Raw genomic sequence first — 72,089 nt, forward strand, 5'->3', positions numbered from 1 at the left:
TGGGAAATGGTGAGAGGCAATTTGCTGAATCAGCACTGAAAGCTGGTTTTCTAGCACAGAACAGAATCCTTTCCATTTTTTTCTCTCAGAGATATGCAGTTAGTAAATAATACATAAAGGAGAAGCAGGAGTATGTTTAAAATTGCACTGTGTTATAAAAATAGAGCTGTCAAGCTGGGTTGCTGAGGCTGGCAGAGGGAGGGCATTAGCAGAAGAGAAGTAGGTGTTTGTTGAACAGCTGGAAGACAATTTGTGACAAAAAGGTGAAAACTTAACAGTTGTGTAAAAGAGCAATGATGGTGTGAAATTAATTGGATAAATTCACCACAGTTACAAGCTCTTCTATAGTCATTACTTTCAGCCGCGACAGATGAGACTAATGCTAGAGTTGAGACCTTGGTATTTTCTTGTAGCTGTGTATTGTAATGAATTTTTGGCCCCAAAAGCACATTTTTCTGGATACAATTTGCTAAGCTGTAGCCAAAGCCTCAGCAATAAACAAATAACTATTTATTTTATATATTAAACAATATAAAATTAACTATTTCATCACAATAATGGCAAATGACACTGCCAATACACTCCAAGACCATTTCATCTGTATGTCTGTTTTTAGTCTTACTGAAGTTGGTATTGACCAGAAAAAAAGTACAAGAGCAATTTTTTCCTTGGTTTATAATACTGTATTCATAATAAAATGGGCATGCTGATAGGTCCCCAGTGGGCTGCTGGCAGAGGAACAGGAGGGCTGCCACATAAACCGCTATGTGAATATGCCAGTATTCTTGCTCTGAAGATGTTCCCTTTTGGTGAGGACTGAGAAAGCTGCAAGCAATTCATACTCAAGGACTCCAAACCACTGATAACCATAGTTAGTTCACCCTTGGTTTGGGGGACCATTGCAAAGTCAGACAGTACTGCAACTGCTGGAGCAATGCTTTAAACTTCCTTTTTCCTTAAAGTAAATGCCAGACAGTGTTTTTTTCAAGAGGGAAGACCTGTATGATTGATATTTCTCATCCACCCTCTTAGGCAGATGAAGTTCCTTTGGGTGACATGCTTCACCAAAGCTCAAGGCTGATAAGGTAAATCTTAAGTGCTCAGATATTTCATTCAAACTTTTTAAACAAATGAAGAAGAGACTTCACATTTGAAATGCACATTGGAAGAAAAGATATTCTGAAGTGTTCTCCAGGCAGATAGAGTCCTGACTCACCCACTGATGAGGTTTTAAGGGTGGTTGAGGGGTCTGAAAACTTCCTTTGCCCCCACTTCCCACTTTTCCTGCATATTCCTAAGCTACAGAAAATTATATGGGATGACAGCATCTATCCCTGATTCTCAGTTCAGGAAAAATATTCTGTCTAATTTACAGGACTTCCATGAGCAGACTCACAGTTTCTCTTTAAGGCTGAAATGTTCTGAGTGGATTTAGAATCATAGAACCATAGAATGGTTTGGGTTGGAGGGCACCTCTGAAGATCATCCAGTTCCAACCCCCTGGCAGGGACACCTTCCACTAGACCACGTTGCTCAAGCACTCATCCAAATCAGCCCTGAACACTTCCAGGGATGGCGCACCCACAGCTTCTCTGGGCAACTGTTCAAGTGTCTCGTCACCCTCATAGTGAAAAATTTCTTCCTTGTATCTAATCAAAATTTACCTTCTTTCGGTTTAAAGCCAATACCCTTTGGCCCATCACTGCATGACCTTGTAAAATGTCCCTCTCCAGCCTTCTTGTAGGCCCCCTTCATGTACTGGAAGGCTGATATAAGGTAACCCCAAAGCCTTCCCTTCTCCAGGCTGAACAACCCCAACTCTCGCTGCCTTTCTTCATAGGACAGGTGCTCAAGCCCTCGGATCATCTCCATGGCCTTCCTCTGGGCTTGCTCCAACAGGTCCATGTCCTTCTTATGTTGAGAGCCCCACGGCTGAACACAGGACTCCCGGTGTGGTCTCACAAGAGCAGAGTAAAAGGGGAGAATCACCTGCCTTGACCTGCTGGCCACACTTCTTTTGATGCAGCCCAGGATATTGTTGGCTTTCTGGGCTGCAAGCACACACTGCTGGGTCGTGTTGAGCTTCTCATCCACCAACACCCCTGAGTCCTTCTCTTCAGGGCTGCTCTTAATCCATTTTCTGCCCAGGCTGTGTTTGTGCTTGGGATTGCCCTGACCCATGTGCAGGATGTTGCACTTGGCCTTGTTGAACTTCATGAAGTTCACATGGGCCCACCTCTCAAGCCTGGCAAGATCCCTCTGAATTTAATGGAAACCAAGAAAATAAAGGGGTTTACTTGTCTTATGTCAAGCTTCTCCAAGATTTCCACAGAACTGCTAGTCTTATATACTTACAAAGGCTAAAGAAAACTGTGGTAAATTCCTGAATAAATTAAACAAGGGTATGTGGAATATGGCTACTTTTTTGAAGGTTATGAGTTAGACAAGCAGAAGGATTGATCTGAATACAATAATGATTTATTTATATTGTGTGACCTGTGGTGAAATAGAGCTTCCATTCCCTACCCTGGGACAGCGTGGGGCAAGACTTCTGCAAGGAATTTTTGGAGTGGTTTGTGAATTAGAGCTTGCAGATAATGCTCCAAATTCACCATTATCCCAGTATTTATGAAACTGACAATTTCTAAGCTGCTAGAAAAACACTGATAGTGTATTACACTGAAATAAGAATCTCCTACTGAGACTATCACTTTTCACATTTGATTATTCATGCTGCAAAACAAACTTCAAAAACAATGAATAAGCAAAAAGTTGAGGTCACTTTACATCAGCTGTAAATACCCATCTCCGGAGAACAATACGACGTGAAGGAGCTCAATGATTTGAAAACACAATCAGCTTTTCTTTCAAAAGGCCTTAATTCTTACCTAATTTGTGAAGAAAGCATTGTTTTTCTCATATGCAGAGGGATAATATGAGAACTCAAACAATATTTTTAGAATGCATTTGCTTTAATTGATACCTTATTTAATAGCAAGATGTAATGGGATTTTAATATTTTCAGGGATGGTCTGCAATTTTGTTATTTCCAAATCTATTTTTCTAATATTTCCCAAATTATAAACATCTAAGTGTTGTTATTTAGCATTAAGGAGAATATAAGCTGAGCTCATTGTTCCTTCAAAATAAGAAGGCGTCTTTACCCACTTTCAATACAAATTTGGTGAGTAATATTCGCATGACACTGAATTCAATGAAATGGTGTTGTATATAACACCATACTTTATTAAAACAGAGAAAAAAAGCTTGACATTCTATGAAGCACCAAGTCGAAAAGGAGCTTGGGAACACTGGTGTCTGACAGCTTATGCATCCAATTACTGATATGTCACCAGAAATACGTGGGAATAAATTAATGAGATGGCAGTTTCTGTAACAAAGAGTAACATTGTCTTCTTACATCTGGATCACCAGTTTCATGCTATGTATAAATCTACATTTTCCTGTTAACTCTTTTTCCTGTTAACTCTTTACAGTCACACAGATCACCAGATCAAAACCCAGAGTGCAGTAATATGGGTGCAATGAAATTAATGAGCACTGATGACCACTCTTATAACTACACAGGACCTTATTACAGTATTGCTATTTCCTTCACAGATATACATAGAATCATAGAATCATTAAGGTTGGAAAAGACCTCTAAGATCATCAAGTCCAGCGATCAACCTGACACTACCTTGTCTCCTAAACCATGTCCTGAAGTGCCATGTCCACATGTTTTTTGAGCACCTCCAGAGATGGTGGCTCCATCACCTCCCTGGGCAGCCTGTTCCAATGCCTGACCACTCTTTCAGTAAAGAAATGTTTCCTAACATCCAATCTAAACCTCCCCGATACATGTTACTTTAAAGGAGGTACTCAACATATTCAGATCTGAAACTCAGACCATAATCCAACCCAAAAAATTACATTGAGGGAGAGAGACTTCTCTCTTTTTGCTTCTTTAGAAATCTCATTTATTCTAGTCACATCAGCTATTTGTGATGGATTTTCCCTAGCAACTTCCTTAATTTTCAGTTGTTCTTCTCAAATTTAAAATAGGACAGGTGAAACATCTAAAACCAGCATGACATCAGCGATTCAATTCAAACACCTACTGAGTTTTTCCAGAAGAAAACATTTTATTTATATGTACTGATGTTTGAAGCTGCCCAGCTCTGGTCAGAATTTCAAATCCAAAGGCCTTCCACTGCAAAGAAAGATAACTTCATGAGACAAATCCTTTTTTCTTGCTGTGAGACACTACCCTAACCCACTCCAGCAGTGCTTAAGTATATTTAGATATATTTAAATAACCGCTGAAGGTGCCTGACAATAAAGAGAGGGTAGAAGTGTCCTAAAGCAGATTGTTTCCCTTTATGGTTTTGCATTTTCTACTTAATCAAACCCCAGGCCATCAGCTGTGTTGTGGCATTCACAAAGAAAGGCAAGAAAAGCAGCCAACAGGAGGTGAGAGTGCACTAAAAAGCTATGGTCACAGCATCACATTGAAGACCTCTGGGCTAAGAAGACCACAAACACAGGGCTATTATGGAATGATAGAAGGAAACAGCTATAGGGATGAAAATCTTCCTTTTTAGCAGATTTATGATGGGTCTATTGAGAAAAGTTGTTTGTGTTTTTGCAAGTTTATACATCTTCCAAAAAATGAGATCATGAATGTGTGATGAGATTGTCAGTGTTCTCAGGTACCTGCCTAAGTTGAGGTGTTTTGTACAGTGCTGCACTGTGCGTTTCTGAAAAAGCTCACAGCACCACGCTAGTTAGGCATGCCAGGGGAGGCAGAGCATTTTGCAGGTATCTATCTACCTTTGGCCCATATTGTGTCACTCAGATTTTCTCCTTTCTTATGCCTGTGGAGAAATAGCCCCTTTTGAGTTGATTGTGTTATCAGCAATTTCCACAGCTCTTTTGGCCCACTCTTGCAAGGCCTCTCCTTGACGTCTGCATAGCACATGTGGAGCTGCCTTTGCAGGGATTATGATAATAAGCTTCTAATATAAAATTGTGTTTTAGTGTTTCTAAAGTAATAGTATAATGTGAGTCGATGCAGAGTGTCTTGCAAAACCTTCCTCCTCTGTCAGAGTGCCGCACCACAGGGCTCTGGCACAGGCGGACCAGGCAGCTGGGCCGTGAGCCATTTTACCGCCCTGCGCTACTGCCTGTTCTTCCCAGGTCTGGCCCTGAGCCTGCTTTCATTTCCCTGCTGACTTCATTGCAAGTTGGAGCACACTCTTAACACATTTTTTTCTGATTTGGAATCAGGCAAACTATTAATATTTCTTTGAATTAACAGAAGTGAGTACATAAGGAAATCCTGGGGTTTGTACCAACAATAAAAACAGAGTTCCTTATGGATAACAGCAGTTTTGGAGCAGTAAGAAGTGACATTAAGAAATCCCCCTGCAGAATTCACCTGTATTTGTTTGTATTATGTTAGAAGAGCTGCAGGTATAAGAAGGTGAATATTTATTTTCAGAGTGTGTTTGTGCACTATGATTCCATCACATCCATGTTACTACAATCAAACGTCTTGCACAGAAAAAGTGTTTCCTAATATGTCGTTTGATTTTTTTAGAGGAATTATTTCAGATTGTCCTTCCAGTGGAATCTTACAATATTTGAAGTAGTAATTACAGAATGCCAGAATTAATTTTTCTCCAATAATTATGTGTCTGACAATCCCAAGCAGTTAACTCATTCATTAAAATTCAATAATGATTTCTCCAATGGCTTTCACTAGCAGTAATGACATACATTATTATGCATCACTAATTTCCATGAAGAACAATGAAGCACTATTTTATTTGTATCTAGAATTAGTCCACTGTACTTATTCTTTTCAAGAGGTAATAAAAGGAGAAGTTGAGCATTCTAGATTAAGCTTCCTTCTTTTCAGGCCTTACAATGTTTGGCTACATCAGCAGTGTTAAATAGACACTCTGAAATATTCTTAAACTGGTTTAATCATTGCATCATTGGGATGAGTGTCAAAGTCCTTAGTACATGTGAAGTTTCTTAGCTGTTAAATTCTAGGCAATTTTTTCATTATAAATAAAATATAGAAGTGATTCAATCTTCAGTTTAAAATTAGATGGACTGGCTGAAGTGTTTGAAAGTTTTTTGTTGCCTTTTAAAATTTATTTGGCTATTCAGCTCTTACTACATCTTTCAGGGGTTTCTAGGGCATCCTGTGAACAAACATAACTTCAACAACTACAGAGTGTTTTGGAATTCCTCAGGGATAGCTCAGTAATTCTCAGGAGTGTTACAAAATTGAATTTTCTACCCTAGATGGAGGTCACTAGGTTACTCCTGCCAGAGAAAAGATGCAGTAGAGGTATGGAGCAGAATGGGATTAGAAAGAGAAGGAGCCAGCCCTGGTGAGCTGGTATTGCAAGCTTAATGCAGTGCATCGTCATGAGGTAGACAACAGCTACGTAAGGAACAGGTTAATCCCCTTCACCCACATTCCTTTCACTTCCACCAGCAGCAGAAGAACTCCCATAGCACAAACAATGCAGGACACAGACACTTTTCTGCACACTGCTGCCCAAGGCAAGCACTTACTTTGCCTATTCTTGCACCAAGGCTAGATCGGATACTCTTGTCTGTTTGGGTTGGGGTTTCTTTGTTTGTTGGATTTTTTGTCCTTGCACAGTGCACAAGCATTAGTATTCAAAATAATGATTTATTTCTTCTCCTGCATACAGTGTGGAAACCTTTGCTGATGGGCAGTGTTTCTATCACTGTACAGCCTGTGACAGCACAAACTCTATCCCACACATACCACAGTGTGCAAACCCAGGATACCAATCTATTGCTACCATTACACCAGCGTAACTAAAAGCATAAATGGTTTACTGACTTACTTGCTATCATAACTTATACAGGATTTGGCACACAGTACATTTAATTATTTAGCTAATAGATTATTTCCCTAATGGAATAGCAAAGCAAGAGGATTATGAATGTTCAGAATTCTTTTCCTTTTCTGCCTAGTTGAGAAAGATCAAGTCATCCTTTTAAGTGTATTCTGCTTCTATTAGGCATTTAGGTCAAAGCAATTGTTTACTTTATGTGCCTGCAATTATTATGAAATAATGCTGAATTGCTAGTCACATTTCCCGCAGCCAGGAACTGAGATCCAAATTCATTGCCCTTGCCTGCAAAGACGCTACCCCAGGGTAAATTTTACCTATTACAATTCAGACTTATTTAAACTGAGTAAGAATGACATCCTATATAGCACATTACAGCTTCAGACACAGATGTGTATTCCTTGGGGATGCATCAGTAGTCTGGATTCCCAATTCAGAAGTGAAAGCATCCAAATTACCATTCTACAAAAGCTGTGTCTGAACTATTTTCAGCACATTGCTCATTGGAATCAGGGCAGGTTAAAAGATGTTTCATGAATCTCTGAGATCTAGTTTCCTCAGCTGGCACTAGGGAACCTTTTAACTTCAAAACATCATATTAGCTCAGGAAACCCAAGAATAAACTAAACATTCTGGTCTAATTCTGTGCTCTCTGAGAACTAGAAACAGATTTTTGAATACTGCTTTTCTGGATCAAAATAATTTATGTCACATTGATGACCTTTTCCACTATATTCAGTCAGGAGCTAGGGTATTTAACTAGAGCAAATTGTTCCTGCAGGTGTAAGATTGTAGGTACGCATACGATTGGATCAAAAATCAATAGTAAACGTTTCTTCTACAGTTTTCATCATTATCCATATATTTAAAAATGCAGTTCCACTTTTGTTAATAGAGTCAGGATATTCACTCTTTTAATTTCTTATTAATTGCATACTCCATGTAAAAATAAGTTGCTTGAAAGGCAGTCTTTGTCACTTCCATTCAACCAGATCTTTTTGCTACAAGTCTAAGAAAGAGTAAATTGATAAGTGGTTCATTGAAATGTCATTTAAACAGAAGAAAGACCTTGTGTATCTCTAGACATAAAAAATAATCAACTTTTGACTTATTGTTCAATGCATATACTAGTATACCAGCAACTACCATAAGCTATCAGAAGCTCCGTGTTAAGGACTAGCTCACTGCTATGTCCCAGATCAGTGTAGCCCTGGCTATACTTGGCTGAATCCAGAATACATAATGATGAACCACTACACCAGTCTTTCTAAAAATGACTCTTCTTTCTGTGTACACTGCTAGCAGCAGAACACCTCAACACCTTTACGGTCCTGGAGTGGTACCGCTATACAGCTGGCACGTGGACTGATATTATGAACACCATTGAGGCAAGAGTTTTCTGGGGACTTGGCTGCGTTTAACTGGGCAACATGGAAAGACAGACAGGCAGGACCGCTTTTGAAACCCTAAGCCATCAGATATATATCTGAAGTCCTGAAAAGTATAAGGTGTGAATTAAACTCAGAATGGTCTGAGTTCCACTTCCCTCTGTTGATAGACACTGCTGTCTCTTTGCTTGATAGGATGTTTTCATCACAATAGATTCCCAAGCACGTTTATTGAGTAAGAGTAAATAACACTGCCAGTCAGATTTTTTTTTTTCCCCTGCCTATAAAATAATTCTCTAATTTGGGTGAGGTGAGAGAGGGAGGAGTATGGTGTGGGTGTTTTTTGCCATAGAAATTAAAAACTAGCATCTGGTTTTGTGCTGGGAAAGATAAAACAACAAAAAAATACCAAACCCCGAACTACCAGTAAGCAGACAGTTTCAATTTTTTTTTTTTAAACATAATATCTTGAAAAAATATTTCAACAGAAAGTTTCCAAGTAAAGCTACCAATGGAGGTCAAACAGTGTTAGTGAATACAGGTAGCTGCAAGGGTGATCAAGTGGGCGCCACTTCCTCATTTGTGAGTGTGGCTGTGTGTTAGATAATCTCAGGGAACACAGCAGGAGGTGAAGGTGCCAGAATTTACAGAATGTGACACAGAACAATGGTAGGATAATTCACACCAAATTCCTCTAGCACCTTCTGGACTGAGCTCTGAATTCAGCCCATAAGTGGCTAAACATATTTTTTATTTAACAGAAAGTATGTTTAACCCTTCAACACGCACCATTCCTTTAAAATAACATGAGCCTTTTTATCGTTCTTTTTAACAGAGGTCTAGAAAGTAAATTGCCATGTGGCCTATGGAGACATTAAAAGATAGAAGAGGAATTTTACAAATGGGAGTTACACAAGGTGGTCTCCTCAAGCATTCTGAAATTTATTGACCTGCATCTTTGGTGCACCAGGTCACATTGAATTTCAGTGACTTTGGAAAACCTAAAGAATCAATATTTGCAAAGACATGAATTTGCTCTCAAGCAATGACCTGGTTGCAAGCACATCTATAAAACCCAGGGATGCTTCGCTGATTTTTCATCAACAAGAGACATCAGCAATGACATTCTTTGGCCAACCTTCTTTAAAATTAAAAATTTAATTGAACAGGAAATTATTTGAATTGTCTTTGGCCTTTAATTTGAAACTGAAGGAAAATACCACAGGACGGAAAATGTTGCTTACACATTAGGTGAGGAAAAACAGGGTACAAAAGGTGGTGAAAGCAATAGCAGATATAGACAGACCTATTTAGTGTCCTGAAAACAGTAGATTCCAAACACTGCATTAAATACTCTGTTTTGCATTGAACATGGTTGATTTATTTTGCATTTAGAGCTTTCTATAATGCCATGTTCCTGATGATGTGGCTTTCTGCTACTCTGAAGCTTTTAGTGCTTTTTGCACCTCTATTGAATGAGAAAGGCAGCAAGGCACATTCTGCGACAGTACCAATTAAAGCTTCTCCCTGAAGAGTTTTGCTGGGAAAGCTGTTGATCAACAGGCTGATGTAGTATACAAAAGATGCTTGTATGCAGCCACCCTCGTTGATGCAAAATGACAGTGAGGAGGCTCTTCTGTTACCACGTTAGTCATGAAGTGTGTTCTGAAGTGCTTTCAAAGTCCTGATGGGAGAACATGCTTGTATACCAGCTTCCAGGTTTGTCTTCATTATTAAAAGAGCTGTGAATTCCTGTATCAGGGCTCCTCAGGGGTGTTAACTATCCCAGGATGAAAGTGCCGGGTGAAGACAGGCACTCATGTTCTTATGAGATAAACATGCAGAGGTTGGCTCTATTTTCTCACCTGATGCAGACAAGTTTATCCAACAGCAAAACAAAATGTAGCTCATCTCCATTATGCTTTTTGGCTCCACTATGCTAACAGAGGCTCAAATCACAATCCCAAATGCAGTGACTCCTGAGATTTGTGGACTTCTAACTCTGGATTCAGAACCATGTCCTGACACATACTTTTGATATTCCCCCCACCCTTGGTTAGTCTAAGGGTTAGAATCAAGAAGTGACAAGGCTCAGCATGAAACTGTCTAATTCACTTTGATTTTTGCAGGAGTTTCAGCCATGTATAGATGTCCCAAATTGACTCAAGTCAGACACATAAATCTTGATAACCTTCTGATCTTTTTCAGTGAAAAAGAGGGGCAAAGTAATTTCATTCCCAGAGACGTTTATGATAGGTGAAGGAAGAAGAAAGAATGAAAAAGGTTAAATACTATCTATGTCTGAGCTGTATAGAGGCTGGACAATCAGGACAGCTCTTCAGACCACACATCTTGCATTTACAGGCAGCTCGCAATCAGCCTGAAATCTGTCAACTGTAAATCCCATCTGACTTTGTGGCAGGTAGAACTGGTGTATTTTCAGGCAGAACGTCAAGAGTGCTTCAGCACAACCTTCCAAGGCCATCTACTCCCTGCACCACTGTGGCAGCAGTCTCTACAGCTGTTCCAAATCTATCTCTGTACAGGAAAGAAAATTGCTTTCCTGTGTACTCTAAAGCTCCTGATTTATCTCCGGTTTTCTTCCAGGAACACTCCAGCTGGGTCAGCTTAAAGCCAGCCCTTTAGTCTACTTTGCAGATAGATAATGCAGATGGGAAACAAATATGACTTTGAGCCTGTCCTCAGCATGGCTCCTCCACTGTATGGAAGCAGCCATAGTTTAGCCTGAAACTGTGGATTAAATAGAAGCTTTTGTAGTTGAAAAGCACTATGCAGAATAAAAGACAATGTATTGGCTACAAAATCTGTACTATGAAGCTAATTTGTAGTCAAGTGGCATCATATTTGGTGTGCTGTAGACTACGAGGTATGCCTAGAGGAAGGTTTCTGTGATTGCGGCAGCATTAGACTGTGAGCTCCTTCAATTCCACTAACCCAGAGCAAATCACATTTTGAAGGACACGGGTGGTAATTTGAATTGGGACTAATTTTCCTTAAAAATAAGCTAAATTAAAATCTAATCTTGTAACCCTGGGCTCCTTCTAAAGACAACAGTGTGTAGTGGACAGATGTCTAAAATAGGCCAGAAAATTCTCTCCAGAGGTGCTTATCTCTCCTTGTCTGACTTATTTATCTAACTGTAACAGGTGCACAGGAAGCATAGCTTTGAATTTTTCAAGGTCTGAAGTTGAGGAAAAAAATCACCCCAAATGTCACTAATACGTAAATACAGCTGGTCTAACAACTGCCATTTTTGCCACTGACAGACTACTTCAGCTCTAGTGTCCTGGGTCTTAGTTTCCTTGTATGGCTTCCTTTTTTCAATCATTTACCTTTAGGTTACAAAAAAATTTAGGATGGCAACCATTCATTACTAAGTGCACATACAGTTCTTAACAAGGAGATTTCCGAACTTAATCAAGGTTTCTAATTGCTGCTGTGCCATAGAAGACACAGTATGTAATTTTTTTTTTTTTTTGCTATTGTTTTAATAAGCAACATAAACAAAGACCCACTGTTTCTTTGCTGGTGTGCCTGAGTTAGGTAATATAAGCCCATCGAAAAAAAACATTTCAGTGGAGGTCTGTTTTGTTGATAAGCTCTTAAATGCAAGAAGATTTTTGTCTTTCCACAGTGAGGAAGCATCATACATATACAGCATGTGGTACAACACAAGAAGTAAGCAAAAAACAGTAATTTAGTTGAAAGAAAGAAAAACTATATAATTTATCAGACATAGAATACAGGACCCAAATTCTGGGGGAGGGAATAATACCTGGGAGTTCTGTGAACCTGGCTCACATCACTATTAACGTAAGTTTGGGCTTTGGAGGATAACCTTCAGCAGTCGGTAAAATGCTCAGAGGTCTCTGCTGCATGTCTTGTTCAAAGGCATGATCTTAAGGATGTTCCTATCTGCCTGTTTCTGTCTGTGCTGGACATCCCATTCACCTCCCTTGTGAATCCATTAGAATTTGCAAGGCTGCCTCTGAAGTGAACTTTTTGGTACAAAAACTCACAGAGACTTTCTTTTACCAGCATATCTGCACAGACACACACAGACAGCATATCGCTTGCCACGAAGATTTCAAAGCCCCACCCCCATAGCTCCTAGGCTTGCTGGACCAAGCCCCAGATAATGTGGATTTAATAGCTGAAAGAAAAACAATAAATACTTTGTATTTATTATTATTTCCTTAAAGAAAAATATGTTCTATATTTTTAAATGTCTAATTAGCGTGTACCACCAATGTAAGTTCTTACATCCCTTTTGTGACACTAATCACAGTGTACACTTCAGTCTCCAACAAGAAGGGGTGGTCGCAAAATGAAGTGTACACAGATACCTATGGTGGAGTAGTACCTTCATGACAAATTCCACTCATATTCTGTCCTAAGATGAAGATCAACTGTAGATATTTATTGTTGTTGGTACCAGGCTATAATCTAGGAGCCCAGGCCATAACCTCTGACATCCTAGTCCTGCCTTCTGGAGCATGTCTTAGAGATAGCTATAGCAGAGATCCTGTGGTAAAGAGGAACATTTCCAATTTCAGGCTAACACAAGAATACACATGAAGTATTCCATATGGACCCCTGCACCAAAACCAAAGGCTTCTTTTTCCTTTGTGCACATTATTCCACTTCCCAATAATACCATTTTTCTCAGCATTTATCTTAAAAGAGAAAAACCAAAGGCAGAAAACCTTTTCAGGCAACCTTGAGAAAAGCAGAAGGAAGTCAGGACAATCTGTAGCATTCACAGTACTGGACTTGCATGAAGGCTCATCTCCCACATGGCTCTGCTTCCTGCCTAGGATTCTGACTGCAGAGATTACAGGAATTTTGTATTGGAATTCTGAATGTAGGGAACATGGTTGCACCATTTTCTTCCTCTGCTCACTACTGGAGAAAGTTGGAAATATGGACACAAAGATGTTTATTTCACCTCCCTGGAATTACATCAAATTATGTAAAAACTGTGAAAATAAAGGAGGTTATTAATTCCAACTTCAGTGACTCCTTGTCAAGCTAATTAAAAAAGGTTATTGAAAAAAATAGTAAATTGTTCCCTTTAACTGAAAAATCATTAGTATCTATGCATAAACCAAAGCCCAAGCCAAATGGTATCATCTTTTTTCTAACATCTTCTCTGCACACAATGTCAAGGAGGCTTGTGCACAGAGGAGAGGATGTGTTTACAATGCTATGGGGTCCTGGTGATCCCTGTCATTCTAATGGACCATTAAATTCTGTTACTAATGGGCATACACTACAAAGCCAGCTGTAAGGTATTATGAGGTTAATAATACTTGCTAAAGGGCTAGGAATTTACTTAGATAATAAGATACCCTGTGTTATGATAATAAGGGTTAAACAAATAAAATTTAAGAAGTATTTTTAAAGCAATACAAAGACACCTGGCCTCGAGGCAGAAGCTAACGTGTAACTGATGACAATTCCCTTTGTGTAGTTCTTCCATCCCATCTCTACCGCTGACAAAGTATTGGCATATAGAGGCAGAGGAAGTCTCTTCCAGCAAATGATTTATAGATTTCTAATGGGCTGTAGGAAAATGCGACTTTTCAATAGCCTGCAATCAAAAGACATTCAACAAAAGCTATGTAGACTGTGAAAGAATAAGCAAAATATGATCATCCATATTCATGAAAACACATTAACCCACTTACCTGGAGTATTCAATTATTTCCCTATTTATGGATAATATGTGTGCTATAAATGTCAAGATCAATTTAAAAAGTGAGTAAATTGCCTTTTTATGCCCTGATATTAAACAGTGTCCTGCATGCATGGCTGTCACTCCAAAATTGTTTAGTTTTCTCCTACCATAAAAGCTCCAGCTATTCTATTACAGTACATGAATAGAAAAATGGAATGCACAGGATACTATCAAGCAGTTAATGGCATAAATACTTTATTTTAATAATTCAGAATAATGAACAAATGTTTGGAGATGCCAGAAGAGACTGGTATAGTCACAGTCAGTTTGACGATGATGGAGGGAAGGAGGGCTTGTACCTATTGTGTGTAGTAGTACAGAGACAGCACAGGCAGAGGTAAATACTTCTATTAGTGTTTATGAATTTGAATGAGCAAGATGCATTTTTATTGCTTTCCATTACATATCCAGGAACTGCTGCTTAAATATTACATTCATGCTTTTTTATGGAATACCTTACTGTTAAAATATTTTGGGTAAAATATTTGAAAGGTGAAAAAAATCCCATGAAAACACCTTAAGCATGAGACCTAAAGAAACTTGGCTTTGGCTGAGTACTTACGCTACAGGAAAGCTTTCATTTTTAAGATACGTTTCAAATGACTCAAACAACATATTTACAAGCACCTTTACTATCCTGTGATACATCTGTGTAACCATTACACAGAAAACTGAATGCCAATTACAGGCTACGATTTGCTTTAATAAGTGAGAAAATAATTTTGGCAGCTACCTTACTGATCCCAATAACATTACCTCTCCATGTCTCTGGCTGAATTTCCATGGAGGATTGCACAGAACAATAGCAATGAAATGAGTTAATCTTCCACATAAATAGAGATGATTGGAAAATGTTCTGTCAAAATTGTGTTAATCAGAAAATGTCCTTTTTTACCTTATACGGAAATTTTAATTTCATTTGATTCCCTCCCTCTGTATTTTTCAAATAAAAAAGAAACAAAAAGCGTGCATGTACGTTTCTTATGTTTGGTTGGTTTGGGTTTTTTCTTTAAAAAAATGAACATTTTAATTTCAGATTATCATAAATAAATGCTGGAAATTTTTAATGAACTTTTTTTCCAAAATGTCCTATGAAAATAGTCTTTGTATTATTCCAGAACTTACACATCTCACTATAACCTGAAGAAACTTTTAAAAAATTATTTTCAGTTTTGCCTTTCTTTTTTTATGAGAAAGATTTCAAGTCTTTTAATAGATGGCAGATGATCTTTGCAAAGCAGGTTAAAATGGTAGCACAGTAGTAGCTGATTATTCTGTTTTGGTAGCTTGTTTATATGTTTTGTTTTCAGAGGTAAATTATTGATTATGCTGTGAGTTTTTTAAAGAATTAACCCCATGCTTTGCAAATCATGTATAAGAAGCAGTAACCACATCCATTTGTTTTTCATTTTAAAGTTTTTGAGTGAGACGCCTTTTAATGCTTCATGAGAGATAGTTTAAAAATGCTAGTATTTTCAATGGAACCAAAGATTGGCTTGGTAATAAATTCTTTTATGTGAGTTACTACAAGCTAGTCGCCCCACACTGACTTTGAGTGTAGCATATGGAGGGAAGTAATGCATGATAAAATTCAGCATAAGGCTTTTTATAGCAGCAGATTTCTTTCTTTAATGATAGAGCATTTCTGGGCAATTTGTGAATGCTTAAACACAAACACTTCTTAGAACAAGTCATATCCTCATAGGACCTGGCTTTCCTCTCAGATCAGTTTTGTACTAGGAAACCCTACTAGCAATATTTAACCACTCCCACAACAGATCAAAGACCTCCTTTTCTTCACCCACAAACATGTAGGAAAATTCAGTCCATATTTCAAATATAGTGATCTAGGATAAATTAGGGAAGTTTTGTTTATTAGGAGAGACTTCTGTTATACTTGTGAAAACACTGGTGCTTTAGTGAAAGCTGGCAAGGCAAAGAGCTCAACTTGTCCTTCAGTGTCTAACTCAAATTTCCTTCATTGGTGAGGACCCGGAGTTTGGATAAACTGGTTCTGAGGTCTGGATTGAAGTTATTTCACTTGGACCTTTTCACTGATCTACTTCAATTTGCATAGGCTTCTATTCTCTGTCTGAAAAACAGGGCTGATAATGGGTATCTTCAAAGATAGTGCTTGTGATAATATTACAATTATATTATATTCAGATTTTTAGATAATAATTATAGTCTATAATACGATAATTCTATAATATTGTCTCTGTAAGAATTATATATTCTTCTGAGTTGAGACTTTTTTGAGATCTTGTTGAACTTATCTTAGAAAGTCCCACCATCAGATAAAAGTAACAAACATGTCAATTGAGATAAACATGTCCCTTGAGAACCATTAAGGGAAGAAACTTTTTCTTCACACCTCGTAGTAAAATAATGTTTTCCCTCCTGTGCCCCCCGCTGCTGTATTTTTCTAGCCTTTTCTTGAGCATGAACATTTAAAGGACAGGGTGTTGTTACAGAACAATAGAGAATGTAACATAGGAAATGGATATACTGCCAAATTGTGATTGGGGTTTGGGATACTTGTACCTACCCTGGCTTTAAATTAACCACTTCCAGCAGCTAGCTGCAGCTATGCACAAATCAGACTGAGCTGAACGTTCAAATCCTTACCTTAATTTTGAATAGCCTTTGAGATCTGTTCTGCTTTGGGCGTGACCAGCACTGACAATTGAGCTATAATCATCTCTCACTATTCATGATCAGTATAGCCTGGAAAATGGCTGCACAGATTGTCCCAAATCAGCATAAACATCTCAGCAACACCACCCCATTTCCACAAATACTAAGAAGATTAACTCAACCACAGCCCTGTGGGACTGTGTGGAGCCAGCTGAGATCAGGAAATGGTGTAGGCACATTAGCAGAGCACAGCGTCTGAGCTAATAAGTCCTGCCAGAAAAATTGCTGTTTTGGCACTTTTTATTTACAAACCAAATAATCTATCTACAAATGATTAAGAGCTGACTGTACTGTCAAGTTATTTTAGGTACTACTACATCAGAGACAGTTCCAGCAGGGGTTTAATTTAGCTTAGCACCAGGCGGGTGCTTAGTGGAGCAGTCTTAGGTAAATTTGCTCTCAAATAGACTAAACCACTTCAATCTCAGTTTACATTCTGTACCTCCAATGATATTTGTATGACCACCATTCTGAGTGGCTGCAGGACCACACAGAAATATCGTTGTGTATCAGGTGACAAAAAAGTTCCTCTTGTCTGCCATAGAGGACCAGGTTTTTATCACGGTAGATTGTATTATTTCAGTGGGTGATGCATTCATTCTCCCCCTGCCCCTTTTCCATGCTCTCCATACTCAAATCATTTTAGTTTAAAAGGATAAGAGAAAAAATTACAGCTTTGGTAGGACAAGTACAGAGCCTGATACACAACCGATGGTATTGTCTGTGCTCAGATTCTAGACAGTGGATTAGTGGTGTAAGTAGATGGACTGATATCTAGTCAGTATATGGAGAACAGTAGCTTTGACAGGCCCCTACATACTTATTAGTCAAGAGAGTTATCAAGCTGTCCCAAATAAACAATTTCTTTCCATCACAAAGATAGCTTCAGAGTTTTCCCTTTCATGGCCTGGACTTTTACAGTAATATAGAAACATAATGTACATTATTTTGCACTGTAAAGCATGGACAAGTTACAAACTTGGTGAAAGTAATCCAATGAATCACAGCTCAGACACTTTTCACAGTAAGAAACCTGCAATCTCCCCATAGAGTTTTATGGATGGATGTGCTAGATGAAGCATTGGTGAATGCCAGACTTTCAAGACTTGTGTCAGGAAGACTTCCTTAGGTTAGTGGGTGTATAATAGCATTTCAGAATTAACATCTTTTGTCGATTTAAGTAACCATATGGTTTTTAAGGTTTACATACAGTGCTTAAAATATTACAACCACCTACATGGCTATTAGAAGTCAGGATTTCCCATTGAGCAGGTGACAGTGGCCCTGACTCCATAGTAACAAGGGAGAAATCTTAGTAAAAATTCCTTCTATGTCCACATCCCTATAGGTCCCTTTCTTGATACTGCAAATGATATCAAACTTCTCCTTTCATTTTTCCTTAATTCTAACTTAGTCTTCTGTCAAGGAAAAGAAAAAACCTCCAAAAATAATTATAAAATATTTAATAGTAGTGAGGACATCTCAGCTTCGAATTTCCTATCCATTAATAATGACATGGGTAAATGGCCTAAAGTGGTGTCTAGAACTGTAAACCCCCTCCTAGACAGTTATTTATTTCCAGGAGATGTCTGGCACCTTGATACTTACTGCTCTAACAAATTACCCCATTAAATAGTTCTCTCCTGGTCATCTTTTATCAAGCTAAACATGTAGTTTTGTATAATCTACAATTGCTTGTGGTATACAATTATTCAAAGGCAAGACACTTCATTCAATGTTCACTAGTTATGACTCCTTTCTTCAGCACAGCTATTTCAGATTAAAAATATGCCATCATAGGGAATAGAAACAGCAACTGAAAATATTATATCATCCCTTGTTACCAGAGGGTTCATTAGATTTTACAAAGCAATTCTAATATGACCTTTTGTTTGTAAACTGCTTTTCAAAACTACATTTTTATCGCAAAAGTCACTTGTTCTTTTATTTCTTTTTTTTCTCATTTGGAGAAGTAAATGTAGAAAATGACAGTAATATAGCAAAGACAGTAGGTTATCTTCCTCATAGCTCTTGGAATTTCAGATCTTCGGCTTTATTAATTCCAGTCTAGAACCAGACTTTACCTCTAAAAGGTAGAATATTTCATGACTGAGTCAGAGAGCAGGCGGACGGAGCTATGCAAGGTGATAGGTGAACATGTAGTGAGAAGGTGCTGGAGTCTGACAGTCCTCTCTGGTGTCTTTAGCCAGACAAAACTACTCTAAATGGATAGTTGGCTGAGCCAAGAGATTTGTAGCAAATACAGAAGCCTGGAAAGTTTTTGTAGATGCACCTTTGGATCAGATCTTACCCCACTCTAATGTGGTTTAATTTATCTACAAACAAGACTTCATACTGAGCAGATGCCTCTGCACAATATTGAATTGACACCTTATTACAGTGTAAGAATATAATAGGCCAGAAAGAATGGAGGATTAGTTGGATTAGAAACGCAGCTGTGATAGCTTGGATTGATTTATTGTCCATGTGGCAGTATTATAAACATCACTCCTCAGGATGAGGCACTCAGCCGTGCCTTGATTTTCTGATTATTCCTGTTACTTATATATATTTCATGCTGATAGATGTTACAACAGAAATAAATAAATAACTAAAAGAACTGATACAGTCACCTAGAACCTTGTTTTTGCGAAATACCACACAGGAAATGGCACCATGTGATTTTTGGCATCACAGCTATACCAACTGAACGACTGGGACATATCTTTTTAAAAGACATCCATTGACAAAGAAAATCATAGAATCATAGAATCACAGAATCATTTAGGTTGGAAAAGACCTCTAAGATCACCAAGTCCAACCATCAACCTAACACTAGCAAGCCCACCACTAAACCATGTCCCTAAGCACCACATCCACACATCTTTTAAATACCTCCAGGGATGGTAACTCAACTGCTTCCCTGGGAACCTTGTTCCAAAGCTTGACAACCCTTTCTGTGAAGAAATTTTTCCTAACAGCCAGTCTAAACCTCCCCTGGCACAACTTGAGGCTATTTCCTCTCATCACTTGTTACCTGGGGAACGAGACCAGTGCCCACCTTGCTACAACCTCCTTTCAGGTAGTTGTTGAGAGTGACCTCAGCCTCCTGTTCTCCAGACTAAACAATCCCAACCTCTTCTCATAAGACTTGTTCTCTGGACCCTTCACCAGCTTCGTTGCCCTTCTCTGGACACGCTCCAGCACCTCAATGTCTTTCTTGTACCGAGGGGCCCAAAACTGGACACAGTATTCGAGGTGCAACCGCACCAGTGCCAAGTACATGCAAATACTACATGCCAAGTAAGTAGTTCAAATTGCTAGTTAGCTCAATGTCAGTAGTTTTAAAAAGTTATTTTGTTTCTGAATTTTTAGTGACAGATTGGATCTTAGCACATCTTGATTTGATAGATTCAGGAATTCCCACCATTAAGAAGATTGTCAATGCCAGTCAAATTACTTATTAATGTTATTACAGTAATAATGCTGCCCTAATTTTTTGCAAACTTGAGTCAATGGAGAACTCCACAAACTTCTCATCAAATATTTCTGTATACATAGTCTAATGTTATAGCCATGCCTTCTTATATATACTGCATTGAGCATGTCACCAGATTAGGATTGAAAAACCATAACACTTATAACAGCATCCTAGTGTGAATGGTTAAAAGCCTTGACTCTGATGAATTCCAGAATACTGTGAGATTTGAAGAAAGCAACCATCTAAACAAACAGATCTCCTGAGTTCGTAGGAAATTTGTCAATATGTTGGGTGGGTGGAAATTTTAAGATATAACAGTGATTCTGTAAACTGATAAGGTTGAAAAAGGAAAGTTAATATCTAACAAATATTTAATAATAACATATTGGAAGCTTTTATAGCCAAAGATGTGGCTGGGTAAAAGATAAAACAGGTATGATTGCTAGTGTGCAATTAACAGATCAAGAACTTAAATTTCCTTTTGTATTGTGTGTTATAAGAACACCACAAAATTTTCCAAGGAAGAAAGAGCAACCTGTATAAAGGTTGTTGGATTAAATGGAAGGGTTTATATTTTTTTTATTCCCAGACCTCTTTGTCTTCCTATGTAACATTGGGTAAGTAATTTATTTTGCCTGATCCCCTACTTGCTCAATATATTATTTTCCTGTCCAGGGCAGTTTTGAGGATAAATTCAACTAATAATGATTGGGCATTTGAAAATTTGGATATAGTCATAACAAGTCCTTAGTTATCTATTAGTTTAGAAGGAAATTAAATTTGGCAGATGGCTTTGTCTCTATCTCAAACCTATAATTTAGTAAAAATAATGAAACCCTAGGACTTGGGTGGCTGCCTAAATTGCAGAACTACATTATTATCAATTCAGTTTCAGTGACAGAGTTGATGCTCACAAGTCCCGCTACTAAAAAACCTGTTTTGAACACTATAAAAACACTCACTGAGAGAAAAGAAAAGACTGTTTTTATGTTTTCTTAATGAAACAAATATTTTGATAAACCCAATAAATTTACTCTTTTCTCTATGGAATAGCTTTGATATTCAAATTCCCTTCTTCCTGCATCTTGACTCTTATACCCAAACACACAACACCCTTCCCATATGTCAGCTTGACAGGAAAGCTAATGAATACTTTTTGCTGAAATATTTTACTGTGTTAGTCTTCTTAAATAACTAATTGCCACACAGTATTGGAAGGTTTTTTTTGAAAAATATTAATGCCAATTTTCATGTTTTTTGAAGTCCATCATTATTTTTAAAATTAGTAAAAAATTCCTATCCACAAACTTTATTCATTAAACAATCTTTTTAATAGGCAAATATTTCACTAATTTTCTCATACATATTGCAGTGACAAATGTTTTTGGAAAAAAAAAAGAGAACTGATCTTTAAAAGTATAGAAAGCTGAAAAATCTGATATTTTTCATCAAAATTGTTACCTTTGACCAGTACTTACCAGGACTCCTCCTCAGCCAAATTAAAACATATAAATGGAAAATAGAAATAGAAGATAGAAAATTAATTGTGATATATTAATATGTAGAATGAAAGGATTTCTTCTTGCAAAGTCTTTGGAGAAATAGTTTTATTTTTCAGAATATTCCAGAATTAATTCAGAACAGAGGTTTGACAGTTATAAAGAAAAACTCTAAAGAATCAGTGCAATAAAAGCCTTGTGCACCTGAAAGTTCAGGACTGAAAAATTGCCATTTAGGTACAAATTGAAAATACACAGTCCCTTAACTCACATTTAAATTCCTAACTTCACATTCTGTTGAATAGGAAAATAAAGAGGACCTAGGAGATAAAAATCATAATATTTTGTGAGAGCTGGACCTTTCAGCTGAGCCATTCTTCATGGAGAAAAGAAGGAGCCGGACCTGGTCAGTGCTCCAGGAGAAGGGCAGATCACATCATGGTCTGGATTCAGGATATATGAAGTAAACTTGCTTTTGGATAGATGATTTTCATTCATCAATGACCCTTTTGTAAGGACAGCAAATACAGTCAGATGTGCAGGCACAGCCCAGACTCCTTCTAAGGTACGGTCAAAATAAATACAAGAATAGTTTGTTGACCACCAGAATGGTGACAAGCACTACTAAACGTTTCTCCTGTATGTAGGCGTGGCCAGCTTCATCTCCAAAAGGAAGTCAAAACAAGAAACACCGAACAAGGACCTGCCTGATGTATACCTGCCTGAGAGTATAAGTGTATTGTCACCTTCAGTTAATGAAAAGGAAAACTCAAAGGTAAGTCCAAAGACATACAGAAAGATACCTCTGTTATTTGAACACTCAACTCTGACTTTCTCCATGTGGGTACCAACTTTGTTCACTGAAGAGAGTTCATTTGTTTTGTTTGTATTTTTGCTAGAAATGCATTTGCTGTCCAAGATACTAGAAACCCAATATTGCTTACATCTGAAAGGATTCAAAACCATAACTGCAGCTTTATAAGACTGTCCTAACAAGTGGCTTTTTAAGCTGTTGTTCTATGCCTTGAAAGGTATCACTGTTTCCTAGAAAAAGAGCCCAGAGCAGGTAAAACTCTATAGCCTAATAAAGCACTAAGGTGATGGAGAAAAGCTCTCACCATTTTTCTAATTGTAATTCATGTTCTTTCCAAAAATAGTTTCACCTGAATAACATGAACAGACTATCTTTTAGCTAAATGCTTTACCTATTTGTATTTGTATATACCTATTTGTATACTAAATCATCCTCCTTAACAGTAGTTCTCTCTGTCTGGCATTATGACAGTTGCCCTCCATTTTGATTTCTTTTTCAACCTCAAAAGTATACGTAGAAAAAGGCTCTCTAATGTAGCCTGATGTCTAAAGAACTCTTCTGGGAGGAACGTGAATGAATTCTCAGAGGAATAATTCTTCATGTTTTTAATAATGTTGAATTTTAGAATGCAATGGAGAAGGTGCATACTCTTCCAAGAACATTTTGAAAGAAAACAGAGACAACCTGTGTATTTTGAAGAGCATGGTCCTGAGAGGTGTGCTTAACTAGTGCCCAAAATGAGTGTTAGGTAGCTTAAGAGCTGTATACTCTGTATAAACATAAGACAGCTCTGTAAAAGTTAAGATTCCAGAAGTACAAAAATACAATTTCTATGAAAATTCAAACTCAAAACCTGTAACACTTGGAGACTTTTGGTACTTCCAAGGCAGTCAAAATGGAGTTGGAATACCTATATCCTGGATAAATACAACTAAATAATGCTTGATTCCTATATTTGGTGCTTAAGATAGGTTCTAACCCTATTCATAAATTTTATTGGTACATATACCTGTTAAAATAATTGCCTGATGAGTAGCAAAAGAGACTAACCACCTATAAGTAGCCTCTGGTACATGGGACCCAGTCATTTCTCCATAATTTCTTTCTCAGTGGGAAAGAACTGAACAAATTTGGTATGCTGTACCATGCACGAATAAAATAATGGGTTGATATTTAAGAGATTTGTCCTACTTCTTGATTTGCTGTTTACTTACTGAATGACTTTGGACTTTCACCCCTTTTTTTGGATTTTCTATTCACATTAAGCTCAAAATCAGTTTGGCACAACTCTGTTGTTTCTAATTACTACTATATCCTAGATATTAAAGTGTCACAGATGTCACTCTACAAATTAAATAAATCATGTAAGATGTAATCTGTACCAAAATAATATATCTGCTATGATTCAACAATACTCTGGTCTGCTTTGGAATTAGAAACAGATGTTGCATTACCTCAGAAAGGAAAATCTGGCTACTAGGGAGTGGGGTAGAAAAAAATAGGGTTCTTTACCATTACCATCTGCTTTTTAAAACCTTGATGTATATCATTTTGGTCCTTATAGTTATCTCCCTTTGAAATACTTTAAGTTGATAGAGTTTAAACTTCCAACGCTCTGAACAACTTGAGGCATAGGTTGGTACTTTCAGTCTAGTATTTTAATTTAAATAAGCAAACACTCTGGCATGAGAGTGGGAAGAGACTTCAAGTGAGTCATCTGTAGTAGCTCATCCTCCTGAGTCATGGTAGAACTGATGCAAATATTCCTTCACGGACTAGTTGTAAATATTTCAATTGAGTTTACTTTAGTCAGCTTCCTTGTAATTGATTCATCTGGCAGAAATAATTATTAAACATCCTCTAATACTTAATCACATTGTCCCATGGCAGGGCACAACTCCTTTTCTTCCCCTCCTCTCCTAACAAATGATAATGGCTTGTGACATAAGATTTCCTTCTTCTAAAATTGTATTGCTTGCATTGTGGGTTTTTTAACAATTTATTATATAGGATATTCACACTCTCTCATTGCTTTGTTCTCTTATCTCACCCTCAAGGATCAAGTTTTTAAATATGTTAGGAGCTTGTTGCTCTTCTTTTGATTCTTTGCAGATTACTATTCTCTTTGAAATGCAGCATCCCAAAGTATGTATGTTATTTCAAGTAGAGCCAAAGCAGCACTATTATACAGGTGTTACCAACAAGCTTGATTTACTGTGATAATCCTATTGATACAACCCAATACAGGAACTTCCTGTTTTATGATTGCTGATTTATCCCTAATTTATGTTTACTTTAATCTTTACATACTCCTTGATGAACCCAAGTTAACTGCGTGCTTGACTAGAGTGTTGGAATGGAAGGATACAGCCTCTTTAGGAAGGACATGCAGGGGACATGAGGAGGGAGTGTCGCCCTCCATGTCAATGACCAGCTGGAGTGCATGGAGCTCCACCTGGGGATGGATGAGGAGCTGACTGAGAGTTTACGGGTCAGGATTAAGGGGAGGGCAGGGACAGGTGACATTTTAGGAGCGGCAGAAACAACATGTGATGAACTGAACGCAACCCCCATTCCCTGTTCCCCTGGACAGTTCGGGGTTGGGGGAGGAGGTGGAGAACTTAGGAGTGAAGCTGAGCCTGGGAAGAAGGGACTGGTGGGGGAAAGGTGTTTTAAATTTGGTTTTACTTCTCATTACCCTACTCTGATTTGACTGGTAAGAAATTAAACTAATCTCCCCCAGTCAAATCTGTTTTGCCCATGACAGTAATTAGTGAAGGATCTCTCACTGTCCTTACCTCAACCCACAAGCCTTTTGTTATATTTTCTCTCCCCTGTCCAGCTGAGGAAGGGAGTGATAGAGTGGCTTTGGTGGGCACCTCGTGGTCAGCTAGCGTCAACCCACCACACAGTGCAAAACTGACAGACTTATCCCTCTGAACACCTGGAATTAACTTATCAAAATGCCCCTGCTGTACTAACATCTCCTGTATTACTACTTCCCTTTCCTCACAGTGCGCTAAGGTTCACATTCAGTTTCTTGTTCCCTGCACACACTTAAAGACAAAATTATATAATAAAACTTTTCTCTGCCTAAAAATGTTTCTCATTCCTCTCATTGTTTCTGCCTTATTGAATAGTCAACCGATTCAAATAAAAAAAAAAGAATTAAAAAAAAAAGAAAAGGGCCCTGTGCTAGATTCTTCTTTTTCAGCTTCCTCCAAAATTACTTCTGAAACCCACTTAGACAGCAACTGGCTTCACACAGAGTTTCTTAGCTGCATGTTCATTTCATGAGTATCTCTTCCTCTTATCTATTCTAACATATAGACTGAGGTGTAATGCCAATCTTCCAAAAATCATTTCTTAATCATCTTTTTAACTCTAGTTTTATTATGAGTCTTCTCAGGGAGTGTTGCTCAAATATTAAGTATTTCTGAAGTCAGAAGTGTTCAGGGTTGCAGGGGAAGGTTCTATTTACTGGATTTTGATTTACTGTTGGCCTCTGCAACCCACCTGACCAAAGTTCTTGTAGAGTGTTACTGCATCTATTAAGGCTCAGAGAAGCAAAGCACTTCCTTACTCCAGCTACGAGTAACAAAACAAGAAAACCCAACCAAACCAAAAAAATAAAAAAACCCAAACAAACCCCAACCAAACAAACCAAAACCACAACTCCCAAAAAAGAAGAAGGGAAGATGAAGAACATGAGCTCTCTGATTTATGCAGAAAGTGGTAAAACCAGAGGCTCTCCTCCCTGAGGAATGATACACAGTTGGTTGGCACACATAGCTGAGTAATTAGATCAGCGAAGAGCTGAAGTACATTACTGCTCTCAAAAAGCAAGGTGAAAACTGAATCCGTTTGTTCATTGACCAGAGCCTGCAGTAACCCTTTACACAAAGTGAATTGCACTATTAGAGCATATCCCTTCAGAAAGATTCCTAACATGACCATCACAAGTAAAGTCCACAGGAGTCTCCCAGAGGTAGCAAGGAAGTTTAGTGATGGGTACAATGTCAGATATGGGCATCTAAGACAAACATAAGATTCTCCAAAGAACAAAGGAATCGTCAAAGCAGAACAGAAGAATGGTCTGGTTCAGTCCATATAACCAATCCGGCTGTCAGCAGAACAAGCAATACCAAAGAATAACAGAAGAAACCACATGCACAAAAATCACCTAATAGTATGCCAGCTGATGGTTGTCTTATCTCCTGAAGCACAAAATTTTATATTTCAGGATTTCTGCCCCATGAATTTTGGGAAATATGTTCCCTTAGTTCTGGAACCAGCTGTTGCTTAGACAATATGGCACCTGGGAAATGCATAATTTTATAAAATTATAAGAATGCATGAGATCATCATAATTATATTTTATATTTATTCAAGTGCATCTCTGAGGATGGATTTTTTGTTTTGAATTATCTTTAATATTAAGTAGTGCCTTAAAATTGTTATTAAATAGTGACAGGAACAGGAAAACATCAACAACGGGTACTTTATTTGTTGAATGTTCTCTGAAGAAGATGTTGAAAAATAAAAAAGGCAACATTAAATTTAATTCATACATTGTTGTCAATTTAACACTAAATTTGTGCAGTTGAATTCCAGGTGCCAATGGTAGAATGACACTATATATTAACTAATGAACTTCTTTATCCTCAACAATAATGACATACTAAAAAGACTTTTAAAAAAGAAATTTATTGAAATTAATGAATTTGATGTTTAGCCTAAAAAGAATCACTAAAGCATGGTTCCAAGGCTCAATTAAAAATTTCATATTTGCAGTCACAGTTATTTTTGCCTTACTTTTAAAACAAGTGCCAATGCCTCTATTCTGTTCACTGTATATAAGGGCATGAGGATCTAGCTCCGAGTGACATTTTGCTAATATAAAGATATTGCAATACTAAACCTAACTATATTAAATGCAGGGGAAAATTCAGCTGTAAATATTACAGCACAAATTGTACCTTGACATATACCTATGGTGACCCTACCAAAGTCAAAGCACAAAGATTTCCCAGCAAAGTTTCACCTTATGAATAAGTTACTTGATGTGACATACAGCTATTTTTATAATAATTGGGACCATGAAATATGGGAAAAGCACTTTTTATTCTTTGCAGGGAACTTCGACATGATCTAGTCCTCTTTGTTTCCAGTGATTCTCTTGAAATCCTATTCAAAATCAGTTGGGCTTTTGCCCAATAAATAATATACTCATGATTCATGAAATGCATATTTAAGATCAAAATTGCACTGTACAGGAGAGTACCAAGTCTTCTTTGAAATCAGTGGGACTGTTCCTGGTAAATTATTCTTCATCTAATACATTCTATCATTTTACAGAATTTTTAATCAGATTGAGAGATTAAAGGTAGAAAGTATGATAGTCAATAGGTATTCAGGTCTGAGTAAGAAGTGATTGAGAATACTGACATATTTTTCTTCTTCTCAAAGTTCTTGCCAGCTCTATAAAACTTTGAACCTAACATTGCAAAAAATAGCACTTCTGCTGCTACTCTAAGTGCTAGAAAAAGAAAAGATATTTTGAAGTGGGCTGTCCCCTCATGTTTTCTTGAATTCTCAGCAAAATTGCTGTCTCTGGTTCATAAAGTTCAACTTATTTGACAGATAGATCTCAGCTTGGAAGGGCTGTATGTCCATTCTGTCCCTGTCTCCCTTGTGGTGCCCTTACCAAATTTCAAAAAGTTTCTGTGGTGATTGTTCTCCTTGGAGATATAGTGAACATGTCTCAAGCCTGAGATACCATCCCTTCCCAGGTCTGAACTGGACTTTTTAGTCCATGTGTGAAGGCAGAGCAGGAAACAAGGCTTGGTAAAGGGGCTGAGCCATGCCACTGTCCAAGCTGTGCCTGTGGCTTCTTGGCCTCACTGGTAATAGCAGCTTATTAGCATGTAACCCACTCCCAAATTCCATGTAAAAATTAGCTTGAGCCCACCCCCAGGTTGTAACGTGTTCTCTCCTCAGTGGCTTCTAGAAAATAAATGCCTTTGCTGGTTTCTTTGTTATCTGGTAACTATTGTTTAATGCCATCTGCTGCTTCAACCTTTCCCTGCAATTTCTGTGCAAGAGCAAAAGGAGAGCATCATGTAATAAGTCTTTTTGTAAAGCACTTTTCTGTGCTTCTGCTCTAATTTATAGGGTCTGACTGTGCAGCCTGTTACTCATTTATAGCAGTACTCATTTGGACCCAGCAGAGGAGCTGGTGTGAAGCAGTGTTCACAAGGATGACTAACGATCAGGTTCACAGACTGTGAAACTCCTTTTGCATGGCCATTCCCAGAAGCGAACCCAGAAGGCTCTTGAACCACATGGATTACAGAATTTCACACAGAAAAAATGGCATCGTAGCCATAACCCCTGCTTGAGCCGAAGCTATTTGCTCAGTGTCACAGCCTAAATTGTGCTGAAGCAGCTGACAATACACCAGTATGGCTAATGCCATACAGGAGACGTTTAGTGTCCTTTAGCCTTCATAATGGCACCGAAGGCAACCCTACTGAACTAATCATGGGGAAAAGAAGTGGGAACCTGGTGAGATGTGGCAGGCACAGGCACAGAATAATTAGCAGAGGTTTGAGCTGAAAAGAGTCCCTACTGTTAAGTATTTATTACTTGCATCTCAGGCAGTGCTGTGAATCTTACCTTTAACCACTAATATTTGCCTGGAAACAAAGTGATTCAAACTTGACAGCAGATGTTACTAAGTGAACAGTGAACCAGTGTCCTAATAATTATTTGCTCATGGAGTAACTCTATTGCTTTTCAGTAGCAGGCAAACACAGCATGGTACAACTAAATGATATGTTAATGACTACAATAATTTAAGATTAGGCAAGAGCTGGAGAACAGTATTCAAGCAGGCTGGGTTGTGTTTCTGTTACCAGTTTTATGCCTGAAGGATATATTTATCTGTTGGCCTATCTTAAGGATATACTATAGTGCTTTTCTTAGTATCTTTAAATGGCCTCATGCAAATATACATGAGTTTCAGATTGTCAAGTTGTTATAAGAAAATAATAAAGGTATGGCAGTTTTATATCACAGCCTGTAGATTTATGTGAATAATTTTATTTGACCTACAGAGAGGAATTAAAACAATACTTTGTTTGACTTTGTTATTTAGAAATGATGTGAGAACTGGGGATCTGATACTCTCTAGGACTGATCATAGTCTACTGAACTGCACTTCATTTCTAACACATAACAGACCTAAGTAAATAATTTCCCTCCCTCTCCTGAATGAATTGTTAGTAATACTTAATAGGTAAAACCATGAGATAGAAGACACTATCCCAATATAATAATTACTGCATTATTGCAATCTATTTGGACCATCTGTTCTGCTACACTCTCCACTTTAAACATTTAAAGATGGGCTTTTTTAAACAAAGCTGATAAACCAGTGAGAACTTGTTGGACAAGGTAGGTCAGATTAGATCTTTCATCAACACTATGCATCTGCGGTATCTTTTAAAGTCTGTGGATAAAGACACATATATATGGTGGTTCTTACTGAGAAGTTGTAAGAACATTATTTTTAATTCCTTTCAAGTATTTTTAAAATTCTTTCCAAAGTTCATTATTTTCATCCTATATTCTTCCTTCACATTTGTCCCTCAAAATCTCTCATATATATTAGGGGCCATGTAATTTGTCTGTACCATGTTAACACCTGGCAAAATAATGTGTGGCATATGGCCTAATAGCTTATAAACACACAAAGGCATTTGGCATTGCATAAAAAATTAATTTTAAATTCCTGTGTAAATTAGTGGCAAGGGGCTGCGATTTTCCAGTTCTTACACACATCTCCAATAACAAATTGCAGTTTAAGGCCAATGAAGTACCTACTATAACAGAAAACTCTCTTACTCACTCTGCATCTGCTGATAATTTCTTAGCAAGCTCACTAATGTAGGTAAATTTTTGATCTATAATTTACAGGAAAAAAAAGCTGACATCATATTAAAGCATGTTAGTGATAAGCATCAAATTTTAAACCAATTTTTCCACCTTACATGATACATTTGCTGTGTAAAATAGCGGTGTCTAGCTAGTGTGTGACTTGGTCTAACAGTCACATTTAATCCAAAAGTTCCTGTTAGTGAAGGGAAGTTTAAAAAATGAGAGGGATGCGTTGTTTCTGTCTAGACTGCTTTCCTAGGACATTTGAAAAAACTTTGTGTGTGGTCATTGTTTCCCTTCTAAATTCCTCCAGGTCACCTTTATTATGCAAATCATTAACAGTATATGCCAATTTGAACCCAGGATGAATCCTATTCTGTTTTGAAAAGGCTATGGCAAAGCAATGTTGTACTTTCTGTTTTCTTTTTACTTTTAAAATATTCAAATTGAAAACGCAGTTAATTCTTTGTTAAAGTTAGACAATTTGAATATGACTCAAACAAGTGGACATCATCCCTCTAACAAGCTAAATACCACTGGCCTGATTGTCAGAGATGTAATGCTTCACCACCTTGGTTTTGCTTTGCAGCTTTGAAAAAAAAGAACCTAACTTCTTTTTTAGACATTAATTTGAGTCTCCTGAGTTGGAAATGCTGCTGTGTTCAAATTCCCCATACGAGATAGATTTTATAACCTGTACTCACCTCTGCCGGGGCGATCACACAAGGTTTAGATGAAAGGCTGACCCAGGACTCAGGCTGCTTCTCATTTTCTGGCCTGGCTTTCAAATACACTGAAGAAGTTACCTCACCACAGGTAGGAGATGAGAAATTTGAAGGGTTGTTACACACTGTCAATATTGATGGAAGGCTGGTGGAAAGCTATTGAGCACAGCAGGGCATAACTAGGAACTCACTCTCAGTTCGGTGATCTTTTTCATGCAGGCCACAGAGCTGCTACAACCTCACAGGCGGGGTCACATTTTTCAGAATTTCTCTCTTTGGTTTTGAAATAAAAAAGCCAATAAGACACATATTCTTTTTCAAATCATACAGTGGCACATCATTACATGAGGAATATAGCACTTAAAAAGGAAAGCATAAGAAAACTTCTTATTCCTGTAGTCCTTCCAGCTTCCACCCAATTCTTTTTCTGGCTTTTTTGTTTTAACATTTTCTGTAGTATTTTTTTCTGGTTTTTCTTCCTTTCCTACCAAGCTATTAGCTCACTGCAAAGATTTTGTTTCAACCAGATACTCTTGCTGTAATGTTGTGTCTGTTTTTTGCTTTGAATTCTTATCTTTTGTGTTTCTTCCCCAATTTAACGTTCAGCTTCACAAATTTTATTTTCCCACTCAGACCTAGACTTTAGCTGCAGCTCAGACCATCACAGTCCTCCATTCTGCTACGTGCCTCGTAGGTCGTCTTTCGTTATTAGCTTGAATACATCCATTAGGGCTGCGATAAAGACACCAGATTTGTGCCACTCTGCTGGCAGGAGATGGCAGGAGATTGGCTCCTGTAGGCACAGGAGCCAATGTGTTAATTGGGGAGATGAAGGAAGTTCACGGCCAGTGGAAGAGAGGCTGAGGTTGTCAAGGGAACAGGACAGCTTTGCTGGTGGATTCTTTTAAATTGGGGAAATTAAATCTTGCTTGCTTTGGTGGCAGATGCTTTATGATTTCTTTTACCAGATATTATCCACTTACTTAATAGAGAAAGATGTATTTCAAAGACCAGATGGGCATTTTCACCCATCCAGTACCATGGGAAACAGAACACTGGCAAACCTGTTCATCTCCCTTGTCCTTAATTTATGTCATATTTTCAGTTTCTGAAGATTATTTACTGAAATGTGTTTTGATAACAGAGTAATCAGTAGCCCTGCAGTTCCCTCCTTCCTGCTATGGCATGAATATCAGAACCAATCAATCCCATTTTAGAACCAGTCAATCCCAACAGAGGCATAGAAGTCAGGGCCCTATCCAACTTGCTTGGCCTGTCTGATCTAGTCAGTAGTCAATGTAGTCAGTGGTTCTCTGGAAAAAGTTTGCTCATTGCATAGACCTGGGCTAAGACAAAACCTGTCCTTTTTACCCAGGGATCTTTGACCACTCCTGTAGTACAAATCTTCATTATAAACTGCCCAGACACACATTTTCTTCCTTCTTTTGTCATTTCTGTCTCATTAGCAGTCTTGTTTCTCCAGACCCTCGAACAGAATGCTTAATGGTTCACATTCAGCCTTAGTTTTAAAGCAATGCATCTGTGAGTAGTTGCCTAAGAAGCTTCCTAAGCAGCTTTCAGGAGAGCTGGGGGTATCACCCTGAATTGTGGCTGATAGCAATGGGGAAGAGAGAGAGTTTTCCTTGGATTTATAACTGCACTAGCTAGGTTGTTTTCACTTTAAAAAAAAAGCACTTATTGACATGAAACCGCTTTCATAATTATATGAAAAATAAAGAATACTGACTGACTTTGAACTAAGATGCAACTTCAAAGGCATAGGGAACTTCTTATGGTATCAAAATGTCATTTTCCTCATGACATAGGAGCTGTTGTCTACTGCACTGCTGTAGACTGCCATTCTTACACCCCCAAAGGTATAATAATCAATTCTTAAACAGCCTTGCATCATCCACGTTTTAGATGTCTGAACTACTGAGTGATCTTTGTAGCAGACACATCTGAAAGAGCAGCATTCACAATACTTATGCATAATTTACAGTATAATTTTTTACACTTATCTAGCACCTTTCAGCTCAGAATTCCAAAGCTCTTTGTAAATATTAATTAATTTATCCTTCCAGTGCTCCTTGCAGATAGGGGATATTAGTATTCCTCAGGAGAGTCAGTGTTCAAAAAAAAAAAAGAATGTAACTTTAAGCAAGTCACTGTTGCTCTATATATCTATTTCTTCATGAGCAAAATGGAGATAAAATAATAAGGTAACTAACAAGAATGTTACTAAGAATCATTATTTTAGCTTTCAGGAGAAGTCTGAAGACTTTTAGTGCAAAATATTTTTTAACGTAGATAAGCAGAGACATAAACTTGTGAAGGGTGCAGCTCTTGCATTCGGCTATGAGCCTAATGCATACTGAAATAAGCAGGAGCCAGACACCTAGCCCCTAGTCACTTTTGAGGGTCTTGGCCAAAGTCTTACCAGTACAAAGAGGTATATAACAATCACTTCCAGTCCTGTGTTACTTACAGCAGGAATTCAAGGACCTCACTGGTTTTTTTTATTTTTAAATATAAGTGTTCCAACTTGTTCCTTACCCATTTTTTCTTTTGTCCTTTAAGACTATTGCCTGCTTTGGAAACCAAAAAACTAACATTAAAACTCTCAATTTTTTGAGTTTCTGAGAGCATTTTGACACTTAATCAAGTCTTGCTGCTCCCAGCTCCCTTTATTATGGTAATGTATTATATCAAATTGAAGATGGCAAGAAGAAAATTACTTGGATGATGTCTTAACACATTATACTGAGGCCTGCTCTCACTGAAGCCCATAGCAACACTCCCATTATTTGCTTAATGCTGATGTTGTATTCCCAGCCATGCCATACAGCAAAGAAAAACCAGTCACACAACACTGAATATATTAAAATATTAGCAGCATTAGGAACTTGAATTCCTTGGTGCTGTGGTGTTCTAATTCTGTATTTCATGCCTTGTTAAAATGGAATTGCCTTGTCTATTCCTAAGCAGAGTTATTCCTATTTCACCTTCCATTGACTCAAATATTTAGTTGGAACTTTTCATTTTAAAAGGATCCTATTTCCACACTTTCACAGGACTAGTGAATAAAGGAGAACAGGAGAACATTTTAACTTTAATATGAGGGGTCCCACTGTCCAATTCTCCCTCCTGGAATGCTCTGTTTCTGTAAGAGCCCCAGAGGGCAATACTTTTTTCCAGTGCAGATGCACATTGGTTAAATTTTCTTCTAATTTTGAGTTTTCAGTTCCAAGTGAATGTTTGTCTACTAAGGTACACTGTCACTTCTGTTTTAACAGATAAGTCAAATCACATGGAATTTGTCTCTTGTTGCCTTATAGTGGATCAAATTAAAAAAATCTAAGTTTCTTTTAGGATTTTTATTACTTGTAACTCAAGTTATCTATCTCCTAGTACATTAACCAATGATAACTTTGTAGACAAAATTTAAAACAATTCTGGCCTGGAATGCATAAGCTAAGTTTATCACTGAACCTAACTGGCAACATCACTGTAATTAAGCAAGGAAAGGAGAAACAAACCAGAAGCCTGAGTTGTTTCTGGAAGCTAACCCTGTTTTATTACTGCTGTTGAACGATTTTATAAAAATTATTATAATATGGAAATGATATATAAGATTTTTGCGTCATCAGTGTGATACTCAGTATAACTTATAAAAGAAGTCTAAATATGGGGCTATTCAGGATGCTGGCATTAAATCATAGCAGTATTAGCTAATTTCTTTGTTTAGCTCTATTTTCATTCAAATATAATGACATCTAATTTGTTAACAACAAGCACCATTTTTGTGACTTAGATGCTTGTATGGTTTATGACTTTTAGCATCTCACATTGTAAGAGGTCAGCATTTACAATTTTCCCCCAAACACATGTTCCTTTTGATAGATTCCACTTCCGTGCAAAACGGACTTCAAACTACATAATAAAAATAGGACTCATGGCCATCTGGGGCTTTCACTTTGTTTCTCTTACATTTGCTGTAGTGAGTCAGGCAACTCTGCTTGATTGAGTACTTCACCGAAGTCCAGGGAGATGGCTTGCAGCTTGTGCAGGCATACCCAGCCCTCTCTACACCAGCTCACTCAGTTACAGACAATCACACAGGTTGAGACTGCAAAGAGATATATTATGGGCCTGGGACACACACCAAGGCGGACAGAAATTTGGCTAACCTGCTCTTGGCATCCAAGCTGACCAGTTTGAGGCTTACTTGAGTTTGTGCTCAGGAGATATACAGTTTGAATTGTACAAGTCACTTGCTTGTCATGACAGAAAGGATCTCAAAACCTGAGTAACAAGGACGCTAAATAGGGGTTGGGCCCTTGGGGTGGATGTGTCTTTCCTCAGGCTCCCTGCGGCTTTACCACCTCCCTGGCTCCACTGGAGTCCTTCAGCGTTAATGGCTGTACCTTGTGGAGACTTCCAGATGGCATTTGTGGGGTCATGGTCCTATGCGTGTTAGAACTGGATCTACCCCACACAGCAATGCACATTTGGTCTGGATCATGGATGGGTAAATGTCCTCTCAGTGTAGGATTTATGCTGGCTAGGCAGTTTTATGGTGGTTTTGTGCCAATTAGAAAAGAAGAGGAAAAGCCTGATCTGGCATAAAGTTAGAGAGATGCAGACAGATAATACTTGATCTGGCAGGCAGCCTGGCAATATGAAGTTAACTTATTAATTTTTTAACATAAAATTGAGTCAGCAAAGTAAGTACATACCACATCAGCGGTATATATACATCAGTGGTATACATATGTCCTAGGAATGACATGCTTTTGATTCTACAGCAGGTATGTCATTATGGTGGATACAAAGGGCAACAAGGACCGTATGCATATGGTTCAGAAATAAGTCAGAGGCTATAAATTTTCCCTAACTGATCTTCCTAATTCTGTCACTAATATATGTCTTCCTAGGAGGCAGACTCCCGACGTGTCTTTCCAGAAACTTTCATAGATGCACACTGGAATTACTGAACTCAGTATGATCGCTTTGTCCTTCTAGTTGTACCAAATCAAAGTTTCCATTGTTGTCTTTTTCATTACTGTAGTACAATGAGTGAACACTATCTTAAAAGTCCTAATCTCCTCTAAAATGTAATTTTCTTCCTGCAAGGACAAAACTTGTTACTGATACTACTACTTCACACTGAATGAGACACACAGAATTTTTTATTTACTGTCTTTATCCTCAAACATTTTTAATCACCCTCCTGAATTCTAATGCTGATAATTCTTAATACAGAATATTTGCACACACAGGCAGATAAGAAGACACAGACATAAGCATGCTTTCATATTATTTAATCATAATGTGACTGTTGCCTTTGTTGTCTGTTTACTTGGCTTTTAAAGATTTAAAATCTATTCCAAGGTGCAAAGCTTTGCCAAAAGTGATTGTAACTTTCACAACGGGGAGAATCTGCAATTGTGTTCAGAAACTTTTCTGACTCACTCCTTAATATTACAACCTCTTTCTGTGAACCTCAGTGCCATCCGTCTCCCACATTGTTTGGCTGACAACACTGGATGAAGATGTTTTCAATTCAAAGTGTCTTGTAAGTTAGGTGCTAGGCACCTGACCTGAATTTTTCAGGTAATTAATGTTTAAAGTCACTTGCTAGGAGAGGGTAACCTAATAGAGGCAAGGTAAGTCCATTTATAAAACAAGCAAGAAAAGGGAGTGTACACATTAATTACTAGTCTTCTGAACCTTTGTGAATAGCTGTTTTTACTGTGCCGTTACAATTTATGTGGTTATCTTACTTTCCCACATGTAAGCTCTTTATTAGAGAACTGGGGAGGGAAGAGAAAAAAAATATTGAGTGTTTGTCTTCCAACAATTCAAATCTCTCTGAATTTGCTGATACCACAAAATGTCATCATGTTCTAAAAATGGTCTGCTATTAATATATTTTATGATATATATATACAAATCCTTTAGACTCTGGAATAAACATTAAAAGGAGTTCTTCTTCAAACTTTAGTCAGGGCCTCATTCTTTTCATGTTCTTACCCAGCTACATTATATTCATAGAAACTTGGAAAAACAGGGTTCAAAGAGACCTCAGATGATCAGTTGTCCAGTGGTTGGCCCAAGGCAGGTTCTGTTACACCTAGGTCAGTCCTGAGCAGGTGTTTTGTATACAACTAAGACTCCTAAGCCTCCCCAGGCTATCTATTAAGGTTGCTAGAATGAATCCAAGTGAATGTCAAACTAATCCAGATGTTGTGAAATTGGCTCTGGACTGAAACCTCCAGAGTGTTTCTGTGTGGAAGAACAACCAGCTGTGTCAGGCTCTGAGGAACTTTCTCTCCTTCGCTCTCGGATTATGTATGTGCAAGGCTGAGAGACATTCACATTCCCAGCAGCGAAAGCATTCTTATTCTCCCTCACTTTTACAAATACAGCCTCTCATGTTTCATTTCATAACCAGCATAACACCTCTCCTCCTCTATCTAATGATCTTCCCTTTGGATCCATCACAAATAGCTGGGGGGAGAAAATACAATGCCATCCCATAATTCCCTGTCAGGCTGCCAGGCATTGCTTTGTATGTGAAAAACAGAATGAGTCATAAGAAAAGGAAAAGCCACAGAAGATCCAACAGATATTTATTCCTTTTCTTCTGCACTTTTGTAAAAAACTTTGAAAGCTGGAGACAAAGATGTTTCTTATTCAGCTACAGTCCCATACATCATGAGCTGTGACCACAAAGCTGCATGTGTCTCACCAACCAAGAGCTTCGGTTCCTTCCAAGCCTCTGTTGACATGGCTGCCTCCTGAACAGCTCAACAAAATATGAATAAAATAAAGGCACCTAAGACGAGCACACCCCAGCAATGAGGCCAAGTGGTATGAAACAGCCTGAGTCCATGCTATTAACTGTCTTAATTTTCAGAGCAGAAATGTGTGCAAGACATCTGGGAATGGTATTCCCTAATCATCCCAGGGATAAGTTTGGAAGATAATTGTGACCAGGACTGTTCTGAAAATGTAGCAGTGTAGACATATGGGTACTAATGCCTGGAGTGCTCCTGGAGAAGGTATGTGTTACTCCTATAGGTATGGAAACGTTTACTTCGCCTCATCTGAGCCCACATTTCTAAGCTGTACCTTATGGCTGCCCTAATCATCTGGGATAGGCATAGAAAAAGTTAGATAGATCGATAGATCGATAGATAGATAGATAGACAGACAGACAGACAGACAGATAGATAGATCGATCATAAAAGCATATTTTCTCCCCCAGAACTGGAGCCAAGTTGCAACAAACCTAGTTTAGAAACTCTTGTGGTTTGTCTGAGATAGAGCTGACTCTCCAGGCTGACATACAAATGACAGGCAGTATTTCTGATTCATACCAGTGCTGTGGGCTTGGAAAACCTTCAGCCCCAGCTCTTGTAATCCAGGGATAAACTTTCCCCAAATTTTTGGACAGTTAAGATTTGGAGTTGTGGCTTGGGATTCTCTCTGTACTAGACTTCTTGGAGATAATTCAGCTTTAAGATTTTTCTCTTGGGGGTCCTCTGTAGGTTGTTAGAACACCACACAGCCCCAGTGATGAAGTGTTCATCTCATTTTTTTCCCCCCTCTCCAATGTGCAGGGGTCCTCCAGCTGCACATCCAGTGCCTACCGATACTGATGTATATTGCTTATTCCTAGTGCTCCCACGGGAGCTGACTGTAAAGATTCTTTTTAAGTTGAGCTCTGACTGACGTGAAGTAGAGAGCAGCTAATGACCTGAGCCAGGTACACCATCCTTTTCCCTTGCTTCTCCTCATGCAGCCGTTTTAATCAGCTATGCCAGGGAAAAGGAATCCTCCTCACATATTGTGCACATAAGAAATGTTAAATAGCAAACTTTAAGGTCAAACAGACTCATATGTCCACAATGCCATCAGCCCTTTATTACTGATTTTGATATTTGAGATCATCTACTCTACAAGATTAAAAAAAAAAAAAAAAAGAAAGATAGCTCAGATAGCTCTCGGCTGAGGTTTTCAAAGGAATGTACTATGAGGCAGGAGAAACCCAGGAGCTGTATTCACTTTAAATAATTTTAGTATTCCAATTAGGAAAGCTGTGAGCTTTTTGTTTCTTAGCTGCCTGGCAGAGTTTGGGAGGCTTTTTAAACATCCCTATATTTCTGATTAAGGGCTTTTATATTTACTCCTAAGGCAACACCTACATAAATAATAGTTTGCAGTTATCATTGGTAGCAAGGGATGATAAGACAGCAATCAGAGTTGTTCAGTAAGCCCAACAGGCTACCTGGTATAGAGAGGCTGAATAAAACCGTCAGTAATGGCTGAACAGGATAAACAAGTGCTCCAGAAAGGCTCTGAGGAACAAATTCTCTGTGGTGTGCTGCCTTATCCTCAGAGCAGGATTAATGCCATTTCTCAGGAAAAACAAACTACATAAGGATGAGAATAAGCAACAACATGCAGCATGTCAGAGATATTTTTTCCCTTAAGAATCCCGAGGTTAAAAAATGTACCATTCGCATTGATTAGGAATTCTATATATTGGCACGTTTTTCCCAGTCTCAAAAGAATTTACATATATGTTCTGTGGGAGAAAGACTGTGGCTTTCTAAGTGTTTCTGGAGGCTAATGAGACTTCACTTCTGATTGGAGGCTATTAATTATGTATCAGTTATCATTATTACCATTGCTGTTGATTTTTATATTACCATATATTACCACTCATTACTGCATATTAGGGTTATAATGTAGCATTATATCATAAATATAAGCAATAAAATAGTAATAATATGAACTATATTAATATTAATATTATTTATAATGATACTGGTAATACCATGCTCCAACTGTGACATAACAATAAGATTATCATCAATAAGATAATGCTTTATGTGCCAGGATTTCATCCTCAGAGTGGTGAATCAGGGTCACTGGATTTCTAACGCTGACAAAGTTCAAGCCACGTTATGAGAAATACAGTTTTAAGCGTACAAAGCTCAAATCAAAATAATCTGATGTGGCATATTATAGCAGAAAATATTCAGATGTCAGCCTAGAAATTACTATTAGGATTCAGATGTCAGTCTACAAATTACTGTTAGGAAAGAAATGAGGTTGTGTGATCAATGATAAGACATTTTTTTCTTCAAATCTCTTTTCAGAGTCAGAATTTTTTAAACAGAGGTCTGTTCTTCAAGATTGCTCCTGGAGCTTAAGTGTAAAATTTTGTTTCCATTGATGATGAAATCCCCCATGCAAGGCAATTCTATATTTTCAGTTATTTCCCCATTCAATGGTTTTCTCATGGAAATGGCATTGATGTGTAGTCCACGAGCCATTTTTAAAAAATTAATTATTCAAAATATGTGTACTGATATAATTTTTGTTTGCATATGTGCATGCATCTGGTGCAGCTTTTGTCTGAAAATAACAGACAATTTGGTTAAGTGTATCAAACTAGCAAAGTTGTAAGTATTCATATTTTGGGAGTACAGGATAATCTAGGTACAAAATAATTCTGATGTACAAAAATGTATTAATACACAATCTCTTTGTACAGCAGCCAATTGCTATCAGTTGTGACTTACAGGCCTGGGTGGGCTGGTCTTCGTTCTGAAATTCTGCAGATTCATTTTGAAAACTGTGTCCAACAGAGCACACGGATTTCTGGCAGTTTTCAGGGGATGAAAGGACTTTTCCATCAGCATTTTCATTTTGACATAACAACTGCTAAATATCAGTGGGTTTACTCATTTAAACTGGTATGCTTTTGTACATGGTAGGCAATGCAGGTACACTCGTAAGGAATGTGTTCAGAGTGGTAAAAATTACGGCCTTGATCTTGCCTCATTAAAGTGAGTGGCAGTTCTGCTGCTGATTTTGTGAGCAACGGATTCAGGCAATCAACAATCAGGAGAGAAACAAACATTCATACCACTGAGATGGTAATGTTTGAATTTTCTATCAAAGGTATATTTTTTTTTGGCTGGCTTTACTTAACAAAAACATTTAAACATATTTAACTTTAACTATGTATTTGGGGGCTATTGATTTTTAATGGTATTCTATCATATGCTTAAACAATTTGGGAATTATAATTTATATTAGGAATTATAAATGCAAAAATTAGTTGAACGAGGAAAAAATTAATAAATAGCTATGCCTGTATCAGGTAAAAGCAAATAGTTCTCTAACGTGCATTTATGTTCTTCCAGCATTATCAACACTTCACTTATCTAAGTATGGTTTGTTTTCTAACTCATAAAAAGAAAATCAAAATTAACTTTGCTGAGGCAAGAAATTTAAGGAAGAGTGATTTTCATTAGATATAGCTCTTCTGCATGGTTGGATCAGCATCTGATATATTTAGATACTACATGTTTTTTCTCTGCACAAAAGGTCTAACAAAAGAAAACAAACTATTATTTTGTTGCATGATGAAGCTTCCCATTTATTAAAATGTGAATTCTTTAGGATGTTGAATTTTATATATGCTTTAGTAAACATTGGAAATGGGAGAAGTAGAGTAGTTACAGTTCTGAAAGTGTACATGTGCTACAAAGTCATATCTACTATCTGAACTACCAGCTTTTAATGGATTAAAAATAAGCATATCAGCATAATTATTGCTGTTTATTTCAGTTTTAATGAGGAAACAAGCATAATAATACATTAGAAGAAAGAAGGTTGACAGGTGTAGGTGTACAAACAAATGGGCTTATAGAGAAACAGATGCAATTTTATTTTCAGTAGGGAGTTAGAATAACAAAAATAACAATTTTAACGCTTATTCAAAATAATCATAGAAACTTAGGTTCATAGAATGGTTTGGGTTGGAAGGGACCTTTAAAGATCATCTAGTCCAAGCCCCCTGCAGTGAGCAGGGATATCTTCAACTGCATCAGGTTGCTCAGAGCCACATCCAACCTCACCTTGAATCTTTCCAGGGGTGGGGCATCTACCACCTCTCTGGGCAACCTGGTCCAGTGCCTCACCACCCTCATTGTAAAAAATTTCTTCCATATATCTAGCCTGAATCTACCCTCTTTTAGTTTAAAACCATTAACCAGTGTCCTATCGCAACAGGCCCTACTAAAATGTCTGTCCCCATCTTTCTTACAAGCCCCCTTTAAGTACTGGAAGGCCACAATAAGGTCTCCTTGAAGCCTTCTCTTCTCCAGGCTGAACAACCCCAACTCTCTCAGCCTGTCCTCATAGCAGAGGTGCTCCAGTTCTTTGATCATTTTTGTGACCCTCCTCTGGACCCGCTCTAACAGGTCAATGTCTGTCTTGTGCTGAGGACCCCAGAGCTGGACGCAGCACTGCAGGTGGGGTCTCACCAGAGCAGAGCAGAGGGGCAGAATCACCTCCCTCGACCAGCTGGCCACATTTCTCTTGATGCAGCCCAGGACACGGTTGACCTTCTGGGTCTGAGTGCACATTGCCAGCTTCTGTCCAGTTTTACATTCACCAATACTCCCAAGTCCTTCTCTGCAGGGCTGCTCTCAATCCCTTCATCTCCCAGCCTGGATTGATACCAGGGGTCACCCTGACCCATGTGCAGGACCTTGCACTTAGTCTTGTTGAACCTCATGAGGTTCACATGTGTACACTTCTGGAGCTTGTCCAGGTCCCTCTGAGTGGCATCCTGTTCCTCAAGTGTGTCAACCACACCACTCAGCTTGGTGTCATCTGCAAATTTGGAAGGGTGAAGATCAAACATTCTTAGGCAATATTCAAATATCATAAAACTATCCTTCATCTGTCTGAAACCATCAAGAATAGCTACAGTACAAAATATCTTATGGGTTGGGGTTTTTTGTGTGTCATTCTTAGTAACTATTAAATATGCTATTTAAAAGGAAAACCTCCTGTGTAGCACAGTAGCCAGCTGAGTATTGTTGAAAGGCAGATAAGACCAGTTCTTCTCTGTCACACATTTGATTTTTCCTGTACAACAATCAGGTTATGGTATGCCCAGTCTATAGCCAGGGCATAGGATATTCCAGCTCTTTCACTTAGTGGTACTGTTGTCCAAAAAATAGATTCTTCACCCACTATGCAATGAGTCAATAATCCCACACTCATGGGAGACATTGCTTATTTATTTCAGGGTTGTGCAAGCCTGGGTGCTCAGTGGTTCTCCACAAATCAAGCACCCCAAAGCCAGTTCCTTTATTATATTTTTACAATAAATTCATACATATTCTGCCTATCTAATACATACTCATTTTAATCTACATAGGTTGTGTAACAGCATTAAGTCACTCCTCTTGGTTCCACTTTAGATCCTTCTGCACATGTCTTCCTCTCCTCAGGGGTCCTTGGTGGTCTCTGGTGCTCTTCATGAATGAAATACCCTAACCCTTTTTATCTGTATATATGGTTGCATGTCATCTAAGGACAACTCAAGGCTATTTTCTCTGGCCCACTCTCCCTTATTTTCTTCCAAAAAGAATGTTTGTCCTTGATTAAATGGATAACATTGATGGCCAAGATATTCTGTCTTTAAGCTTAGGTTAAATATTAAAACATCAAACACTACATAAGTACATAAGCAATGCTTGATCAAAAAGGAGTTTAGATTCACGCTAATTAAACATAGACAATACCTCTTTTTCCAAAATGGGGTTGTTCCCTTAGAGTACAGGAACTGTAGAAGACACATGTGTGATCATGTTTTAAGACCACAGGTAGGATTTGGATTGAACACGCAGGCTCTGCAATGTTGGAGACAGACTGTAACTAGAAAGGGAATGTGTTGCAGCTTTAGTTCACAAGACAGGAGGCCGTTATCACTCAGGTATGTCCCTGGGCATCCTGGAAATAAGGATTGAGCATGACACCTCTCAAATCTCCCAAATTTTTACCTAATCCTGTAGTTAGACATAGATTTAAGAGGCATTTCATCTCTGTTTATTTCACAAAATAGGTCAGCATAGATCTTCAAAGATAAGAGTGCAGAAGGTGCTTCATCACCAAAGAATGTGAATACATTGAATTATTGGAAGCACGATCAGGAAAGTTGCAGACATGTGTCCTGGTTTTGGCTGGGATAGAGTTAATTTTCCTCCTAGTAGCGGGTACAGTGCTGTGGTCTGGATTTAGTATGAGAATAATGGTGATAACACGCTGATATTTTAGTTGTCGCTAAGTAGTGCTTACACTAGTCAAGGACTTTTCCAGCTTCCCATGCTCTGGTGTACAAGAAGCCAGAGGGGAGGGGACACAGCCAGGACAGATGATCCAAACTGGCCAAAGGGATATTCCATATCATATGATGTCATGCCCAGTATATGAACTGGGGGGAGTTGGCTGGGGAGGAGCAGCGATCGTGGCTGGGGGACGGGATGGGCGTTGGTCAGCTGCGGGTGGTGAGCGGTTGCATCACTTATTTTTCCTGGGTTTTGTTTCTCTCTCTCTCTCTTCCTTTTCATTACAATTATGATGATGATGATTATTAGATCATTTTCATTATTAAACTGCTTTTATCTCAACCCACAAGTTTTCTTATGTTTGCCCTTCTGATTCTCTCCCCCTTCCTACTGGGGGCAGGGAGGGTGAGCGAGTGGCTGTGTGGTGCTTGACTGCTGACTGGAGCTAAACCACAACAACATGCATTTAAATAGTTTGCTTCAGTCCTTTTTCTCATTAACAGGAACTTGATCGATTGGATCTCTGTAGCTTCATTTGTTATGTTCAGTGAAAGAAAAAGGACAAAGAACCACACTTTTTATATAAAAAGCCAAAGTTTTCAGGCAGAATTTTCCATTTTCTGTCATCCAATGCCCATATCTGGATGCACAGAAGAAATGTGAGTATTTAGATAAAACTTTTTGTGAGAGTCAAAAATATGTGTGACATTTGAAGGGTCAACCAATGTCTTTCTCTACTGTTAAATGTATTTTTCATATGTATTTTGCTTCTCTTTATTATGGCTATTCAGGGAGCCAGGAATTTTTTTAAATAACCTAGATGGATTTAATAAATTATACAGAAAAGCTAAAGACCTATATTCTAGAAAGAGTATAGTGAGGAAATGATATATTTGGTTAAATAGAACTAAAGTATTCACAGTGTCTGCAGCTTGAAGAGACCTTTAGTGTCCTCAGCAATTTCCATGGCGGACATTCGTTATGATCTTTTCCTATGTGACTGTGCTGGAATATGTATACTTGTCCACATATTCACTCCACCCAACAGCCAATGTTCAATGTTTTAATCCATCTAATAATTTCAATCAAGTTTGACAGAGCAACAAAGCCATGAAAATAAGTTGTAAATGGGAGTGATCTTATTGATTGTGGCTGATAAAGGCACTCTCGTGTGAGTTCATCTTATTAGACACTAGAGAATCTACACTGGTTAGTTGACCTAATAAATGTTCTTCTCACAGGAAAAGCTTCAGCTGGATTTTGCAATCAACCAGGGACAGCTGTGGTTTCCACTTCTGGTTTCTTTTTACCTCTGCATTGGCTTGTCTCTCTCAGCGGCCACTACTGGCACTCCAGGTTCCTTGGCCATTCCTGGTCATCTGCTTTATCCACTGCCCAGTACCAGCAGGTCTAGAGTCTTCCTCTCCCACCATTCAGGAACTCCAGCAGCTTCAGTCATGTAGCTTGTCTCAGATATCCTCACTGAAAGGATGGTGGCAAGTAGCAAGAACAGCAATTAAGTGCCATGTAACCAATGGGATGAAGCCATTCAATAGCCCAATGACTGACTTATTCATGACTTCCTTATGCAATTGTCAGTTCTTTAGACACCATTCTAGGTGCACTAGGTTGGCACATGCGATGCTAAATTTAAGGAGACATAACATGACTAAATTTGTGACCAATCATGAAGACTTCATTAAAAGGTACCATCAAGAAACAAACAAAAAAGAAGCTTTATGTTGAAAGCTATGTGAAACACCTGGATGAATTCGTAGCTTCTGTTATGCCTTCAGTATAGCTTTCAAAAGGATTCAGAGAATTTTCTGATGCGTTTCATTAGATAAACATCAAGCAACTATGAATTATTGTCAATGGGGACTCTCCATTTTTCTGACTCTTATGAAATCAACATGAAGATGTCTGAAGACTAATTAGATGAAATCACAGAGAGTTGTGGAGCCTGACAGCATTGCTTACATACTGCTATCTACAATTCTGTTGTGATCTGTAAGGTCATTAATCAATACGAGGCTATTTTCTAGAGTCAGACAACTCAGATCTTTCTGACATTTTTAAGTGGCAGCCTCCTCTCTTGCAATTCAATAGATGGAAATGGTAAGATAAATACAGGTCACTGATACAGCACAGAGCTAGAACTTTTGCACGGGAAATGAAGCAGAAGAAATTAAACACAGAACTGAAGGTTGCATTTGTTTGGGCCACTTTTGCACTACATGCATTAAGAAATACCTAATAAATATAAAAATATTTTTATTATAAGAATTTATCATATATGTATATATAAATGTTTCTTTTATAAGTACTTGAAGATATTTGCAGCCACTGGCAATCAAAGACTTTTCAAGGAATGAAAATTAAACACGTGGGAATGTGTGCCATCCTATGATATGACACCTCGTATGACAGACCTTCCCCTTGAAACTGATGCTTAAAAATGTTGATTTGTTGATTGATATTTTTAAGAGCTGCAGGTTTTTTTATTTTCATTGTCAATACTAGATCACAGTAGTGACCTGCAGAACCTTAATATGCATGTTTCACTAGGCAGAAACACATAATTCAAGCATATATTCTCTCCCCACCTTTCAGCAAAGATGGAGCAATTCAACACTGTGGTAATGCTTTATACCATAAAAACACCACTACAGTGTCAGAAAATACTATACTGTGCTTTGATGAATTCTTTGAAGAATTAATTTTTCTGTGAATTACTACTGATGGTATGCAACCAAGAGCGTTTCAAATCCATAATAAGATGCAAGGGCATGGACATATTCCTACATCTTCAGAGAATGCCAAGGAACAGAAATAATTCTTCATTGTGGCGTTAATTTTTCAGCACTCCTATGCGTAGCAAACATCTTTTGCAACAGAAGAATCCCTTTGCATGGGTGCAGGTTTCTTCTCCATTTAAATGAATGCCCAAACCACACCTACTGAGTGTTTTCTGTAGGGGAGGAGGGAGGATGGCAGGCAGTGGACAGTCTCTCCTACTGCAGTTCTTCTACTTGATCAATGCCATCTGATAAAAAAACTGAACCTCAGTTTTTTATTTCCCAGATTAATACCCTTGCCATCAGGCTCCGAAATTATCCACTTTGTGTTCATTGTGTGTGCCTACAGGGTCTTTGTAGACTGTGGAGGGATGAGCCTTGTTTCCTAAGCCACCTGGTGTGCCTGTGCCCACGTTCTTACTGTTCAAAGCTAGCAGCTCCAGCAGAAGGCTGACTTCAGCCACACTCTCTGTGGATCCAGAAGAAAACTAGCCTGTGTTAGTAAGGAACTAATTCAATCCAGAACAGAGTTATCTAAGCACAGCACAAATGACCAGGAAACTAGCAGTTATGCAGCAAATTGGATATAAAAGTGAAATGGCAGAGTAGAGGCATTTAGTGGATTTTTATACCAAGTAACAGCTTCAACAAGTGAGAATGTGAGGAGATCCTCAAACTCCCCTAGTTCTTTGTTTAGATCGGTCACCTAATGTTCAGGATAATAGCCCAGAATTTGCACACTTACCTCTTGAGGTGTTTTTAAATAATATGCTGCTTGCATAAAAAGGCACCTGCCTGATCAGTTATAAGCATTTTTAAGCAGAAAGACAGGATCTGTCATATTCAGTGATGCAAAAGAACTTGTGTGGACTTTGCCCAAGGTAATATCTTTGACCTAGATTTGTTGCCTTTGGTTTTTAGACAAATTATAATTTAATATTCATCAGCTCTTGCATGCTGAGTTGTTAGCTGGGGACAGTATCACCTATAAATAACTTCAAATAAATAAACACAACCAGATAGGAACAACTGTGGTCAAAATGGAAATGGGGTATGTTTGAACTGCAGAAATAAATAAAAAGAGGTATCTACCTAGTAGGCCGCTGCAGAAATTTAATAGCTTGCAATGACTGATGCCATGATAGACCTGAGCTGACAACTTTCTGTCAGGGAGATATTAGTCTGCCTTAAATTATTCCAGACTAATAAGCACATTAATATTGTGTTGCTCATTTATCTATGTCTACAGGTTAACAGAAAAAGGAAAGAAAGAAGAAAATTATTGAAAGGTGAAGCCAAAATACTCACCCAAGTATTTCGATTCAGCTGGAAGAATACCATCTCCTGTCTCTTTTTACTTTAGAAAATAATTATTACAATCAGTAATTCAAAAGGCACCCTCCTTTGTATTTCACTGGCACCACATCTTTGTAGCTTTGAGGTCAAAGAGGTAAACAGCTGTGGCAAATGAATCCAAGCAACTAGCCTGGTAGCTCATCACGGGGAAGAAATGGATTGTGGCAAGGCATCTGTAGAATTTCCCTAAGGCCATCATGATACAGTAGCTTAAAAACGACATACAGTTTTTGCAGCCTCCAAGTGATCAGTTAGATTAGGTTAACAGAAAGATTGTTCTTTGCAACAATAAGAACCACCAATGGCAACCAAAATATATTGGTGCTTCAGCAGAAACACAATTACTTAAATTGTGTTTGGCCACCCCCCACAGAGAGGAGAGAAAAGCTTTTAGCACTCTTAAAAGTGAGAGACGAACAGCACTGTCAAGAGCCAAGTGTTTCAGAAATGAAGGCAATGTGTGAAACATCCCTCACCAGCTCAGCCAGTGCTCGTGATTCCCAACCTGTGCCATGCCTATTGCTGTGGGGCTGAGCGGCTGCCAGCCCTGCTGTTTCTTTGTGCTCAGGAAGATGATGGTTTTATGATGCAAATGAAGGTCGACTGAAAACCACTGCACCGATCTGATCTTGCTCCTGACCACCTGCACCACTTTTTCCTCCTCTGAGACCTCGGATCTCCTTGATGGAAAATGTATTCATTTTTACTATGGCTGCTTTTGGTGACTATGACAAGGCACCTGCTTCTCTGCAGAGATCTCCCGTATAGATCAGTATAGCCTAAAGAGATTAGAGGAGTCAAAGACAAAGAGGATTGAGTGCCTATTTCCACCAAGGCCCTAAGATATCTGAAGTATAGCAACTGCAGAACTACTCAGCTTGTTCAGTCAGAAGTATTCTCTTTCTTTCCCCAGAAATAAATCTCCATAGGCTGGGGGCTGGACTTGGTCCTAAGCAGAGAACCTGAATGGTGATGCAGACTGAACGGCACAATCTTGTTTTTTTGCCCTTGCTGTGGTTCAGCATATTCTCGCCACAGAAATATAATATTTCTGTTTTTGACAGAAGTGCTTTACTGCACCTGCATGCGGTACTGCCATCGGCAGGAGCCGCATTCTGTGCTGCCTGGAAAGTACTGGGTGTGCAGGGCAACACCCCGTACTGCCAGGGGATGCAGCAGGGGCTTTGCCAGATGCCACAAAGAGAACCGGTCTCAACATAGAGATGTGGTTGCAGCCACTTAGGCACTCTGCAAAGGGCTTTTGGTGCTGACCTTTCAGTATATGAAGGTTCTTTGACATCAGAACAATCTTGGAGTAATACCCCTACAGCATACATCCGTGCAACTGAAATCAGCCTATGATACTAAACCCTGGGCACTGAAACATATTATTAGCATAAATAATAGCTGAAATGTAGTAAATTTTATCTTTAAGAGAGCAGACTACAGATTATGTAGTGTTCCAAAAAGCGTAAATACCGCCAATGAATTTATATTAACTTGCTTGTTGACAGCTAAAACTTTTTTGCTATTTACCAGGTGTTGCCTTTCAGCAATCTCCTATACCAGACTGAAGGAAAGTTACTGTTGAACTTCATCTTAAAAATAAACATTGGAAGTAGGAAAAAATTATACACAGAAAATGGGTGAAGAAAAAAACTAGGACTATCATTAGTTGATAACTTTAAAGTCAGAAGGAATACTTTGCCAAAATGACAACTCTGTGCTGTCCTGAGGTCACATAAGAGGCACGTGCCGAATGGAGCCATGTGCTCAAGACTTTTTAAATGCATTTGTAAGAGGATTGGCTGTGTGGGAAGAGGAGGAAACACTAACAGAGTTGCAGCTGAGAAAGGAACTACTGGTAATTATCTTTCCTTGTCATCAAAACCTGTATGTAACTATCCAGATCTAACCTTGTGTTTGGTTATTCCAGTGTAACCTGAGCCAACTCCATTTAAATAACTAGATTTATTTGAACATGTACTATCAAAATTATGAAAGGTTTGTTGATGTTATAGGGTGGTTGTTTTCTTAATAAGCACAATTATCACTAGAAGCAAATGGAAGTGCAGAAGTCTCCACCTTGACTGAACTACTAGATTTGCTTCCGGTATCCAAAACTGAACCAGGACTTCTGCATTGGAATAACTGGATGAAGCTGTGGTGGGTTGTTATGCAAGACTTAGCCTAGTTTATTTCTTTTCTGTCCTTACATTTTTGTGTCACTGAATATTTAGTTTTAACGTAAAGCAAGAGACGTTCCTATTTGATATATAACATAAATTAGTTAGCATATATATTATTGCATATACAAAAAAGTTCAAACTTTGCTTCAAATTCATTGTTCTTCTTAATTTGAATAAAGAAGCTTTCTCTAGAAGCAAACGTAAATCTTACCTCATAATGTCCTTCCTGAGCTAGTGATTGTTAGGAATGTGTCAAAATGGAATTAGTTTTGCCCATAAGGAATTTCATCTTTTAATACTTTTATGTTGACACTAACATTTGGTTTAGATGCCAGAATCAACAGAACAGTTTTTCTCTTCCAGCAGGGCCAAAAGCTTGACAGCCTGCCAGTGGCTTGGGTGTAGAGCAGGTCAGGTGACACTCTGATGAAACAGACCTTGGTGTTTCAGGTGCCACTCTGCTGAACACAGCATATTTCTTTTAAAATACTTCATATTTTAATTTTCACTGTGTTCAAGATTAGTTCCAAGGGACTCCATCTGTGTTTCTGACAGGTCCATCCCAAAGCAGACTTTTGCATCTGGCTGCTGAACGAGAGCAGAGAAGCCCACAGTAATACTTCTTTCACTGGCCTCCAGGTTCTGATAGCTTTTGGTTTACTCACAAACTGCTTTAATTTTTGGCTTTTATATTGAGTTATTTTCAGTTAAGACCAAAACCACATATGTCCATGGTAATGTAGTGAGCTGGAAGTGCTTATTGGCTGCTTTAACTCACATTTTACTCACTGAACTCAAACTCTGATTAAACAGGGGTTAAAGTAGAGGTGTATAGAAGACAGCACAAAGAATTAAAATTTTCCAGGTGACAAGAAAAACAGAGGTGAAAAATAGAATGAAAGAAGACAACAAAGGAAAATAAAACAAACAGAAAAGAAGACTAAGAAACTTTAAGAATTCTTAAGCAGCAATATTGTGATTGACAGTAAAACAAATATTGTTCTGTAATTAGGGAGTGGTGCATTGAAAGCAGAAGGAGGTAGATTTTGGGTGTGTTTTCACTTGGCTGACTACCTTCTGCAGATTCAATGTAAACCCACAATTTTGCATTCCTCTATATGATTTGTAGTGTTCAAAACTCTATAGTTGCTTCTGAGTGTAGTTGCTAGCCGTGGACATATTTGCAAATTCTGATTTATGCTGCAGTGGTACTCTGGGAGGAAGACGGTATCCAAAACTAAGTCCTTAAACCTCAAAGAGGTAACAATGACTTTTTTTCTTTGCTTTTATTTACCAAAAAAAGGTTAAGAAAAGTCAAGCCCCGCAGGCAGTGGAACTTTCAGGATCTGAACGCATACAGTGTTGCCTTGTGCAGGATGAGGACAGCCTGAAACAGGCACTGAGAAGGCACAAACTGCCCCTATTCATCGGAAACCAGGCCCTGCTACAGTAAATGCTAACATTGTTAACCCTTTCAACACCAAGTGGAGACGTCAGGAAAAGCAGGCTAACCTGCACGCTCTCCATGCTCTGTGTATCAGAACGGGCTTGTCACTCAAACAGGACAGTGTGTTTGGGGAAAAAAAGTCCAGTGTTCTCTCTACCAGAGTCCAGCCCCAGTAATGGGCTTTGGGGCTCCATTAGCAGGGCTGCTGGCTCCACCCTTAGCAGCAGTGCTGAGGTCTGTGTTAGAGTCAAGGATTCTGTGTCCAACCTGCTTTAACCCTGGGAAGCTAACAAACAGTTACAGTTAGAGAATTCTATCCCAAAAGGTAGAAGTCAAGCTAATCCACCTCTGATCCTCTCTTCCTTTCTTTTATCTCCTTTATTCTTCTCCTGTTGTCAAAAGGCAAAGGCAAGTCTTCCTCCATGTGAAACAAGGATGTCTTAAGGAAGACCGAATAGTTTAAGAGATTGGCTACCCCTTAAACTTTTTTAAAAACAATGCCATGCAGACCTCTGAAAACTGGCTCCAGCATGACAGACTTGTCACCAAGTTGTCACCAACTACCAGGAGGCTGGATGCAGGTGTACTGCAGCATCATGTGGTAGCACTGCCTATAAGAGACCCCTGTCCTTTCAACTTGGAGATGCAGCTTCAAACAGTGCCATCCACACAAAAGCATATCTTATATAATTGATAGATCAACAACTAATGTTAAGCCCCAGCTTAATCATACAAGTCTTAATCTAAGCTCATGACTGACATCTGTTAAATGAAGATCTGAATGAGAACTAGTTTACTCAGTGGTCATGAGGGCATCTAACAATCTGCAAGAGGATGCTTTAAATATTAAAATAATCAGTAGACAATCACCATATGAAATAAAGATACCTGAGCCAGCATTACCTCAGGTAGGAACCTCCTGTGTTTTGGCAAGGGGACAGTGCTGTTGTCTGTTGGCAGACCCTCATGATTTGCATGTAGGTGAGCCAGCTTTAAGTCAGAAATTCATGCTGAAGTGATGATACTCTGTCCACGGGCCTCATGCAGATTGATGAGATTTCTTCTTAGTTCTGCTAGCTTAGAGAAAGAAAGACTACAGCTTCCTTATTTGTAAATACTTTCTAGAGGGAGAAGGACTGTTCACCTTCAAGTTCTCCAGTGGAGAGATTGTACAAAATGAATGAGACTTACTTACAAGCTCAATTTAAAAGAACTGATCAGCAGAAAAACAAAAGAGGATTTTCCTTTGCTCAGGGGAGAGTTAGTAAGTGGAATAAGACATTGAAAGGACTGATAAGAACAGCCAGCAGAAATTGTTTCAAAACAGAGGAAGGAAAGAATTTAGAAAAAAAATGTGAAGTATAACTGCTGGCTCCAGTTACAGGTGGGACAACTTCTTTCTCTAAGCTTTTGTGTTCCCTGTACAACACTGAAAACACTAAATAGATTTTTCTTCTACCACACATATATATATATTAAATCAAATTGGAAGCACATCTTAGGGAAGAATTTAGTTCTCTGGTATAATAGCTAACAGGCTAAAATCTATTTCTTCACATAAATAGCTGTATTGTCTTCAGTCAGAATTATCACATGCATATCCAGCTGCTATTAGATCATTTTATTCTAATCTATATGTATTCTGGAGTCCCTTGTGACAGTTATGAAATTCAACCACAAGCTATTGTTGAACTGTATGTAACTCCCATCTCTTTAAAGAGATTGGGCTGGAAAGTCCGTAATTATTTTTTTAAAAAATAGTTCTCTTTACTATCCCAATGTTCAAAGCTTGTTCAAATTGAATCTCTTCAAGATCAAGTTAGTCATGACCATGTTTCTAATGTGAGTATTTTGTCTTCTTTCTCAAAGAACAATGGCCTTAATTCACTATGGATACAAATGAAGATGCTTGATGTAAGCCAAGGATGGAATTTCTCTAACTAGACAAAAGAATGAGTGCTTGTGGGTTTTTTGCATTTTTTGTCAGAAAAAAAGCCCCAAAACATTAACTTTGTAATCACACACACAAAAAAAGGATAAAATATAAAAAGCCAGGAAGGAAAATGAAAGCTTTCCCTCTAGCTGTAATTGATCTACTATCTTAATAATGCTGCCACAAGCACTTTTATTAAACACTCTAAACTGCGAGTTCTGTAACTCAGACAGGCCAAGCTTCTAGTAAAAGAAAAACCCCACAAACATTTCAGATAGGATAAAGTCTTCTACTTTTTGGTAGTAAAATACTGTGATGCAATACTAAAGATAAAGTGCACAAGGACAGAAATCTTTGTCCTCTTTTTTGCAAGAGGCTGGGACAGCCCCAGGCATATGGATCCTGGGACTCCAGGTGACATGACATAGGGAATGCATCACCAGCAGGAGGCACTGGCTCGCGGTGCTGTCATGGACATGTTGAAAATGCCTGAGAGTCTTTGGCCCAACTTCTGCTGTCTGAAAACCAAACCCTGAACCCACCAAACTGGAAAGCAAGTCGCCTGGATTTCAGGGGTTAAATGCAGTACATGGTTAAATACAGCTCTCCTCCCAGTTGTTTGATGAACCTTTAGCCCTCAGCATGAGTCAGTGTTTCTATAGCAGACATGCCTGGGTGTCCTGGAGCGTCTCAGTCCATCTCTCTTTCATTGTTTCTTTATTCACTACAAAACATAGCCAGCTTTTGAAAATCTGACATCTGCTAAGCATAGGTGTTAAATGACTCCATCAAATACAAAACAGTAGTGAAAACATACAGTTCCTGAAGCATGAGAAAGTGCATGTAGGACACCATTAAATTTTAATGATTCACATCATCTGCTCACATTGACTTTGGCTGAGCTTTTCAGGGAAAAAGAAAGGTTGGAAAGAAGAAAAGGAAAAAAAGGAAAAGAGGCATTATCAGAGAAAATGCCTGGTGTAACTCCTCCTAATCACATTTCTTAGTGTTATTAGGAAAACTGACCTTACCTGTGACTTATTATCTTTCCAGCCTGCAAAAGAATATTCTCAGGATGAAGACATAAGAAGTTAGGACATGGAAAATCTACTTCAAGATCCCAGTTTGCCTTTGTAATCCGGGCAAATCATTAGGCCTAGGATCTTATGGAGCTGAGGTGAGGCAGCTTCCTGCTGGCAGTTTACTTAATAGGCTCTCCCCTCTAGAATAAAGTTAATGTACAACCTCATCCGTACATGCTATAATCTTCCCGAGGCAGAGGGATTGCTGCCTAGAGTCTCAAAGTTGTGTATGTGGGCATCTGCCCAGCATTGCCCTGCTTAGCTTACAGGAGTGCTGCACAGTGCCTGCAAAATATCCTTATCTGAGGAAAGACCCTCAGAAACCAACAAGAGAGAAATGCATATGAAAAAGGCATCAGACTTCCTTCTGCTTAAGCTCACCCACTGTGACTACTCTCCCATTAGTCACCTGAAATGGACAATTTGCTTGGGTAGGTGGGGAGTTCCCCATCCAGGAGACACAAAAATCCACAACTTTCTACCACAGAAGAGCCAATAAGGCCATGGGTAGCATACGTATTACAAAACAGGCTTGGGTTCAAATGTCAGTGCAGGTGCTTGAAAACTACTAATTTTTTACCTTTGTACTTTACCAACCAACCTGCCTGCTACTCCTGAGTCACAGTTTCTCCACTTCTTTGACACTAGCTGTTCCCCTTAGAAACATTCCATGGACCAGAGAATGAACAAAAGAAGTTATTTATACAGCACAGTGGCTTAGGTCAGTGGTATTGGTACTGAGGCTGAAGTCTCTACTTCAATATTTAATTACCAAAAAAGCTGGAACAACTCCAACAGGAGAGGTAAAAACCTTTTCACCAGCCTATCTATTACCACAGTGGTTATCCTTTTCTGATGGGATCCTGAATGACCACATTCACGTCTCAGCTACAAACTAACCAAAGCAGAACGCTGAATCTAGTGCTTCCATCCTAGAAATAACAGAACCTATATTTTTGATTCACCAGAACATGCACAAACATATATATGCTTATGCTGCTGTGCTAAGCCTGCATCTACTGGCAGCCTGCAGCCACCATAGATGTGCTCTCCACACACACAAGGCTGGGACCAGCTAAGGAGACAGACTCATTTTGCATCACAGAGTCACAGAATCACAGAATCATAAAGGTTGGAAAAGACCTCTAAGATCAAGTCCAACCATTAACCCAACACCACCAAGCCTCCTAAGCCATGTCCCAAGTGCCACGTCTACACATTCTTTGAACACCTCCAGGGATGGTGACTCCACCGCCTCTCTGGGCAGCCTGTTCCAATGCCTGACCACAATTTCAGCAAAGAAGTTTTTCCTAATACCTAATCTAAACCTCCCTTGATGCAGCTTGAGGCCATTTCCTCTCGTCCTTTCACTAGTTACTTAGGAGAAGAGGCCAACACCCAGCTCACTACAACCTCCTTTCAGGTAGTTGTAGAGAGCAATAAGGCCTCCCTGCAAACTCAGTTCCCTCAGCCGCTCCTCATAAGACTTGTTCTCCAGATCCTTCACCAGCTTCATTGCCCTCCTCTGGACACGCTCCAACAACTTAATGTCCTTTTGAGCAGGTTTTGCCTTCAGTCTTAATTCCCACACAGTAACAAGGAGAGGATGTGTTTTGTGAGTTTTGCTAATGTCACCTGGAAAAAAAAAAAAGCCCAGAAGCAGCTCAATGATGTATTTGAGAACATAAACAGCAGTTAGGTGCACATAGGGCAAACCACATGTATTTGTACTGTGCCTAAGATAATGGCTCACAGATCCTAACAGAGGTTTTGAATACTCTAGTTGTTCAATAAATTTGGAGAAGCTTCTCAGAGTTTCAGTAGCAACTCACATTTCATAGAATCTCATTTGCCTCTGAGTGCCATGAGTACAATATGACAGTCTTGCTATGTAGCCTAACATCATACAATTTGTTATGAAGAGATCTGCAACAACATGCTTGGAAACCTCTACATTGTCTTTAGGAGCCATTCACAGAGCTGCTGGAGCAGCAGATGTGGAAGCTTACATCTGGGTCCCAGTGACAGAACAGGAGCTGAGCAAGTCACTGAGGTCATTAAAGGGCAGGAGTTATTTAAGGCTGGATGCAGGAATTTATCTTGGAAGGGCTAAAATAAGAGATTTCTTCTAACTGAGCACTATTTTGCAATAATTTACCACTTGTACTTTGGTCTGCCCAAAGATATTTTTGTTACAGTTTCTGATGTTTTTGATTGAGTTTCATGGTTTTTAATTGCTTAATGGGATCAGGGCTGGGATGGTCAGTGTTAATGTATTAAAGGTTTACATACCTGAGAGGTATAAGGCTTTCCTACACAATCTGATTTTCCATTCCATCACTATTCTATTATGTTGATCACCATGCTCTGCATGTTTCTCCATTTTATGTAAAAGAATTAAAACCTTGCCATAAACATTTCCAAACCTTCATTCATTAGTCCATTAAATGCCCTCTTAGTAATAGACAAATGCCTTACAGAACTGGATTCAAAACCGACAGAAATGGCTTCTAAGAATATTAAAGAAAGTATGAAAAGCAAACACCAGGAAAACTTCAAGTGTTCAGGGCATCAATCCCAAAAGTAGGAAGAAAAGCAATGCAGTACCCCCATCCTTAAGAAAAGGAATCATTTATCATGACGCTTAAATGCATTAACAAGCCATGCCTGCATCAGAATGGCTGTGACAATGCAAACCTACTAATGTGGGATTAGTTTAACCAATTTAGAGAACAAATTAGAATAAAAGGGTGCCTTGCATGTCCAATTGCTATGGAGGTCAAAGGCAGGGGGGAGAAATAGCTGTGAAAAGTGCTCTTTCAGCAGCAGAAAAGGCAAGGTTACACTGGGTACAAAGAAGCCCCACTGAATACAAGGCTGGAGAATGGTCCACCACACAAACAGGAGGGTTATTTCCAAACACAGCATTATTGATCTTCAAATTCTACCTTCTTCAATGACTTGTTAAATCTCTTTTTTGCTGGTATTTTTTCCCCAGTGGGATTAGCATACACATATTGCGGAAATATTTCAACAGAGAAGCAAACTGCACCCCTCTGGGACACAGAGCATTTAACCTGGGAGTGAGCAGCATTCCTAGGCAGAGCTTACACGGATCCACTGCAGACTGGAAAGCTGGAGGCACCTAACATCCAAGGCAGCTGGGGACTTTTCCTGCCCCAGTGCAGTCTTGCACCCAAATTAGCAAAATGTCATAATTTGATATTCTAAAATAATGTCTAGATTTTCTTCTTCAAAAAAAGGTGCTTCCTCCCATTCTGTTGTTCCTGTCTCAGGTCCCTCAGACACTGCTCATGCTGGGACTGAAAAGGCAGCTGAGAGAAACAATTCAGCAAGCAACACCATGAAGGAACAAAAAGGGAGGTTTTATTTTGATTTTTTTATAGATATTGGCACCTAAAAAAGAAGAATAGTACAAATCAAAATGTAGTGATGAGAATATGTACTTGAGGACACACAGGCACCACAGTGAGGAGATTTTGTTTTTATCTTTTCTCTTTAATACCTTTCATAGTTTATTGAATGTAATCAAGCAATGTGAAGTCAATGAAGGGTTTAGAAAGACGGGAAAGTTTCTCTATCTTCAGAAGTGATTGACCATCTTACATAATTATTTTAAAAATCTCGGTACTTTAGCAAGTCCTAAACAGAAACACATATTTAAATTTAGGCCTGTGCTTAAAGTAGACTGTTTTGCTAGGGTCCAACGTCTGAATCAAAAATCAGAAAAAGAACTCAAGTGCATATATATGTTGGGATTGATATTCAGATTAATTTCAACTGCTTTTTATACGTTAAAATGGTAAAGAAAAAGAAGAAATACTGCTTGCCCAAGCAGATAAAAAGATTAAACATATTAATTCCAGAATCTGCAAATAAACTCCTTTCCAGAATTTACAGCAAGTTCTTTAACATATTTAGAGGCAGGTATCGGGAAGCAAGACTACATCAGTTACAGCCACTGTTAATTTCAAAGGACAAATGCATGGGATTTTACTTCTGCACGTACTATGGCAATCGTATTATTTAATTAGTATTAAAATATAAGCTAATTATAACAACTTCAGTTCCTTAGCATGTCTCTACACTTCAGCATGCTGTCCAGTGTAAATAGGATCCAGCTTGCCTGCCAAGAACAGTCTGTCTACTTCAGCCAAGGAGTGGGGCAAATAAGCTCTGCTGGTACAGATAGGCACTTTCCAGTCTCCGACCTGGCTTACTTACAACAACTTTAGATTTTACTATATTGCACTGTTGCTGGCAGTGTTGACATACCCTCATTTTAATAACTCTGTGGACAGCAAAAAGCCATCAGCAAAACACACCATGGTTCTCAAAAACAGCTTCAGAGCTGTGAGCTGCTAGTGAATAGCAGTCTCTGTGAGAGCGGCATGATTTATAATCGGTATACAGAGCCCCTCTGATTAATATTCATGCAACATATCCTGGAATAAATAGGAGATGCCAGTCTGATCCAGAGCCCTCTGAAATTGATGGAAACCTTTCCATTGACTGCATTGGGCTCTGGGTCAAGCCCCAAGCGTCCAAGTGTGTTTATACCTTTTAAAACAGAAGGAATTCACTCTCCACATGTTTCAGGCCCTCACGTTTATTGTCAGCAAACCTCTGGCAAAAGAATGCCTTCCTCTGCAATGGGACTCTCACCGAAGCCAGTAGGAGCTATATACACAGAGACTGAGGATGCAATCTCAAGGTAAAACCAATAACAAATTGAAAAGAAACTTGATTTTGAAACCACAGAAGACAAAATTTAGTGAGAAAGCAAATCTTTCTTTGTAAGAAGTACAGAATAACTCAGGTTTTGTATACCTGCAGGTTAAGAAGGAAATTTTCAATCAGGCACACTGAACCTTCGTAATATACATTAAAAAAAAAAAAACCACTCATGTAAACCTAACACCATTATAACCATCTTTCTTAAACACTGTAACTATAGCCTCCAAGGGTAAGGACACGAATGGCAAATTAAATATGACCATTTAAATTATTTTATGCAAAACTTAGATTTTTTTTTTTTACTTATTAATTTAATACTACTTGTAGGTGTCATTGTTAAATGCAGATTGACAATGAAGTTAAAGAATAAAATCTCGTTTATTTTTATGCTACTTTATAAATTTTCTGAAGTCCATGTCCTCTCACAATAGTGTACAGTAATTGGATTAAAACTACCTTCAAATACTTTCCACCACATCTTTCACATGAAACATCTTGCAAAACCCACAATGCCTATATAATCATTTTACAGTGATTATCAAAAAAAATGCTACGGAATTAAATAAAATGGATTGATATGGATTCTCCTCCCCAGACAACAAAATCCTAGCACCATACAAAATATCATGATTTAAAACTAAGTGCTGGCTCTCCTTCTCTCTCTCTCTTTCATTTTAATAACCAAACAAATTATTTTCCAAAGCACAACTGTTAATATGCAGATTGGTTTCCAGAGTAGTTTCCAATGATTTTTTTTTTTTCCTCGCATTTTGCCTCAAGAAGAAAAATATGAAGTAAAAAAAAAGAAGGAAAAGGAAAAAGATACAGAAAATAAAGACCTAAGGTCAATTAGCAGTGAGTCCCCACAGAGGCGAACGTGGACATTTCGCGACGGATGGTACTGAAAGGGGAGAGCTCCAGCTCTGTGGTGTACTCATTGTCATTGTCATCACTTGTCACTGTTGAAGACTTCTGGATGCATTCATCACAGCAGCAACAGCAACACTCCATAAAGGCCCGGCTGAAAGGTTTACAGAGACAGAAAAGGAGAACGGGGGTAACACAGGACTTAAAGAACAAAAGGAACTGACTAATGAGATGCAGGAGGTCCATAGTCTGCCGAGAGACCCCTGTGGACATGTAGGCAGTCACAATGTTGCAAATGTTTTCAGGAATGATGCAAAACCCATATAAAATGGTCAAAGCCACCACCGTGCAGTTCATCTGACTTTCCAGCTGAATTTGTCGCTTGTTCCCCCTTGTGCAAGCCTTTTCTGCCCTCCTGATTTTCCTCGCTGTTACCAGGGAGCAGGTAATAGTGAAAAGGGTAGGCAAACAAAAATAGCAGCCAAAGTACCACCAGAGTCTTGCCCCATCGTAAGTGAGAGCTAACACATAGATGGTGTCAGGTAGCGCGGTGGATATCTTCACCACGCACCGCTCCCCCGGCGGGCTGCCGCTGTATTCGGGGTCCTCCTTTGCCAGCTGGCGCAGCACAACCTCCGGCAGGGCCAGCAGCAGCGCGCCCACCCAGATGACGGCCAGCTTGGCGGTCGTCGAGGTGCAGTTTTCGATCATCTCGTAATACATCTGCACGTTGGTGGCGGCACGAAATCGGTCGATGCAGAGGGCACACAGTGTGAATGTGGTGACTCCGAGAGAGGCCACCTGGGAAGGAGGAAAGGTAATGCAAGTTAATACAGGTGCTGTCTAGGAAAAGAAAAAAAAAAAGGGAAAGATAAAAAAAAAAAAAGACAGCAAGACAGCTACAAGTCTACAGTCCAGTATTCAGCGGCGAGTGGGAAAACTTCATCTCCTTCAGAAGTCCCCTGGTCCCCTGTTGATGGCAGTCTGGTTGGAGACGGAAAATGAAGGCCTGAACTCACCCAAACAGAAGTGGGAATTAATTTATTTTACATTGATTAAAGGCTTTTACCATTGAGCTCTTCTCTGGAAGAGATTTATACTCTTTTCATAGTAAAGAGAGCTCAATTTTTACCCTGAAACACCAGTTAAGTCTAGCCCCTTGCCTGACAAATGCAAAGCAAAACCTAGTTTAGGAGTATCAGTGTAGGAGACAGTTAAGCACCACGGTGCTGGGCATCATCGAAAGAAGCATCACAGACAGGACCTAGCTTCCAGTGTTTGCTGAAGTATCATCCAGCATGCCTCCCAAAAGAGTATATCCTTCTGATTTTCTGCTTAAAAATACTTATTTCAGCTTGGTGCCATCCTCTCCTGGAGGCCCATGCAAGCATCTGTGCAACAGTGAGTGGAAAAGAAAACTGAGGAACTGACCAATACACAAAACTAAAATCCTTTCTCCCAGCCCCACCCCCAAATTTTTCTAAAGCATGTTTTTTTCAGAAAGATCAGTTCCACCACAGGGGTTAGAATTTAAGCCAAAAGGGAAGAGATGGGAGAGTCTTCCTTCAGCATAAGTATGAAGTTACACCCACGTCACATGTTCATCAAGCTTGCAGGGGATCATAATATTGAAACTTTCCATATCTACAAAATTTAGGAACCCTGTGGATTAGGCATCTATTGAATAGAGTAGGGTCCAACTGTTTTTGTGGATTTAGGCTTTTAGGTGAAATTTTGATGGGATGTAGGCACATAAAAGCCATTCCATTCTGTGAGTTCAAAGAGACTGTATCTGAAATCTTCAGACTTCTGGGGCCTGTGCAAAAACCAACCTTCCCTATAACAGTTAGGCTTTAACAATCTATCTTCAACATGTCATTTAGAAAAAATTCACAGGAAAATCTAGGCTTAATTTACTGGGGAACATCCTGTGAGAGAGTGTACGGCAGGCCAGGAGAAATGGCAAAAGTTTCGTTGTTTAAATGATTTAAAGATTGATTGGACAGAGCTCTCAATTATATACTGTAAGGAGAAAGTACAGAGCAATGCATATGTTCTCTAGCTTTAATAACCATCATCCTATGCATGAATAGAAAACTTGCACTCTCATGAAACATAATTTCCTCTCATTTTATCCTGTTTATAATTAGATTTCTTAAAAAAAAATTTGCATGACAACTATATACGTTTTTGCCTAATCCTATTTCCAATAAATTCAAGTTCAGTTCAAATTCAAAGCAGAACTCTCATTAACTTCAGTTGGAGAAAGATTAGGTGCCCTGTTGCATTCTAATTAATTTATTTTCTTGGGTTTGCATGCTTGTGTTATGCAGAAAATGGGTTGATGTTAAAGAAACTGTTAAATAATATTCCTAATAAATGTAAAGAATGCTTTCTTTTATCATGAATAAACCACGTGTCTGTGCAATTAACTGGGAAATCTAGGGCAATATTAAGCAGGTCACTATAGTTTTGCTTACTCCAATTTGATGTGCAACGATATATTTAAATTTCATATAGGCAGACTGAAAAAAAATACTTTCCGATTTCCACTATAATTTTGAAATATTCCTGTTTATGTATCTCTTGTAAGAAGTTCTGCAAAGACAGATAGTACAATTATGCACAATTATATAAATGTATCATTAATTTTGGCCTTCAATATTTAATGGCTATATCAAACTGCTAAAATTGAATATCACTGAAAAATATTAGGCACTTGGGATTAGAACTGTTAGGCATTGGCTTAGTTGGAGAATTCTTTGAAGCATCTTCCTAAAAGATGGAACGAGTAAGATGCAATCTCTTATAATTAACTTGCAGGAATATTTAATGATGACAAAGCCATACCGTAAACATTTTTAATAAGTAAACCTATTGATTTAGGAAGTTAAACTGTCTGACAAGGTTCAAATAAAGCTTGGTAAATACTGCAAAAAGTAAAAAAAATTAAAGAAAAATTACAGTTACAGGGAAGTCTTAATGAACAGTGATAAACTTAGCTAATGAAAGATAATTTTCATGTATTACTGCTGAGAACCAGGTTTTTAAATTCAAGACTAGCAACTTTGTTTCCGTAACATTCAAATGTGTGTGCAGTCTTCAAATTCCTTAGAGTGACAGCAAAACCTTTAGCCAGAACATCCAACATGAATAACAAAAGGGTCAGAACTCAGGTCTCTACAATTATGGGAGACAGGGAAATAACTGAGATTCAGGAATGAATAGGGATTGAAATAAAAATCAGCAGAACAGAAGAAAATCTGAAGCTCTGTACATAAACATTTTCCCTCTCAGCCTCTTCCCCTGCCCCCGATGCACACGGTTTTATTGCTTTAGCATTTCACTGCAAACAGGCTGTTATACAGTGGCTGAGACATTAAAACTCTATAGCTGCTAAGGCCGGACTAATGAAAGAAGACATGCCTACCATGAACAAACATAACCTACGGGGTTCCTGTCACATTAATTGACCCACAACTTGGAGGCTTAAGACAGTGAAATAGAGCAAGAGAAAACATCTAAGAACAGTGGAAGTTGGCTTTGAAAACTCTCCTGTGGATTTACTGATGAAACAAGCTAAACAAAACTGGTGTTTCTCTGGAACAGGCACTGGCTTCCTATTTTCCATAGATTAACGGAGTTAGCGATGCCATGGGAAAACCTGCAAAAAATGAACAAACGCTCCCAAGCAGATGAACAGGGATTCACTCCAGCTGACTTGCTTAAAGGCAGGATAGCAATTTAAGGGTCTGATTACTTACCCCACATTGCAGGCTATGAGTAATAGCCAGCAAAATCAATGGGTGCTGCTCACAACCTGTGTGGGCAAGAACTGGGACCTTCATTCTGCATGTTCACACAATTTCAGTTAAGGGGTGTTTCTTCATACCAGTTATACTAATAATTAGGGTTAAGCTGAAAACGTGGGAGGAGCCAGAGAAGTTTCCTTTTTAATCTGTTACACTACCCTGAAATAACCACAGAACAAAAGTAATTCATTTGATGGGGAGTAGGCAAAGGACAAATTAACAAATCCTAAAGTGGCGCGAAGCTGCGTGGAGTTTAATGGTGCTCTTGTTGTAACAGCTGAGTTTCTGATACGATGATATGCTGTTGCAGTCTTAATTCCAATAACATGGCAGGAAATGAGGCAAGGCAAGGGCAAGTCAGGCTCAGTAGTTTTTGATGATCACTTAGTTGTCTGATTTATTTCCATACAATCCCTATGAAGATTCTCCTTCAGTCTCTAGACATTCGGGATGACATCAGTTTACATCTTTCTCTTACTAGACGATATCAGAAAAGTTCTCAAGTTTCTAACTGGGCAACCGCTGACCTGCTCTGAGGAGGTGGTGAAGTAACCCCTGCTTTGAGGAGGTGCCCACACTATTTGGGCAGAGAACCGCTTTTGAAGGGATTAGCAGCTACAGTATACACACACAACAGAAGACATTATTGTTACAGGAGAGTCTCTTAATACTGTTGCGCCTTTAAAAGCATTGACAGGGATGTTAGTGGGCACCGTGATACTCCTTTGAGACACTGCATAAACCTTTCATCATTAGCTCACCAGCTGTTAGTCATCTGTGGCAAAAACTCATTTGGGGAACTGAGGCCAGGGAGAACAACAGTAAACTCATGAAATGCTCAGCTTAATTACATCAGTTCTCCCCTCTGTCCCTCCAACATACCCATTCCCTTTCACGAACTTTAACAATTACCAAAGTGTTCCCAGGCCTTCCCTGGCCTGTCCTACTTCTTCTCCTGGCTGTGGTCCCACAGCTCTTGGCCCTGGCCTCTAGGAGCAGAGCCTCTGGCCGACCAGGGAAGCAGTGCAGATGTAGTACAGCGAGCAATGCCAGTGGAAATAAGACTGTGAATTCTCTCTCACTAATATCTGCTTGACTGGATGCAGGTAACGAAAACAAAAACAGAAATGAGATCAGAAAAGGTAACTTGGGTGAAAAGGCCAATGAAGGCCAAATTCTGTGAGTATAAAAGAGAGGTTGGGTCACTCAGTCCAGTAAGATGAAGACCAAGAAGTGATATTGCTGCTATCTACAGATAAGTCTATCTTGAGATATAAAAGTTACTTAAGCCAAAGGACAGTGAATATAACAGAATGGGAATCAACCAGCCATGAGCAACTCGAGGCTGGAAATGAGAAGGACCATTAATCATCTCAGGCATCATGTTCTCGACCACTCCTTCTGACAGAGAGGTGAGGGGAAACAATGTAGGCTGAATTTATATGCAACAAGATAAAGGAGTTATAATAAGTGGCTGCTTCTACCAGCTGAACCTGGATTTTCTAAAACAGAATATATTTTATGTTGATAACACAGTTTCTTAAACTACATGGCACTCTTCCTTCATTACAAGGCAGGATGGGTATTCGAAAGATTTTCCGGTTGTAATAGGAATGCTGAACTGCAGAAAAGGTTGACGACTACTAGCCAAGTCATATCTGCGCTCTCAGTGACACCCTGTAGACTCTTTATATTGATTTATATTTATATTTTTATATATATTGATATATCATATCATATAAACATCATATAAACAAGTACATTTTCCGCTAAGTCATTATAGCCTTATTATGGCTGTTCTATATCCACATCAAACTTCACAGCTTCAGAGCATGTTAATGCAACATACCATGGTGGCTCTTGCAGACTTGTCAGTTTTGCCTAAGATAAATAAACAAAATTAGTACAGACTGCAATACTTTCTTTGTGCTGCTCCACACTTACAGTAGAGTTCAGCGATAAGACTGGATGACTGCAAAATAAAAGGTCATCTCTTTGCAAACAGTAATTTAATTGTTTAAGTTTATCTAGATTTCTGGTTTCTGTTCTTTCAATTTAAAAAATCCAGCCCCCTTCCCCCCCAAAGAACAACAGTCCTTACTGTTACTGTATACTGTTGTATAAAAGAACAAAATTAAATATCTCTATTTCTTACATGAAGTACTATTAAACATTAATGGCTTTATGCTTTAAAATAGGTAAGGGTCACTCAGTTAAAACACTACTGTGGTGTGGCAGAAGTCATTCAGTTGGTGAGGAGTACTGGGGCCAGGGTATACCTCTGACATCAGCAATTAGCTTAAGCATCCTGGATGAAAATCTATGTCACCTTAATCATCTAAAAGACAAGATGGTAATTCTGGAAACTACTGTCACAGAGATGTCCTACACATATGGAACAACAGGTACAATACGGTTGTTTCCTTTGTAGTACTATCAACATTCACATCAGGGAGACATAGAGCACATGTGCTTTGTGTGTTTCGTATCCTTCTGTATATCCTAAGAGTAATAGTGTTCAGACTCAGAATCCACTTGGAAGAGCTGCTCTTGAATTCTGTTGGAAGCAAAAGCCAACCAGACTGTCATGGCTCTGGAAATACTCATTAGTACACCACATGCTTATCCAGAGGGTTGGAAAAATTGCAAAACACAAAGAGATTTAATTTTTGTTCATTTTCCTGTTTGCAATCTACCATGCTACCATATAAGTAAATGTAATTTACTTTTTTTTAATTAAAAAAAAGATTACCATTCTCCACTGAGGATCATATCCTCATCACGCTACACACTGGGCTCATGCACCAATTATTAATATTAACAACATATTATTAATATTAACAACAACTACTGCTAAAAATCTGCCTCTTCCTCCTTTGCAGGAAAAATCCTGTCATATGGAGAAATGACATCCCAGTGCTCAGAGTAGTCAGTGGTGCTGGAATAGCAGATGCTGCCTTTTTTTCTCCACACATACATAACTTAAATATTACTGACCCAATTTTAAACCTAGCCTGACACAAATTCATCCCCATGCTGAAATGCCACATGCAAAGTTTCAGCCAAATGCAAATTTTGATGGACAACTTATAAGCCCCTAAGGACATGGTTTGCAGAGGAAAAAAGGGTTGACAGAACAGCCAACATGGCAGCTACTATCATCGTGCCATTAATATCTAAAGGGCAAAGATATATTAACAGTTCTGTTTTAAACAATTATTTATTGAATAAGTGCTGAAGCTATTCTGCTCAGTAGAAGACACGTGTAGCCATTGCCCTAGGAAACAGTATGAAGCTTTGAAACCGCAAACCTCACTGAGGATTTTTGTCTGCCACCCAGAGGACTTACTGGAGGTTCAGGAGCCTAGCTCTGACTAGAGTCAAAGAAGAGACATAAAGAAGATGACACACAACAAAAGACAGAAAAGACAGATAATACACAGCTTTTATAAACTCCTATAAAAAATGTATTTGCTTTCCTAAAGTTAAACTTAAAATAAGAATCTCTTCTGACAGCTTCGGAACAGGCAGAGAACAGCCACTTTCTTCATGCCTCTCACTTGCCTCTACCAAGTAAAAGAGAGAAAGGGGAAAAAGCCTCACCTCAGATTGCCCTGGAGGGTCAGCTCCAGGCAAAGAAAGTAATTTGTATTCCAGGCCAAATCAATCCTTATGCTTTCTGCTAAGACTACTAATTGTGATAGCTTTCCTGAGCTGGAAGTTACCCACCAGAAACATGAGTGATGCCACAAATTGATTGCCAAAAGCACATGCAGAGACTCGGCATCAGATTTCAGAGCTTTCACTATCAGCCTCCTCCAGAGTCAAGCCAGTCTCACATGCATGATAGGGTCCAGATGAGGACACCACAAATGTTGTCCTTCTCTTCTTTGTAGGGGGCATCAGAAAGGCAGAGGCGCCCATGTTTATCAGCACTTAGCAGGGCCCAGTACCATCATTGGCCTCAGCAACTTCTTGCTCTGCTCCGGACTGCACAAGACGGTAAATCAACCTCTGCAAACCCCTGTTCTAGACAGTTCTGCAGTTCTAAATCCTCACTCCACTGTAAGTAGCTTGTCTCAATCTGCCAGCATAGAAAGTGATGTTTACTTCCAATGACCTCTCTCAAACTCATCAAGCTTCTAGGTAACCTCCAAGAGCAGAATGCGCACAACTCAAGCAACCTTCCTTTTAAAGCCCAAAAGATAGTTCCTAGTCCTAGTCGACACAACCCATTTGTCATCTTGTGCAAGCTGCTCTCAGTCTGAAACAACTTACTTAACCTCTTCACTACTGGCTTCTAGCATTAAAATGAAAAATAAAACTGTTACTTCACAAGGCTGTTGTATTTAACATCTGTGAAATATTCAGAAGCACAGTAAAACTACTGATTTTGTCTACATCCACACTCCTTTCTATTAAGGCCTAGCATAAATCTATAAGTAGGGGAATTGGAACTATATTGTTCTGTACTCCTTCCCCCCACCCCTTAGTCATTTTGCTAAAAAGACTGGGTGTGCTTAAACAAAAAGAAAAGGGTTCCACATTGGCAGGGCTTGTGGAACAGGAATTAGCCAAAGCCATTTTCTTCGTATTGTTATTTACCCAGTACCTCCTGATTCTGAGCAATACTGAGAAAAGTATATGGCAGACAACATAAAGACAGTGTGCAGATAAACACTTCAGGTACGCATGCCTAAATTAGGCTTCTGCACCATCTGTGGAAAAGTGGCAAAATTTTAATAACTGCTGAGCAGAGGATGAAAACTCCAAAGGAGAAGCACATCTCCACACGTCCTTACGGGCAGACTAGCTGACCCAGTAGTTCTAATTCCCATCTCAATTACCTCTCAGGGCATTCAAAACTGCTCCTCTAGGATAGTGCCATCATCAGGGTCAAGTAAAGTTCTCAGTGGAGATAATTTCATCCACTTCCACTAAATATCTGTCTTTCTAGCTTTGTCCTTTAGCAGTTGTACTCTCATCACCTAAAGACCTCGTGAGCAGGTCTCGCTTCTGCTTCTCAAAAGAATTTACTCAGTTTCTTCCTCAGTCATGTGCACAGCATTACTTATGCAAGATGCAAGCATAGCCATGACATAGTTTTAAAAGGTAGTTAGAAGTGACCAAACTGTCACACAAGACATCGCTGAAATGACCGCTTAATGGTCACAGCAGATCTTTACGAGGTATGGGAAAAACTGCCCTTTAAATTAGATACTGCGGAGACCTTCCACTCCTGGAAGCTCAACATTTACCTATACAAATGTGCTTGAAGATATCATAGAACATTTTCCCCAGACTGTGTGCATGTGTGTTATCACTGGCAACAGATGCTTTGCTGAAATTCTGCACAATACCCATTAAGCAGCACAAATAACAAACAATTGGCCACAGGAGGCTAAACTAAGAAAACTCAGGGTTCCTCACTGGGATCACTTGAAACCTTCAAACACAATACAAAGCATGCTTGAGTTATGTTAAAATGCTGTGATCACCACATCACTTGCTCTGTACAACCAGACATCCCCTGTTCCTTAGTTCTGAAAGTACAAGCTGGTATGACACAGAGCTCAGTCCAACAAGTCTTTGATACTTGAAAGTGAGATATTTCTGGATCTACAACTCTGGGTGAGGCACGTAGCTCCCTAAACAGAATATGAGGAGAACTGGCATGCAAAACAGAGATGCAAAGCATGGAACAGAGACACTTACAAGAACAAAACACTGGGCTGACATATTGAAAACATGAACAACAGCTTAAAATTTCTCCATCTTCAAGAAGATGCTTCTATTTGTATTCCATGAAGGTCTGGAACCCTCTCCTGAAGATAGCTGTCTACAGCTTTCCTCTCAAGCAGCTAAGACTTCATCCTTCTCCCATTGTGTGAGAAGGGGATAAGCCTGCCCAGGTGAGTTACCACATGGGAGAAGACACTGCTGTTCAGCTGTCAGATGAGAGCACTGCTGTGAATGATCCTTGACAGAGCATGGAGCAGCAGCTGCTCACAGGGCAGATTTCATGACGTGCTCCACATCTGCATTGCTCCTGGTGGTGTCAGTGTCACTGTACAACGCCTGTGAGGTTAGAACAACACTTGGAAAGTGGTGAACCTTTGCTCTAACTGCCTTCGCCCTCTCAGCAGGGTCAAATGCTGATTTGCAGGACAGTGTCCTTCTTGCCAAGCCCAAGGCAAGCTGTGGAGAGTCACAATCCACTAGCAGTGATCAGTATCTGCCACTCATGTGTACGGTTTACAGGGGGGGAAATCCAGCCTTTTACGTATGGTTCCCAGGGTGCTGAATATACTTTATATACATGAGCAGTATATATAATGACTATTGACTGAAAAAATACAAAATTCTGGGAGCAGCACAGAACTCTAAGGCTATATCTTTTTAGATCTGTATCTTAGATATAAATTAATTAAATTACCTAAGGGACAAGGAGGATGTTTCACTTTTAGACCCCGGTAATAATTAAGCCTAAGACAGGCACCATGCTACTGGTCCATCACAACTGGATTGGTGCCAGTTTTTGAGTAAGACTTCAACTCTAAACATCTACAGAACTCTAAAGTGAAAAAAAAAAAAGTGTCATTAGAGTACAAAGGGGGGATAGCAGCAGCTGAATGTTTTTCAGGATTACGATTTTGAATTTTAGCAACTACATTTCAGCTAAACTACTTTCAGTTTGGCAAACTCTTTAGTACCCAAAGATGCACAGCACAAGCAACTAATTTTAAAGAACAGCATGGCCATGCAGATCATCTCAATGACTGATCTTTAATTAGAATCAGCATTACAAAGAATGACTTCTATTTTGAATGTGGATGCACCCAAAAAAAGGTTAGGAATTGTGTAATGTCACTATAGGAAAGTCCTGAAAACACGTAAGCTACACTGCCTACTTTAATTGTTACACTTAAATGAAACAGTCCAACTTACTTCACTGGTTAACACAGTAGCCTCAGAATCCAATTCGGAAATTTTAAAAGCTCCTAGTACTATCAGTTTCTCAACAAATACTTATTTACTCCTTCACATCTTCTTAAATGCAAAATAATTACATGTACTTGAGTTTTTCAAATGTAGTGGTATACTACTGGCCTTGAATTCATCTAAGCATGGTACAGCTCCACCCTTTGTCAAAAACCCCCTGTAACAGAGTGTATCATGTATAAAAGAAGTAATGACAATTTAGTGGCTACACACGTCACACCTTTCTAAACACTTTCTTAAATATATTGGTTGACAGTTAATTATGTATTACTGTGTAGCAATGTGCTGTGAAAACTGATATTCTGTGTATTAATAACAATTGGGTTTTGGTTTGGAGTGGGTTGTTTTTTGTTTGGGGCTTTTTTTTTTTTTTCCTAATCTCTCATTCTTAGGACGGGATAATCAACAGTTATTCCCTCAGCTTTCAGTTACAGAAGAATGTTGAACATAAGGTTTTGGGAATACAGC

At 38.8% G+C, this 72,089-nt stretch overlaps 1 protein-coding gene and 1 long non-coding RNA gene across 3 annotated transcripts in view; both read right to left on the bottom strand.

Moving 5' to 3' along the window:
* Positions 1-41,684: 41,684 nt before the first annotated feature.
* Positions 41,685-55,321, bottom strand: LOC142051752 (uncharacterized). Of its 2 annotated transcripts, XR_012658620.1 has the most exons (3): positions 55,132-55,320; positions 43,835-45,859; positions 41,685-42,914 (listed from the first exon to the last, which is right to left on the bottom strand). It is a non-coding gene; the product is annotated as an uncharacterized LOC142051752 (long non-coding RNA). The 2 variants fall into 2 exon arrangements; XR_012658619.1 differs by lacking the exon at positions 41,685-42,914 and having other exon boundaries at positions 43,310-45,859; positions 55,132-55,321.
* A 3,233-nt stretch (positions 55,322-58,554) lies between these two features.
* The window catches only part of GPR37 (G protein-coupled receptor 37), a 15,072-nt gene continuing 1,537 nt past the window's right edge, over positions 58,555-72,089 (bottom strand). Inside the window, exon 2 of the mRNA XM_075081209.1 lies at positions 58,555-61,608. Coding sequence (XP_074937310.1) covers positions 60,790-61,608 — 819 coding nt within the window. The 3' untranslated portion in view covers positions 58,555-60,789. The remainder of the gene's footprint in view (positions 61,609-72,089) is intronic.

The sequence above is a fragment of the Phalacrocorax aristotelis genome, chromosome 1 (assembly GCF_949628215.1).
Source record: "Phalacrocorax aristotelis chromosome 1, bGulAri2.1, whole genome shotgun sequence".
Lineage (NCBI taxonomy): Eukaryota > Metazoa > Chordata > Aves > Suliformes > Phalacrocoracidae > Phalacrocorax > Phalacrocorax aristotelis.